The 68,037-nt window shown below is 42.3% G+C and overlaps 1 protein-coding gene across 5 annotated transcripts; it reads left to right on the forward strand.

The window, feature by feature from the left end:
- The first annotated feature begins 12,033 nt into the window (after window positions 1-12,033).
- On the forward strand, window positions 12,034-51,220 carry DZIP1L (DAZ interacting zinc finger protein 1 like). Of its 5 annotated transcripts, none has more exons than XM_075570302.1 (16): window positions 12,034-12,155; window positions 24,966-25,541; window positions 26,643-26,727; window positions 27,733-27,857; window positions 30,102-30,263; window positions 31,036-31,158; window positions 31,425-31,487; window positions 33,939-34,079; window positions 36,275-36,302; window positions 38,406-38,459; window positions 39,509-39,642; window positions 41,347-41,539; window positions 44,891-45,077; window positions 46,078-46,301; window positions 50,367-50,506; window positions 50,610-51,220. In XM_075570302.1, exons 2-16 carry the CDS (start codon window positions 25,029-25,031, stop codon window positions 50,775-50,777), a joined length of 2,340 nt encoding a protein of 779 aa, XP_075426417.1. In that variant the 5' UTR covers window positions 12,034-12,155; window positions 24,966-25,028; the 3' UTR covers window positions 50,778-51,220. The 5 variants fall into 5 exon arrangements, with proteins under 5 accessions (XP_075426417.1, XP_075426415.1, XP_075426419.1 ...); XM_075570300.1 differs by lacking the exon at window positions 12,034-12,155 and adding an exon at window positions 18,524-18,629; XM_075570304.1 differs by lacking the exon at window positions 12,034-12,155 and adding an exon at window positions 18,571-18,657.
- The last annotated feature ends 16,817 nt before the right edge of the window (window positions 51,221-68,037 follow it).

The raw sequence follows: 68,037 nt of genomic DNA on the forward strand, positions 1-68,037 counted from the left end.
TTATAAAGTGTTCACTGGTTTCATTGCTCTTGAGCAGTACATTTAATACACTTACATTAGTACTGGAAATAAAGTACTAACGTTTTCTAGCCCTTGTCAATATGCAGCATGCAGTACTATGAGTGTCACTCAACCTAGCCCTTGTCAGCAGGTCACATGCAGTACACATTCAGCATGCTGAAAAGTAAGTGTCACTCAGCCTAGTCCTTGTCAGCATGTAACATGCAGTACATACTCAACCTAGTCTTGTTTCGGAGGCTAATCCTACAGTAGGGGTCGGTCGCGGGATGGTACTTAATAATGCGCATGCGTGCAAGGTATGCTGTGCTGGGTTACAAACCTTACATTCTGATCTCTTAAGAAACGGGGGAGGGAGTTTGTCTGACTGGCGATGGGGGTTTGTGGATGTCATCTAATTGTGTATGCAGAGTAGTCAGGCATCACGGAAAGGGACACTGCGGACGTTACAGTATACACAGTGTGATCCATTAACACCCACTCGCAGTACAGTTATGTGAGGGGAAATAAGCAGGAAACATTTCAGTGTGAATTTTTACTCAACGTGATATTTCATGCACAGTACAGTATCTATGAGATACAGTGGACTAGTAAGCACAGTTGCAAAACAAGTGTGAATTAGAATATTTATAGAAAGTGTATAAAAGCGTAGAAAAGTTATAAAAGGAACAGTAATATAATGTTTCTTCGACATCTCACGCCATCATCCTCATCATCTGATGACTGTGTGCTGTGGATGTTGGATATTGATTTAGTACGCTATCGATTCTGAAGGAAAAAAAAGGATGCTTAAACTAATGTATACAGGCTATTCGTGTCATAGGGCACAAAAGTTAATAACATATTTTATATTATATTTATCTTCCTGAGAATTCTTGCCAAGCTTGCCAAGCTTGCCAACCTTGCTGATGCGGACGATATTCGGCATTATCATATTCGGATAGGTTTCCATACTGAGCATTAGAGGTAAAATCAAGGTTCAACTGCTGTAGATAATAGTCAGGTAGGACTAGGTTACCAGAAGGACCTGTCAAGGTATAATCAGGTTGGGGCTGCTGTTCACGCTGATTTTCAGATGGTGTCCGATTGCGAGATTGGGAAGTGTAATTCAATCTCTTGGTCCCGTTTCTTCTCCTTCTGAAGTTGCCATGATCAAACATATTCGCAAAGGATGGTTCCAATATCCAAAAATCTCCTGTGACACCCGGATTGGGGGGGATGCAAATGAAGCAATCATTAATTGACAAAGTAAAGTGCACTGAATTTTTCCATTTACTCGAGTCAGCAGAATACCTGAAGTATTCATAATTGGCAATGAGATATATATTGAGATGTATATTTCTGATACAGTGGCTTTCTTATCTGCTGTTAATTGCGGAACAAATTAGATAAATTAAACTACAATCTGGTTTCCCTACAGCAATTGACATAGCACTCTTTCTCAGCTCACGAAAAACTCAGGAGTGAGTGGCCAGAAGCTCGGACTATAAACTGAAGACATTGAACTGTTACGTTTTGAAACAAAGTATTAAAACAACCAAATTGTGTTAAGGTCTTGAATGGTGAAGACCATTACACAATAAACAATTATAACGAATTGCAGAACAATGCGGGGGCTTGAGACTTACAGTCTCTGTGCCATCTGGCAGGTAAACAATGAATTTCAAACAAACAAATCATAAATCTGTCCAGCATATCCTGTTTAAATCAGGTATGAATAGCCATACACAGAGCTGACTCCAGACGTCTACAACTAAACGCGTTGTAAATTGGTACATTTGTACATTGGTACATTTACAAAACAAAATGATTGATGTCCGGAGTTTAGTTAAGGAAAACTGAACATACAGACAGGCTATATCTGTACCTCTTTAAAGCTCACATTGCTGACACTTTTCAGGCCAAAATGCCTAATGCTATGCAGTAAGCCTCGATAAGTGGGCGATAACGGCATGAATCGCCAATTTTTGCAGCCGTCCAAAACACATCGCCGGGCGTGCAGTGATAAGCCACTTATCAGCATGTTTTGAAAGTGGTGCAATTCTAGTAGCCTGGATTAGTTTATCGATTTAGTTTATCAATTTATCGATTTTAGTTTTATCGATTTAGTTCATCGATCTAGTAGCCTGGATTTGTTTATTAGGCTAATCGCGGCTCTAGAATGGCGCTTTTCTCCCAAAATCTTCACGCCAGGAAAAGTTGGCGTGAAGCTGGGGAGAGGCTGCTGAGAAGGCGGCGAGAGAGGACTTTGAAAACAGATGCATTTTCCTGCATGGGATTGAGGCCGGGAGTCTTCAGAGCTGATACACATTAATATCAGCACCCGACATGAATCCCATGCAATAAAAATGCATTGACAGGCAACTTCATTCCCTTAGCGGCTAACCGCTAAGGCAGCGATTCCCAACCTTTTTTGTTTGGAGGAACCCTTGAAGTATTTTGAAAAATATCGGGGAACCCCTATCTGGCTGACACATATTAGGCTGCGTTTATAGTGCTGGCGACGTCGCGTCAAAACAAATGTATTGACGTCGTCGCGTGCGCTTATAGTAGGAGCGACAGGACGGCGCGGCGCTTGGTCGCGATCGCTGGAAGTCACTTCAATTTGATTTTTCTAGCAACTGCAGCGTGAAGTCAGCGTCGCCGGCACTATAAGCGCGGACTTAGGTTAATTTCACACCTCACGAGCCACCTCTATTTCCCACCCTCACACATGAATTTCTCTCTCCTATGTCTCACCCATTCTCCTCCCCCTCCCGCCTCGCATGTATTTATCTCCCCTGCATCTCACTCTTACTCCCTCTTTTCCCCACTCACTCCCCCCTCTCCTCTCACTCGCTCCTGCCTTCCATCAATTACCCCACTATCACTCAACCCAGCCCCCCACGAAATACATACCAAAAAACACCACCCCTCTAAATACATGTAACCCCACCCCGCAATACATAATAAAAATACCCCGCACCCGCAATACATTTTTAAAAGACCCCCACCGCCGCAATACATTTTTAAAAAAGACACCACAATGCTTTTTTAAAAGACCCCCCCAAATACATAATTTTTTTTTTAAATCGAGCGGCACGGGTAAAATCATCATCATATCTCCCCCAGCACCCTTCATATCACCCCCCCCCCCCCGCATCTCCCTCACATCACCCCCCCCCCTGCATGTCCCTCACATCACCCCCCTGCCCTGCATGTCCCTCACATCACCCCCCTGCCCTGCATGTCCAATCTCCCTCACATCACCCCCCTGCCCTGCATGTCCCATCTCCCTCACATCACCCCCCCCCCTGCATGTCCCATCTCCCTCACATCACCCCCCTGCCCTGCATGTCCCATCTCCCTCACATCACCCCCCCCCCACCTGCATGTCCCATCTCCCTCACATCACCCCACCCTGCATGTCCCATCTCCCTCACATCACCCCCCTGCCCTGCATGTCCCATCTCCCTCACATCACCCCCCTGCATGTCCCATCTCCCTCACATCACCCCCCCCTGCATGTCCCATCTCCCTCACATCACCCCTTGCCCTGCATGTCCCATCTCCCTCACATCACCCCCGCCCCCTGCATGTCCCATCTCCCTCACATCACCCCCTGCCCTGCATGTCCCATCTCCCTCACATCACCCCCTGCCCTGCATGTCCCAACTCCCTCACATCACCCCCTGCCCTGCATGTCCAATCTCCCTCACATCACCCCCTGCCCTACATGTCCAATCTCCCTCACATCACCCCCTGCCCTGCATGTCCCATCTCCCTCACATCACCCCCTGCCCTGCATGTCCCATCTCCCTCACATCACCCCCGCCCCCTGCATGTCCCATCTCCCTCACATCACCCCCTGCCCTGCATGTCCCATCTCCCCCCCACCCCCCCCCTGTATGTCCCATCTCCCTCACATCACCCCCCTGCATGTCCCATCTCCCTACATTTTCAAAATACCCCCACGCCCCCCGAATACATTTAAAAATACCCGCACCAAACCCCTAAATACATTTAAAAAATACCCCCACCTCCCCCCAAATATATTTAAAAATTCCCCCCACCTCCCCAATACATATAAAATTCCCCCCACCTCCCCAATACATATCAAACATACCCCCACCCCCCAAATACTGTACATTTAAAATATCCCCCATCATCATGATCTCATCTCCCCAGGCTGGCCCCCATCACCATCTCACCACCCCCCCTTATTATCTTATGAGGGTGGGGGGGGTGGAAGAGCCAGGGAAACCTGGGAGAGGATGAGCGGGGGAGCCGGGGAGAGCCAGGAAACCGCTGGGGCGGCCAGGTGGAACCCCTGGGCCTGCTCCGCGGAACTGCGGAGCCCCGGTTGGGAATCACTGCGCTAAGGCAATAAAGGGGTTAACTATCAGTGCCAAGTTTATTGTGGGTAGTGGGGGTGGGTGAAAGTGATCTTTGGTCTTTGGTGGGTGTTTAGGGGTTGCAGGTGGAGTTAACCCCTTAATACTGCTAAGGTAATGACGGGGTTAACCCCTCCCACTACCACCCAGTAGGCCTAAACATCCATCCTTGGGGCAACCATCCCTTCACCCAATCCCTCTACCCACAATAAACAAAAATACACACAACAACCCAACTACCCACATTCTCTACCACCAACCCCCCCCCCCCCACACACACACACACACACAGTACAGTGATACAAGAGAAAGAAAAGTAGCGCAAACCAACAAACCAGACTACAACGTAATCTATCACAATAAATACGAACGCAAAGAAATAGAATATAAAAATTTATAGTGTACTTAAAATCCCGCTTTTCTTGTCCAAGGAGGTGATTCCAATCCCTCCAGAAATAGCTAATAAGTAACAAAAAATGTCCTCCAGTGCGTAGACTCAAGTCATCCTCCCAGGTGTATATGATAGGGAAAAAACACAAAAACAATGGTATAGTATAAAATAGTTCAGAATTATACTATATATTAATAATAAAATGTACACTTACATGTGACTAAATCACACTGGGAATATAGATGTGTCCTTCCACAATATCCAGTAGTTGACTTTTAAAAAGTAGAGAAAAAACTGACATGGCAAAATAAAATGTAATAACAATAGATAGATAAAATAAGATGCACTCACAAACAGCAAATTCACATGGGCATTTGTGAATAGCTTTCCAGCATACTTTCTGTCCACTTCAGTCCAGCTCTCCCATGCCTGATCCTCTGCTTTTGGCTATGAGGTTTCTCTGTGGTGTCCATCCCAGCTGCTCTTTAACCCCTCTTTAGACTGCGTTATGTAGTTACACAACTCATTTCCCAACCCACACCGACAAACCTAAAATCTCACAACCATTCCTTGCTAGACTGGATTCTATCTTCTAGTCCCAACAGAATCCAATCATCTGAAATCCTACCTGACATTTTCAGTGACTATGGAATAAGGAAAATCAGACCACCCAAGCCAAGCCCTAACGTTCTACTTACTAGAATATTTAGAAACTTTAACACAACAGTTTCTTGCTGATCTTAAGAATTCAATAAAAGACAGAGAAGCCCAATGCTACATCCAATTTGACAAAATATATACTAATTAGTATATAGTTAAATACTTCAATAATAATATTCTCATAAATAAGGGTAATTTGGTTAAACCCTTTGGCCAACGAATCATAAGCCTGCAAGCTAATGTCAAGGTATGACCAAACTTTGCAGGTCCTAATATATAGAAGCAAACATAGGCATCTGGCACTCCAATTACAAAAGATATTTTCCGGTGCTTATTCCATACACATAAACAAACCGAAATGATCCCCCCATGGAGAAATCAAGAAACAGCACTCAAAAATAAAATAAAAAATAAACCTGTATTTTAAGAATACATAGCACACTTATAACCAACGTTTCGGTCAAGAAAGGACCTTCCTCAGGGTAGTGCCCCCACATAATGCGGGTTCCCCCACATAAAACCATTATTTTTTTTATACACAGGATTAATACCCCAGGCCGGTTGGGGTCCTCGGTTGGTCCCCATGGGCATCCATGTGTCCTCGGGTGGTCCCCGCGGGTCTCCACTAGCCTGCGGTACCATTCCTGTATTTTAAAAAATAAACATGGCCTACATTTCAATAAATACACCCCCTCCCCCAACACATAAAGTACATCCATATATGGATAATAGATTATTTGCCCATTATTAAACACTACAAAAGCCAGGCAGCATAAATAAAGTAAATAAAAACTGTTCTACTTACACCTGCCAATGTGAAGGGTGTCCTTGTCAGCATAATGCAGGGCCATGTCCTCCGATGCCAGCAAAAATACATCAAGTATACAATCTAATAACCACTATAGTAGTTAAGGGGTTAACCCACCCTCCCCCACTACCCACCTGGGAGGCCTAACCACCCACCCCGGACCCACTATACCAACCCTGTACCCACTGATTGCCATAGTAGTACATCATACCCATATAATATTTTCACAATATATAGTTACATATATTTAAATACTACACTATGAGGTTTTGCGCTGTTTTTTCTTTTGTTTTTTGTCATTAGTGCTATGGTTTGTGGAGCCATCCCATGAAAGCAACAGCAACAGCCTCATACCTTATTACTTGAAAGGAGCAGGTTTACTTTATACTTGTTCGCTTATACACACAGCACAATTTATGTTATGTATCAATTCACTTTAGTTGTCTATTCACTATATGTATAGGAATTGATTCACATATGTTTTTTTCACATCACTATCTAGAGCGCGGTTTATATTCACTTTTGTACCATATATTATGGGCATGACAAGCTACTATAGCAGTCAATGGACACCCTAATACAAAAGCATGAATGTCCAAAATACACAAGAATTAAACCTATACAACAAGCACCTAAACCCCCCAAAACACAAATTACAAGCACTAGCCAACCAATCAATTACCTGAATAAAACCATTAACCAATCAATTAAATAAATCACACCACTAGACAATCAATTAAATAAATCACACCACTAGCCAAAAATAATAATTGAATAGCTAAAAGCATTAACCAACACAACAATTAATTAATACAACCACTAGACAACACCAATTTAAACCAGTAGCCAACAAAATACATCAATAAATAAAAACGCAAAACAATCTGGAAAAAAAATTCAAGCCATCACAATTCAAAACAATTTAATCTAAACAATAAAAATACATAGAATATATAACAGTTAATAGAAGAAATGCAGTTGACAAAAAATGCATTGGCTATTACTGTATCTGTACCCTGCTCCTAATGTCTCCCTAATATATTTGGAGGTAGTTTTTGAGGGTGTATATACAGTTGGAGACACTTATTAAATTTGAAAGGAGCGAGCGTGTCTTTTTTAACAATCCAGCAACAGTTTCTTAACCGCCCAGATTGTATTCAATGACGGATTTGAATGAATCCGTCTGCATTTTTTAGTATCCAATCTGCAGCCGTATTTTAGTCGGTGGAACTGATTTTGTCAAAATAAGTCACAGAATTCCGGGGAACGGAATTATCTGATTTTATGTGCATTGCTCTTTTTGTTTTATAATTCCCTGTATTTTTTATTTTGTAAAGCGCTGCGTACATTGTTGGTGTTCTTTAAATAATAAACTATGCAGTAGATAAATAGGCCAAGATACATAAAGTTCCGTTATTGACCTAACGAGGCATTAAGCCTATGCTAAATAGGACAACTAGCGGCCATTGTTTTTGCATATATTTAGCCTTATGGGTTTACGTTCACCTCAGAGAACATAATATCCATTACTGATTTTGATAAAATTACATTAGGAGTCCTGAGTTAACAGAGTTTTATGTATCTCAGAACTATTGTTTTCGTTTTATAAAAAGAATGTGTAGTACTCATTAATCTCCACAAGATGGCAGCAGAGACATACACGTTTCTTTATTTTCATTACTTGCCAACAGGTAGACAAATCTATTCCTGAATCTCTTATACCCCAAATGCTACTTTACTGAAATATGACCAGACATGCCAGCAATAAACTGCAAACCACAGGGGCAGAGGGTTCATTTTTAGTGTGTCTTAAATAAATGTAACGTTTCATTGTTTTTTTACTGAATGTCAAATAATTTCAAATATCTATATAAACCTTGGTAGTGGTGAAACTATTTCACATTTCAGACAATAAACAGATCACATTGTGGACGCTGAGATGAAACTGCTGAGTGTTTTGCAAACAGACATATTTTTGGCCAGCAATAAATATTCCCCTTTTTTTTTGCAAATATGGAAGAGTTTTGCACAGAACCATTTTTTGGAAATAAGCGTTTTGCTGGAAATAAACATTTCCAAATCTTGCAAACAGACATTTGTCAGTCGTAATAAACGTTTAAAATTATTAATATTTTTTAAAACAATATTACGCTTGGCTAATGGGTATAATTATGGGCACACCATATAGAAAACAAATACAGTTATAGTTTTACTAATACTGCTTTGCCCGATATGTGTTTGTATAGCTTCTGTCTTCATTTGTTTTGTGATTTTGCACTGTTTCTAACTTGTACAGTATGTACTGTATATTACATGTTACATTACACCAGTGCGTACGGCCATCAACAATTTTGCTTCTCACTTACATGGTGACCTTTAAAGATTCATTCCATATATTTTTACTGTGTGAACTAATGTTACATTTTAATTATGGTTTGGATTTATCATCCCAAAGTGCAAAATATATAGCACAATAAAAAGAGGAATTTAACGAAAGACCAGGACCTGTGTTTATAATTATTGAATGTAGTTGATGCAATAATAAAGATCATTAGCAAATTCAGCGTACAAGTAAAAAAAAACAATTGTGTAACTGGGGAAAGAGTTATTTATACTGTAGTAAGCAAAAGGTGTCTATGGAGGTGATTAGAAGCTATTTACACCTCCCAAGAGGTAACAGTTTTGTAATTACTATGGAATAATTAAACTAGGATCTTTGATGTAGTATAGCTAAGATAATGGGACCAATGTAATATTTTATTTATTTCTTTATAAAATGTTTTACCAGGAAGTAATACATTGAGAGTTACCTCTCGTTTTCAAGTATGTCCTGGACATAGTTAATATGACATAATACATGGTTACAAATACAGTTACATAAATGAACAGGGTATACATTAAACAATACATTGCATGCACAGTTAGAGAAGATGTATATTATAGGCGTATGTAACAGTTACAGACCAGATTAAAATGTGAGACAGCTTTCGTTTAACTTAAACTGGTGGTTGATGTGAGAGTCTCCGGTAGGTTGTTCCAGTTTTGGGGTGCACGGTAAGAGAAGGAGGAGCGGCCGGGTAATAAGATTACTTTTTTTTTAAAGTAAGTGCTAAAGTCATACAAACCTTCAAAATAATGTGAAGAATGCATACATATGAAGCATCATTTGTTCTTTGAAATGATATTTTGATGTATCCCTCATGTTGAATACCTGATTGATACAACGTAAATTCAAATATATATATATTTTTTTTATTTACAACTGATGTAGCCGTGTCCCCTCTTACCTCCGATGCCGGGGAGGGGGGCGACTGCGGTGTATGGGAGCGGCGGAGCTCTGCGGCATACCCAGCAACCGGGGGCCGCAATCTTGTAGTTAAGGGACTCGCAAACTTTTTTTGCTGCACCCCCATGTGCCTGCTCTCCTCCTTGGTGAGCCCCCCCCCCCCCCCCCTCCTGCAGAGGCCTCGCACGGTCCCCCGGCATTTAGTTTAAATGCCTGGGGGGAGAGCGCGGAACCTCTGCAACTGCCTGCACCCCCCGAAAAAAATCTTGCGCCCCCCTTTAGGGGTCACGCCCGCCAATTTGCGCACCACTGTTGTAGTTTGCGCATGCACAATTGCAGCCGTATGCATGCGCAGAGAGGCGAGAAGTTGAGGTGGCCATTTTAGGTTTGCACGTTGGAAACGTTTGCAGTTGGAAGAAGGGGAGAACCGTTGAGGTTGAGGTAGTGTCCAGGGAGCAGTGCTCCCCTGGACTATGTCTAGGTTTGTCCCTTAGGTTCCAGCTAGGTCCTAAGTCCATCTTAGATTCTGGCTGCTATAGGGAAGACCCCAGACAGAGATGCTACCCTTTAAGTCTTATAGTGTCAGGTGTAGCACCAGCAAAGAGACACCACGCGGTGAGCTGCAGCCTGTGGACTGGGATCAGACCACAGGTTAGAGAGAGAGGATTCAGTAGACATCGTGGGATCAGATGGATCTTTTTTGGTCATCCAACGGTACCTGGGTACAGGTGTGCCGAGGGAGGTAAAGTGCACCAACAGTTCACAGAGCTAGCGCTACACCCTACACGTGGGTGGGACTGACTCATTGGGGGAGAACATTTGGGTATTGGGGCCACGCACCCGAGGTACTTTGGTGGACACTCACCCTGTGTTTTTATTATTGTATTGTGTGTGTTATATTGTATGGTACCATTATATCGTTATTCTATTGTTAGTAAACCAATTGTTATATACTGGTGTGTGTATCATTTCACTGTAAGTGGTCCTGAAAGGGGTTATCCCGCTGCGCTGGGATCCCTCTCAGGTGGAGGCGCTGCACAGAGGCGACCGAGAGCTCACCCCAGGCTCCCAGCTGCGGAGGCTAAGGCCTTCTGTGAGCCACAGGTAACAGCAGCACGGTAGTTCCCTTAGACACGGAGAAAGGGGGGTTACACTAGTATTAGTAAATAACAGTTGTAACTATCCTGTGAAAGTAATACATTTTGGTTCACCTATAAAATTAAATATCCTAGATGCGTCAAACACATTTTTGAGTTCATACATGGCAACTTCATTGTGCGCTAACACTGTTAGGAGTCTTTTAGGGTTTACGCCAAGTTGAACTTGGCTTACAAATTTTATGCACTTTTAATTCATTTTGTGACACACAAAAATATTATTTTTTAGTACATACCTTTTACATCTGTACGCCCAGCGCCGGCCTTTTCTGTACGTTAAAACGAATTAAAAATATATATTTTTACTGCACCTGCAGAAATTTGAGCGTACATAGGACCATATGGCAGAATTGAAATTGTGTTTGACATTCGCCAACGTTGCACCCGCCATTGTGACATGTTATTTAGATTCCCGTCTCACCTTCAAATACTTTGTGGACACGATGCCCAATTATCTGAACCTGCTTCTCACCCCAACTGTACACAGCACTTACTGTACCTCCTGATACCCGCCTCCAGAAACCTGCTCATAGTCCCAAGGTTTAATAAGGAATCCGGTCGCTCTTGTTTCTCGTACCAATCACCCCATGGCTGGAACAATTTACCGGGGTCTCTCAAACTCGTCTCCTGTCTAAGTTCTTTCAAGACTTTGGCAGTTTCCTACTTTAAGCATGTTTGTAACTGTAACTTGCAACATTGTGACCAGGACATGTACGTGAAAATTAGAGGTAACGTTCAAAGGAGGTGATGTATCAAAGCAAATATGGAGCAAGATTGTCACAAATTGTATCATTTTCATCTTGTGTCTTTTTGCGTTAATGTATCAAGGTTTTTGCTTCGGGTATAGCGCCGTGTGCGTCCCCTTGCGATTTGGGGAGTGACAGTAGGAGGAGTTACATGACGCACAGATTATAATGACATGTAGCAAACTCTGCGTCTTCGTGCGTCACTTTTGTGTCTTGTATCTGTGCTTTAAAAATCCACCAGGATTGAGGTGGCGTAACTTTTCTGGCCAACAGTTTGCATCATAGGTAAGAAACACTTTGATACATTTGACGTAAACAGAAAATGGAGCAATGCGTCCAAACAAACTTCTGTCTGCACTTTCTTTGCGCTGATACGTCTCCCACATTGTATTTTTCCCTGGTAAAATATTTTATAAATAAAATTAATAAACTCAGTACACAGGACCCAACCTGTTCTGCCATTAACTCTGAGGAGCTGAAGACTTCTCTAATCCCGGGATGCCTCTTCAAGGTCCTAGGTGGTGTAGTGGTTAATTAGAAACAATTCTAATGGGATATCAGTGTGCTGGAACGGAATGTTACTGCAGTCACGTAGACAGCAGCTTGGCTTCTGGGGAAGTGTTCAGCTACAGTTTTACAAAGATAAGACTTAGGAAGGAGTTTTCCTCTTTGTCCAACGTTTGAAAGTCTCTTGTGACTCTATACAAGAACTACAGGTAAGTAATGGGGGAATATTTGTGTTATTGCTAATATTTAATGCTATAGATACCCTGTGTAGCAATGAATTATAAGGACAGCAGTATACGGTATGACAATATATGAGCATGTATATGTCTGTGTACAGTATAGATCCATATGACTGTATTTAGACTGTATTTAGCGGTATTATTATGTGTGTATTTGTGTCTTTCTGTGTCAGTGGGCATATCAGTGTGTTAAAATGTGTGTATCACTGTGCTAATGTGTGTGTAGCAGTACCTTTGTGCGTATCTGTGTTAATATGTGTATTGTGGGCCAGTGAATTTGTGCATTGGTCAGTGAGCATCAGCCGCATTAGGGGTGAGCAGTTATAAATGGCAAAGGGCACCATTAACTGCTTCTCTGCCAGGGGGGACAGCAAAATAAAATATTTCCCCTTATCAAAACATGAAAGTGGGACTATAAGTTTATAAATAAATATAAAAATGTACAGTGGATTTGTATTCACTATGGGAGTCATTTTTCAAATTCTCCTGCCTGTTGAGCTGAAGCTATTTAGTGCCCTGCCTTTTTATCTCTTTGGACCTAGCGGGGACTTTGTATGAGAGTCGATTTGTAATTATGCACTCATCACTGCATCATAGCATTCTCTACTCCATCTCTTCAGTTATGTGATTCCCAACTGACGTAGTTAACTGTTTTCTGGTTGTGATAAAGTTCATCCACAGTATTATCTTACAACACAAAGGGGCCTGTGTTTCCCTGTGTGTGTTAGTCTCCTATGTACAAACTTTCTGTTGACTAAGGCACATTCCTAAAATACCCTTTGGATGTTCACAGGTTCCTGATTACTGGATACTGGATGTGATTTTAAATGATATATACATATATCAGTGTGTTTAGGCTGTGTGTGTCATTGTGTCTATGTACATATTGTGTGTGTCAGTGTGTCTGTGTGTAGGCTGTGTGTTTGTGTCTGTGTACAAATTGTGTGTCATTGTGTGTCAGTGTATCTGTGTATAAGTTGTGTGTGTCAGTGTGTCTGTGTAAATTATAGACTGTGTGTATCAGTGTGACTGTGTACATAGTGTGTATGTCTGTGTATAGGCCTTGGGTGTCAGTGTGTCTGTGTATATACTGTGTGTCTGTGTGTCTATGTAAGTTAAAGAATGTGTGGGTCAGTGTGACTGTGTGTGTCTGTGTGTCTGTGTACATATTGTGTATGTCTGTGTATAGCCTGTGGGTGTCAGTGTGTCTGTGTATAGATTGTGTTTCAGTATCCTTGTATGTATCAATGTAACTGCGTATCATAGTTATACTTATATACCGTAGTAGATGAGGTTGAAAAAAGACATATGTCCATCAAGTTCAACCTATGCTACATTTAGACGACAGATACTTTATCCTATATTTGTACCTACTGCATATTGATCTAGAGGAAGACAAACAAAAAAAAACCCAGTGAAACATTATCCAATGCTATCTCATAAGGGAAATTAAATTCCTTCCTGACTCCAAGTAATGGCGATCAGATTTTTCCCTGTGTTCATTTGAATGTTTGTTCAGCAATATAAGTAAGTTGTGGGTCTGTATTTATATTTGTGTATGTGCAAATCTGTGTGTGTCATTGTAGGTGTTTATACTATGTCTGTGTGTTAATTGGCTTATTTGTGTCAATGTGTCTGCATGAAGGCTCTATTTAACTCACCCTTTATTTTACACATTCATCTTATCCGAATAAATGTAAAAAAAAAGATTAAATCAGTGTATTTTGGGCTCAAATGCATTGATGGCAAAATTAGCAATTCCCACTGTATTCAATAAACTTTCAATTATAGTTTTTATGTTTTGAGGCTAGTTCAGGGTTTCTAAACTGTCCAGATTCGGAAATTACATGTATATGGGGTCCGTGGACTTGTAGCACATTTTATCAAACATATAAAACCACTGTACCGTTTTTCTCACCACTTTATAAGACCTTACTAGCTACTGTGGCATGGAAGGGTTAACCCCTCACCTCCCATTAATCTGCCTCCTTGTTGTATCTTAGAAACCAGGGTGTCCTGGAGCTGAAGTGAATACAGTTCAGCTCGGGGAACTTCGTGCTTCCCACACATGTTAAAAAAAAACGTGGGAAGGTTACGAGTGGGAGGAACTGGCCCTTTAAAGAGGCAACGGAAGCAGATAATTTAACATTTAAAAAAAAAATGTAGGATTGAATAAGGGGGTCTGTCCGAAGCTGAACCCCATTAATTTCAGCTCCTGGGCCCCTTTCCTTCTGGAGATACTTACCTCCATGGGGGTGCTGGTTGCCACTCTTCTCTGTTCCCGGGGTTCATGTAATGGCCGCCTTTCAGAGCTTCCACCCCCTGCGGGCAAATAGGAAGCTGTGATTTCAAATATATATATATATATATATATATATATATATATATATTATTATTATTTTTTTAAACAGAGTGCTTGGATTGCTCCATTAAAAATGAGCAGAACTTGTCAGTGTAATCATCTCCCCTATAAAGATGTAATCTCCTTTAAAGTAACTGTTTTCCTTATTTGTACCCTGTGAAAAATGAATATGTTGCATTTCTCCGGGAACACTGAACTCCAGCATATCAGCCACTTCTGTGTCTCTGTTTCACAGATGGTGGCTTCATTATTACTTTTTTAAACAAAACTAACAATTTACCTGCAGGTTTGAGGGCTGACAAACATTCTGATCACCAACAGAGATAATATAAAGTAAAAACCCTCCTAAACATTCACCTCCCATGGAAACATTCAAAGTTCAAAGATGATTGAAAAATAACACTATCTAATGTATTTATTTTTTGTAAGTGCTTTATCGCCTACATATAACTTGCCCACTGCCATTACTGACTTTTTCCCCCAGAAGAATTGACCCTTTATTATTGTTATACTTTGGTTAGATCCACAAAACTCTGTTAAATTCGGGCTCATAACGTGACGTTCTGTAAAACAGAACCAGACATTATGTTATCTCAAAGCATAATCCTCAGACACTAACTATATGCTGCAAAAACAACGTCCAAACGACATCTCATTAGCATAGGGCTAGCGTCACATTATTGTGGCATAACGTTGTGTTATCTTCCAATAATGTGACGTCAAGAGTGTCTTAGCGTTATTCCGATCCAGACCCTAAAATAGGGGTTTAACTTGAGTTGATAAAGAGAGGCAAGAGAAACAATGCTTTGTTATATAAATCCTATGCAACTGTGGTGTCACACCCACCCAGACCCTATAAAATCCTTGTTTCAGTATCTGGGTATGAGTCATACTAAGTTCAGGTATGACCTAACTACAGTAACACCACGTTAAAGTCCCTGTGTTAACTTTACCGGTCTCTAGTGGATATACAATGCCATGATAACAACTAATTTGCCAATGCCCATCATAGATAATGACATGCTCTTTACAGGAGAAAATATGACTGAATGTTATGTTATTGTCCTTTGACGATACACAGTTACTGTTAACGTGACGATAAGTGACTTAACACAGAGCTTAGTGGATCTGGGCCAGAGGTTTTACCTGTCACTTTCTTCAGTTAATGTTGTTCTTAAGTGGGACTGCACCATTAACGCATGATAAGGAGTTCTGTGTATAGTGAACTGACAAGGTAGAGTATACAGTGAGAAGCTGGTAGGAGGCCAGGTTTTGGTTACTGGGCAACGTTAATATATTAACAGGGGACAAAAGCTACCACTGTATTTATTTCACAGGCTGATGCACACAGACCCGGATAGATTTTCAAAGCAACTGACGCTGCCCTGTGTACACAGGAATATGGAGATGTATATCCATTTAAACAGTCAAGACTCTCAGAACCAACAATCATACACAAACTGCGCTTAACACCCAAAAATGTGTATTAAAAGGGGTCTTTCCAACACTTAAAACCTGGTGTGTCTTTTATTTTACCATTGAAGGTAAATTGTACCTGATAAAGGCCCTGAGAGGTTTGGAAGCTTGTAACATATCAACTATTTGTTTATTTATTTATAAAATATTTTACCAGGAAGTAATACATTGAGAGTTACCTCTCGTTTTCAAGTATGTCCTGGTCCAGTAAAAAGTATCACTACCTATGCCTTCTCCCTCCAGAGTTCTTTACATAACTCCTTCCTCAGATTCCCCCCGCCCATAAGGAATTTTCTTCAATAGAAAGAAGTGTATATATATATATAAATATATATATATTTATTTATTTTTACTTTTACTGTTTTTATGCTATCAAAATCTTTCAAGGATCTTTATCTAATGTATTTCAGTGACTCAGACTGTTTGTCAGTCCTCAAAGCCCCAAGAGAATTGTTGTTTTTGTTGTGCCCATTGTATAGTAATTATGAAGTTGTCATTAGTCAAATATATAAACATAAGCGACTGATATACTTTACAGCAGCTTTCCCCCACTCCATTCTCCCCACGCCCCTCTTTATAAGGAGGGAACAGGGGGTCTCAGGAGCTGACCCGAGTTATTTTCAGTCCCAGGGACACCGTGATTCCTGAGATCCCTAAAGATAGTGGCATTATGTCCTGTTATTTAAATCTCCTGTATGATGCAGGTCAATAGGAACCCCTTCAGTCTACATCTGTGTCGCCCCAAAGGAACATAACCTTTGGCCCTGCTGTAGGGCAGCCAAAGCTTCTGAGATGTTTGCTGATGTTTGCCAATGTTACAGCTGCTCTATTACAATCTAAAACTCGACAGCCTTCTCATCCCTTGTACCCAATGTTTCAACGTACCCTGCCTTATAGATTGTAAGCTCCATGACACATTGCTGGCCTATTCTAACGCTTCTAACACAATTCTAATCTCGTATGTAAATGTTACATGCGCCCACAATCATATCTTTTACTGTCCATGAAATGTCTGTGAATTGACTGTATAACCTCTGTTCATTTAATGTAACCATGTACTGTCATCATAACTCTGTGCCCAGGACATACTTAAAAACGAGAAGCAACTCTCAATGTATTACTTCATGTTAACAGATTTTATAAATGATAGGAAAAGGTTGCAGCTTTCTATTTGCCCAACTCACGTGGTTGATTTAAACCTCTGTTTTGTTTTCCCTTGAGGGGACTGCAATTCGTTAGTTTTACAGGTAAAAGGTTAAAAAAAAAAAAAGGGGGGGAGGGTTAAAAAAAGTTAAGTGCTTTAATTCAGTGTTCCAGGAGAAATGCAAATCATGTTAATATTTAACAGGATGCAAAGAAGTCACACAGCTTTTTTTAAGGGTGATTACATCTTTCTAAGATAAATGATTCCACTGAGAACTTGCCCCCTTAAAGGCAAACTGATTGACTTGGCTGTATCGGATAAAAAAATAACTTTTATCTTATATACTGTAGTGCTGACAGCACATGGAGCGCTGCACATAGACTTACGCAGGCACGGTAAGTCCATGCCACTAAGGCGTGTAATATAGTGTGCGCGCGTGCGCTACCGTGCGCATGCGTGTCAATTAGAATTGGCTGTGTCCAGGCCTGACGTTCTATACTTCAGCCGCGTGCGCGCACGGCAGTGAGTGTTGAGCCGGCAGATCGGAGGAAAGAGCTGAAAAGTATCTTTTCGTGCTGCTGCCGGTACACGTCACGCTCTATTAGCCAATCACAGTGAGGCTGCAAATACTTTGTGTTTTGCGTCCTTTCTGAACTGCTCCAAATAACAATAACTAGCTGAATTGCGCATAGGTTCGCTCCTATGTTTCCATTAAAATTACAGCTATTCGAATAATTTAAAGTTTTAAAAACGACAATACACTGCAAATGTTTTTTTTTTTTTAATTAAGCCCTATACAACCTGAGTAACCCCTCCTTCTCCCAGATATCCAGTAGTTAAAGTAAACCATGGTGAGTAAGCGCCATTATGCTGTCACTGAACTGTACCTCTGCTTCATGCCACCGCTTACACCTATATAAATGAAAGGCGCATGCCACGTGCATGCGCAACGCCGGGCCCGCACACGCATCAGTGCCTACTATATAAAAAGCCTAAGAGCTTACAGTTTATCTTTTCCTGCCTAGGGCACAGTGCTGTGACCTTTCCCAAGGTCACATGAAGATCCACAGCAGGGACCTCATTACATATTATTTCATTGTGTTGCAAATTGTATGTGTTTTATGGTTTGCTGATATCCCTAACCCCATATTGTACTGCACTGCGAAATACGTTGGCGCAATATAAATAACAGATAATATTAATAATAATTTAGACCAGGTTCGCCTGCTTTGGAGGCAGGAGCATTAGAATTAAGCTACATGGAGAAGGACTGAGCGGGAGTTGTTGGGTAACCAGGATTGTGTTCCCAGTTGAGCTTTAAGCTTCATCTCCCAGTGGTTTGGCTTCCCTGGTTACCAACGATGCTTCCTGCTATGCTGGTTAATGCATGACAGGAGCAGAGAGGAGAAACCAACATTGTGACTCAGGTGTGAGGCTCAAGAGAGTCTGGTCCCTCCTACAGGTACAGTAGGATTCATATTTCTATCAAGGTAAAATTAGAGTTTGCAATGAGGAAGCCCCTATAGAAGTAGAAAAACTCAGCTATACAATGTCAGCAGTATATAACAGTATATAGCATTATCATGTGTCGACCTGTCTGTCTTTAGGCGTGTGTCTGTGTAGATTTGTGTGTACCTTTCTATAGAGTGGTAATGTGTATATTGTTCTGTAACTATGTCTGTGTCTGGTGTTGGTGCCTTTGTGTAGTAGTGTGTGCATGAGTCTGTGTATTGGTGTGTTAATGTATGTATCCTGTGTGTGTTAATGTGTACTGCGTGTCTGTTGCAGCAGTGTCTATATGTATATCAGTGTATTAGTGTGTATCAGTGCGCCTGTGTGTATGTGTGTATCAATATGTTTGTGTGTGTATACAGTATCTGTGTGAGTGTGTCTGTGTGTATGTGTGTGTGTGTACCAATGTGTCTGTGTGGGTATGTGTCTGTGTGTATATATCAGTGTGTGTTACTGTGTGTATGTATCAGTGTCCTGTATGTCAGTGTGTCTGTGCGTTTATCAGTGTGTTACTGTGTACACAGTATCAGTGTCTGTGTGTATTTTGTTACAGTGTATTAGTGTATAATTAGGAGTCAGCAGCTATAACTGGTAGAGGGCACCATTGTTCTGCCTGTTATTTTATTGCTCTGCATTATACTGATCTGTGCATTACATTACTCTGCATATTATTATATCACTCTGCATGTTAATATATTGCTCTTCATACTATTAATTGCTCTGCGTGTTATTATATTGCTTGGCAAATTTATATATGGTTCTGCTTGTTATTTTATTTTTATAGCTCTGTGTGTTTGTTCCATTGTATTATATTGCTCTGATTGTTCTTATATCACTCTGTGTTTTATTATATGGCTCTGCATATTGCACTGCTCTGCATATTATTAAATTGGCCTGCGTGTTATATTGCTGTGCATGTTATTTTGCTCTGTGTGTTATTATATTGCTCTGCAATGTGTTGTTATTTTGCTCTGCATGTTATTTTGCTCTGCGTGTTATTATATTGCTCTGCAATGTGTTTTATTGCTCTAAATGTTATTTTACTCTGCGTAATATTTTGCTCTGCAATGTGTTATTTTGCTTTGTGTGTTATTTTGCTCTACAATGTGTTGTTATATTGTTCTGCATGTTATTTTGCTCTATTTTGTATGTTTCTGTTATTTTGCTCTGCCTGTTATTTTGCTCTGCAATCTGTTGTTATATTGCTCTGTATGTTATTTTTGCTCTGCGTGTTATATTGCTCTGCAATGTGTTGTTATATTGCTCTGCATGTTATTTTGCTCTGCAATGTGTTGTTATATTGCTCTGCAATGTGTTGTTATATTGCTCTGCAATGTGTTGTTATATTGCTCTGCATGTTATATTGCCCTGCAATGTGGTGTTATATTGCTCTGTATGTTATTGCTGGCCCGTCTGGCAGTGAAGGTGTTACATTTTGTGCTGAACCGATATTTGCCCCACCTGACTCCCGTGGCTTTTAGAAACAGGTAGCCTTTTTCCTGTGTGGATCTGGCTAATGCATAATGCTAATTTCATGTTGCATCTGTTTGGGAGGAGAAAGGGAGAGATGTATTACATTGTAAGTTGCATTGGGCCTAGGGAACTTTTATCAGGGGGAAAGTAACTTAAGTATCAACCTCTAATGAATAGGTCATGTTGAGCCTTCTGTATACAGTTTTGGGTAGGCTGGTCTAAGGAGCAGAGTTACAGTACCTGTGTACACGCCTAGTAACAGCATACCCAAACAATAATTCGAAGCCGCTCTTATTGCAGAAAGACATGGTACGTTCCTGCACTTTATATTTTAAGGACTTGGTGAATTTCAGCATTTTCTCTACAGGCAGTGGGTAAGAGCCAAGTTGTCCCCCACAGGACCAAATTGAACTAATGAGAGGAATGTGCTGTATACTGTATGTGTACAGTATATGTAAAACAAATATATAATCACCGCGCTTCTCCATGTAAGGAGCATGCAGCTGGCGAAGGGATTGGCCATACAAATGTGAAAAACAGAAAGTGAATCCCTGCGCTTTTCCCTTTGGGATAGAAATAAATGGGGAATAAATGTAAAAATCTATAAGATAAAGGAGACTTTTGGTTACATCCTTTGATCAAATAATGCCACGCCTGCTAACCACGTCAAGTTAAGTCTCTATAGCAGGTCCCTATGCTAAATGCATACTAGTGTTATGTGATATAAACCCTTAAGGGGGTAATATATCCAAGCATATGCTTATACTGTATAACCTAGTGCAGTTAAAAACTGGTAAATACCAGTGAGGATACTTACTGTACATGTCTGCAAGTAAAGTGAATAGTGAAAATACGGGGACCATACTGGGAGATTATGTACCTTGAAAAAAGGAGGGGCTGGCTTCCCACAAGTTGCTCAATAAGCAGTTGCAGGTGATTTGGCTAAATACATTAATAACACCCTAATATGTGTACAGTATACTCTGCATGTTATTATGCTGCTCTGTGTGTTATTACATCACTCTGCATGTTATTATATCACTCTGCATGTTATTATATCACTCTGAATGTTATTATACCATTCTGCATGTTATTATATCACTCTGCATGTTACACTGCTCTACGTGTGGTTCTATCACTCTGCATGTTATTACAGGCATACCCCGCATTAACGTACGCAATGGGACCGGAGCATGTATGTAAAGTGAAAATGTACTTAAAGTGAAGCACTACCTTTTTCCCACTTATCGATGCATGTACTGTACTGCAATCGTCATACATGTGCATAACTGATGTAAATAACGCATGTGTAACAGGCTCTATAGTCTCCCCGCTTGCGCACAGCTTCAGTACAGGTGGGGAGCCAGTATTGCTGTTCAGGACGTGCTGACAGGCGCATGTGTGAGCTGCCGTTTGCCTATTGAGCGAAATGTACTTACTCGCGAGTGTACTTGAAGTGAGTGTCCTTAAAGCGGGGTATACCTGTATATCCCTCTGCATGTTATTATATCCCTCTGCATGTTATTATATTACTCTGTGTGTTATTATATCGTTCTGCATGTTATTATATCACTCTGCATGTTACACTGCTCTACGTGTGGTTTTATCACTGTGTTATTATATCACTCTGCATGTTATTATATCACTGCATGTTATTATATCACTCTGTGTTATTATATCACTCTACATGTTATTATATCGCTCTGCATGTTATTATATCACTCTGCGTTATTATATCACTCTGTGTTATTATATCAGTCTGCATGTTATTATATCACTCTGCATGTTACACTGCTCTGCGTGTAGTTCTATCACTCTGTGTTATTATATCGCTCTGTGTGTGGTTATATCGCTCTGCATGTTATTATATCACTCTGCGTGCGGTTCTATCACTCTGTTATTATATCACTCTGCATGTTATTATAACACTCTGCGTTTGGTTATATACAGTATCGCTCTGCTTGTGGTTCTATCACTCTGTGTTATATCAATCTGCATGTTATTATATCGCTCAGCGTGTGGTTATATCGCTCTACATGTTGTCATATGATTCTGCATGTTATTATATTGCACACCATGCAAAGAATATCAAATTGTGCGCCAAATATAAGAACATGAATTAGACATCCCAACATATGCTATGAGTTTGGGTGAGAAATGCAATGCTTTTCTTTATACATAGTCCTCATGCTTTGTGTGTGAGTAGAGATGGGCAACGTTTTCACACAAATTCCTCGCTGTCCTGGCAGATTAGTTGCTTTTTTTTGTCTATCACAGAGAATTCGCAAACGTATTTGAGAGAGACAACTTTACTCAAAAAGCACTAGGTGGGTCAGTTAGTGACTGGGTGGGTGGGCGAGTGAGTTAGTGGCTGGGTGGGTGAGTTAGTGACTGGGTGGGTGAGTTAGTGGGTGGGTGGGTGAGTTAGTGAGTGGGTAAGTTAGTGAGTGGGTGGGTGAGTTAGTGAGTGGGTGGGTGAGTTAGTGAGTGGGTGGGTGGGTGAGTTAGTGAGTGGGTGGGTGAGTTAGTGAGTGAGTGGGTGAGTTAGTGAGTGGGTGGGTGAGTGGGTGATGAGTGGGTGGGTGAGTTAGTGAGTGGGTGAGTTAGTGAGTGGGTGGGTGAGTAAGTGAGTGGGTGGGTGAGTTGAGTGAGTGGGTGGGTGAGTGAGTGGGTGAGTTAGTGAGTGGGTGGGTGAGTTAGTGAGTGGGTGGGTGGGTTAGTGACTGGGTGGGTGAGTTAGTGACTGGGTGGGTGACATCTCCTCCCCCCCCCCGCAGCCCCCATAGCTTAGGTGGCGTCGGAGGCCTGAAGATAGCGGGTAGGCAGGCCTGCATTTCCCCCCTGCATCTTACCCCCTTGCATCTTACCTCCCATATCTCATGCAGCGGCATGAAGATAGTGGGCATCCCAGCACCCCCTCCCCCCCACCCCCATACCTCACGCGGCGGCAATAGCTAGCGGTCCGGCATCCTCCACCTGCCCCCCCTCTCATACCTCAGGCTGCGGCGGCATGAAGATAGCGGGCGGGCCACCATCCCCCCCACCTCACGCGTAGAGGAACCTTTGGGGAGGCGGCAAGTTGGGTGGAAGGCACGGGGTGGGGTGTCCCCCACCGGCCGCCCCAGGGGACAGTCAGCACTGCCCCCCACTGCTCTGCTCCCCCCGCCAGCATTGTATTACATAGCAATAAAAAAAATGCCAATAAACCAATTGATTGGCACAGTGGTTCACCATGCCCATGTTTGCCACAATGGCAATAAATGGGCAAGCTAAAAAAAAAACAGGCACAAAATAAAACATGTGACATTTAAAGTGAACAAGCATTTCACAATAAAGCCATTGATTGTGACTGTGGTAAACCATACCCACAATATATGGACATGAATTGCCACACTGACAATGAATGGGCAACCTGAATTGGTTATACTTTTACAAGAGTGTGTTACATATTGGACAAAGTAATGCACAGTAAAACTGAATATCACTAAAATGTAATTAATGGTGCAATGCTGCCACCCTGTGTGCATTTAATATTGTGCACATGTAATAAACAAATTTCTTCTCTTTTATACTGCTGACAATATACGTGGTGCTGTACAAATATTTTTTTCTGCTACTTAGAGGTTCCAACCTATTTTTTAGTATTTAGCTGATTGTCTAGGCATCAAGTAAAATGTATGTATCAAGGTACTGTGGATTGATTTTGTCCCATGTACATCAGATTGTGAGTTGGAGAGGGACAATAGGAGATATTAGGGGAGAGAAACTTAAGTACCAATGTAAATACATTTGACACAACTTTAAACATAATTTTAGAGTGCCCCTATGCGGTACCTGGCAAGCCAAGGGCAAATGATCATTTTCTTGGAGATGATCGCACTGGCTACTTTGATGAAGTTGCCAGTCTGATCAAAACCAAAGCCCCTTCCACTTTGTTTTGCTGTATCCGTGGCCCAGCTGTGTCAGGTAATCACCCCAGCACTGTAAACGTTAAATGTTGTACGTAAAAGTACATTCCATGATTGCTTGCAAACAGCAATATACTTGTAGTTTTAACCTGCTGTATTAGACTGCTTTTACAGCAATACTAGGTTTAGAAGTACAGAGCCAGCAGACCCACTTAAAGCTGCAGTCCAAGCAATATCCTACATGTGTGTGTGTGTGTGTGTGTGTTTTTTAATACATCCATTCTGTACTATGAGAAAATACTTGTAGCATTTTTTTAAACTGTAAATGACATTTTTTTAATGTATTATAATGTAACAAGCATTTTTTGTTCCTATAGCAAACATTTACAACGTTACACCCCCTTCCTCTTCTGAAACAGGCTGTGGCACACCCCTTTTTGAGCCCTGCCCTCCCTCTAGCGGTGCACCAAATGTATCTAGTGACTGCCTGGTCACATGATCTTCCCCACTGAACTTTGTCATATTAATTTGCAAATGCATTCCACTGACTGCAGAATACTCCTCTGCAGCCATTTAGTGAACCCCCGAGCCAAATCTTCGTCTATCAATCACAGGAGAACGGATCAATTGGCAACTTTGCTAATTACTTATCATTGTGTGGATTGTATTGATGCACATATTAAACTTAATTTAAAAGAACAGCAGCTTGGACTGCTGCTTTAAAGACAGCTCTTGTACCCATATGCATGGAGACCCTTAGTGCCTCTATATCTTCAGTGGGATATTTGTGGATAGTGAGATCATGTAGCTACCTACTTTATGTCTGTACTATTTTCCATCTGTAATGAAAAATGTCATGAATACATTTATACAATCCATAATTAATCTTCCTGTCTCTCATGCAGCCTTTCTTCCAGAATATATACCACCCGCTGTCATATCTTCCATCCAGCCCACGTTCCCTGAAGATGCCCGGATACCTTGCTTCCCCGGTTCAATACGCATCTTTTCCATATGTCACGATGTCACCCAAATCCAGTGGTATCCAGACTTTTAGGTTCCAACCACGTAGGGATGGCATAGACTGGAGGCGCTTCAGTGCCATCGATGTGGAAAGGGTGGCCCGTGAACTGGATATCTCTACGCTCCAGGAGAGCATCAATTCAATAACCTTCTGTAACCTGGATGGTGAAAGATGCCCATACTGTCAGCAGTCAGTGGACCCTGTGCTGTTGAAGGTGCTAAAGATGGCCCAGATGACCATTGAATACCTTCTGCACTGCCAGGAGTGTCTAAGCACCAGCGTGGCACAGCTGGAGGAACGTGTGCAGGAGGCAGCTGCTGAACATCAGCAGACTAAAGAAGAGTTGGTCAAGCAAGGAGAGGAGCTGAAGAAAATCAAGGAGGAGAGCAGGAGGAGAAAGAAGTTGATTGGAACTCAGCAATTGCTCTTGCAGTCTGGAGCAAACAACTATCATAAGGTGAGGCCAGAGGCATGATGGGCGCTCAGACATCTCCTGGTTGTCGAACATTAGAGTGTATTACATTTCAAACAGATATTTAAGCTTGTTAGACCTAGGGGATTTTTTTAAAACAACAATAATGATGCTCAGAAATGCAGATGTTATCATAATCTCTGTCCTGTAACGCCTCCCTTATTCCCCAATTATAAATAAAGGACAAATATCTCACACAATTAAATATAAAGGTTGCACACGGGCCTTTTTTCAACTTTGTCATTACTGTGTTACTGTGTATTATGCAACTATGTAACTCTTCCTATTAACCCAGTGATGCAAAGTACTGTATCTCCATACATTATCTGAATATATTAGGCCTCGGGCATGGTGCCTCGGGCCGTGCTGAGCCGTGCTCCTGCTCTGCCTCGCCTGCTCAAACTGGAGCTTTTTTGTGTCCTGGCAGGCGGGGCGGAGGCGGGGTGAAGGCGTGGCGGGAGGCGGGGCTAGTCCCTCGCTCCCATTGGATGTGAGCGGTGACGTGACAGCTCCTCCGCTCCCCTGAGTGTCAAATTTTAAACTTGCCTGTCTCCTCAGAATTTCTCAGCCTCCGCACGCATGCGGAAGCAGCTGCTAAAGCCGCACTGATCACAGATGAAGGGGGTACGTTCATCTGCTCAGCGCGGCTCAGCACAGCTCAGCGGGGTCTGTGGGACTATGTCCCAGGCCTTAGAAAGCGGAGGGTGAAAAAGACACTTTGCAGCAATTTCGCTTAAATATTGCCCTAATTTGTAACATAAGCCCCTATATTCAGTATGGGTAGTATCTCTTTATAGATATAGGTGTTTAGGAACCTTACACGTTCCATTTTTGTGGGAAATAAACAATGTGACCGTTGCCATTGGCTTGACAGGGACCCTCTGTGTGTTGGGATAAGAGGGTATGACAGACGCAAGGTAAATTAGCAGGGTTGGGGGCACAGTTATGATATAGCATTCGTTACTACAGGTTTCAGTACTAGTTTTATGGGCTCATCATTGGTGCAATGATTGTGCTTTAGGACTGCGATGTGCTGCTAAATAAGATAGTATGTATCTCTCTTCATTGTATCCCTTTTCTTCACAGTGTCAACTGTGTGACAAGGCCTTCATGAACTACTCATACCTTCAAGAACACCATCAGCGCAGACACCCTGAGGTCACTGAGGCTGGTATGCTGCAGTAATCTCATTGCATCTGGGTCCCGATTTGCTGCTAAAACTTGGTGTACTGGTGTAGTAAACTTTATAGTCCTCTCCGAGACGTTGTGGTATTCTGCACCAACACTACCATTGAATACCATGGAAACTCTTTGAAATGCTGGGTCTTCCAAAGGAGAGGTCGGCCATCTGGAAGCAAAAGTGGAGCCCCCTCCATTTCCATCACTGTGGGATCACGGTACCTCCAGCACTATTAAGGTTAATTAAAGAGATCTTTGGTGCATGAGCTCCATTGACCTTATTTTGTCATTTACTTGCTGCTTTCCCCCCATTGTTTGTACTTTATTTTTCAGTATTGTCATTTTGTAATGCGCTATACACACTGTTGGTGCTAAAGTATGTAAATAAAATATACCTGCAGTACATAAATACAATAATGAGTTAAAAAAAAAAACAGATTGAGTATCAATATTAATACCAATATGAATAGCTCTTTGTAAAGGTTAATTTAAGTGAGAAACTGTTTGATTGCTCGCTTAGGGACCTACAGCTGTTTGCAAACTTACAGCTCCATAACAACAGTATATGGTAAGGATGTCTGAAAAAGACCCTATTGCAATGATAAACCTTGCTTAATTAATGTACAAGTCTAATTAAATAATAATAGTTGCAGATGTAATATAGGCTTAGAACTTTCCAACATTCCATTACCATTACACCCATTAAGACTTGGTCCAATCATAATACAGGAATTTGAAGGGAGTGCAACCAATGGTCTTTTAATGTACAGTATTATAACATTGGGTTGTACCAGTGATAATTCTCTATCTTTAAGCCCACCTTATATCAACCCACCAATGCCTGACAGTTCTGGTGAACAGTTTGGCTTGTACTTGCTAGAAGTACAGTAGGACCTCCACAATCTAGATGACAGTGGAGGATTACATACACAAAAGATACTTGTCTTATCCACAATGACCCTTTACAAGCTTGTTTTGCACCTTGTGCTTACTGCAGAACGACAGAAGAAGAAGCAGGTGGAGCAGATGGAAGATGGAATTGAGGACCTGAAGTCTAAGTTGCAGAAGACTCGGTCTCAGCTGGATGCTGAGAGGGAGATTGAGCATCAGCGCAGAATGCAGGTACTGGGACCACTTCCCATTTACTGGCCAACGTGTCAAAGCTCAAGCAGACAATGAGGGCTAGTCACTGAAAGTCCCATAGACGTCTGTTGTGTGGACAAAGTGATCAGAAAGTAGCTAAGTATTTGAGAATCACCTATTTGTATGTATAGTGTAGTTGAAATAACCACTTGGACAAGCTGGATCATGTGTAAATACATGTGGATAGGTTCCATCATACCTTAATGTTGCTGTTTATCAATCCCTATATAGGAATATACATATATACAAATAGGATATTAATCTGTGCAAGGATATGCTACACTAACAAGCCTGAATGAATATAGTGTGATATTAATCAACCTATCATACAAAGTACTCTCTATAGGATTATAACATTGTATTGGTTTTAAATGAATCACTGACATGGATGTATAAGAATCAGCAGAGTTCATATCAATGTAGATAGTCCACTGAGTAATTACTGACTATACTAGCCACCTGTGAATGGGGTATTTTAATAGGTTTGAATGATATGTATGTGTTTTTAATGAGTATTTACACTAATAAAACTTTATTATTTTCTTTGGACTTATTGGTATTATAAGGGTCATTAATTCCCTATACAGCTGACTATACAGGTAATTTTTCCTGTCGGATCATTGTTGTCCAGTATATTTTTTTTTCTCCAGCATTGAGTGCTGTGTGCTTTGGGGATTCTTTTTTGATCCTTCTTGGATCACACTGTTATGTATATACATTCAATAGTAAAAAGTTATTACCTGGAACATTAAGATTAAAGTTTTGCTTAATTGGGTTGTAGCCCTCATTAAAAAAAGGAATAGATGTTTTCATGGAAAGGAAGTCCAGTAATAGATACAAGTAGCAGAGACAAACTGTACCTGGCGGCAATGAGAGAGTGATTATACATGCTGCTGTGTCCCAGAATCCTCCAGTACTTGCCACTGTCAGAGTCAGAATTCTTGGCTTAACAATTTGATCTGCCCCAATTTTTTCAAGTCTTATGTTCTTACAAGTCTTCCTAATAGGTAGAGATGGCCACTGGTTTCTCGTCAGAGTCACCATCAGGGGAAGAAGGGAGCACTTGGCCACTTATCCCAGGCCCAGTGGCAATACAGGGTCTGGTTAGTTAACCAGATGTTGGGCCCTACTCCACAACCTCTTAGCACCTCCCCTGCTCAACAAGATCACCCTGAATTCACTCACTAAGCTGGGGCATAGCTGTAGATTTCTGTCTCGGCCCCTAGAAATGCAGATGCTGGCCTGTTTCTCATAGTGATAAATCAAAAACATTGATTGAAGAGAGGGGGTACAGAACATTTCTACTTTTTATTTATGAACCTAAACTTCCACTTTTATAGCATACAGTATATGATTTAGTCTACAAATTCCCCCTCTTTATGAAACTTTCACCAATGATTAGAATTATGGGACTCATGATTAGTTTTGTCAGTGTGGGTGAACGATTCGATATGGGATGCTATGATGCTAACCTTTTCAGTGCAAGAGGCGCTGCGGTGCCAGAAGGCCACGGCCCCTTCCGCACTCTGATCCGGAGAAGCAGCCACGTGATCGTTCTGTCACTGACGTAAGGGTTGGGGCCATCGCCCTTTTGTTGCTCATCACTGCAGATCGAATCCTGAGCTGCATGGGCATGCAGGGTATGATCTCACCTAGTGCAACTAGCAGGAACTTTTGGACGTTGCTACTACGTCATGGACCACCTAAAGTGCCAGACCCCATGATGTTGTAGCTATATCCTGAGCCACTCAAAGGATTAATCCAATGGTCGAAGTGACTCTAAAAAGTAATAGTTCCCTATTAAAAAAAACACACACACATTTTGTTAATCATTTGAGCAAAATTCTTACAACTTTATTTTAAAAAGATTTAAGCAATATTTATGCTGGGGGAAAAAAAGAGAAGGAAAGTGTTTTACAATTAATCCCCTTTTCTGTGAAATAAGTGAAAATATAAGTTAAATAAAATGACTAGAGGTACCCCTGTACACCCCATGTCACTTTAACCATTATAGTCAACATTCTTGCACTTAACCATTATGGTGACGTACAAGAATGTTTTCAGAAACAAGGCTGATCCATCCATCATGGGATTGAGATGGATTACATTTTCCAGACAGTGCTAAAGCATCACATCTCTGTGCCTATTCCTCTCTTCCTAAAAGATCCCGAGGGATTGCTACCCTGTTCCTTAACACCCTAGTACAGTTTATGTCTTTGGCAGGAGGCAGAGGAAGCACGTCGTCGGGAAGAAGATGGGAAGAGGGACTTTGAAAGATGGAAAGAGGAAGAGAGAATAAAGTTTCAAGATGAGATAGATAGATTGAGGAAACAATTCCTCTCTCAGCTTCAGGATATAACCATTAAGAATTCCACCTTTGAAAGCGTGAGTAAGACAACATATATACAGTAAATGTAGACTCTGCTATTAGCTGCAGTGACATATCCCCCCACGAGGGTCATTTTTATGGGCTATGTTGATATTATGGACACATCTATATAAATATAGGCATGTTTTAATGCCAGCGATAACGTGGTTTAACTAAGCAATTAATAACCCCTTCAGCAGCTAGAAGGGGCAAGTCTAGCGGGTAAAAGCCACACCCTCCCCTTGAAAATGAACATGGTACATAAAACAATGATGGTGAGTGCCTCTCACAGTTCCTTTTAAATCTGCATCATGATACATACAACTTTAATTCCGCATATAGCTAACACTCTCTACTGATGGAGATTCCAGCTATTACAAATGTTGGGGGTATTTTCAGAATTGACGCTGTGGAACTCTAGATTTAACTTCATATCTTTTTTATTTTTATGTGTTACAAAAAGAGACTATTCATGTAAACGTACAGTAATTGAATTGCAGTGGATGATGGACTCACCATAGCTAGTCAGGGTTAGGGTAATATACCATTGACGCAGAGAACGATGAAACAATACAGTTGTAAATGTCACAGTGCTGCTTGAATTTTTCAAATGTACTTTCTTCCTTGTTATCAGAATAATACATTTGCTGTTGATATACTTTAGCAAGGTGCAAGGCTAGAATAAGTGTCTGCCAAACGTAATCCTAGGGTGGGTGTATTAATTATTCCCATACAGGAGGGTGTAATGCCCAACAATTATTCATTGCCTTCCATGACTTCTTCCATTAGAGATTTCAAGACCTGGAGGTTAAGAAGTTAATGACCTCTAATCTTGGTACCCTGGAAGATGAGGAGGACAGACGTGAGCAGCAGAAGGAACTGTGGAGTCTGAGGGAGGAGATGGAGCGACAGGTTAGAGTGACAGCAAAGAAAAGTTCTAATTTGTTCACACATTTTATTGAAGCCATCCATCCATATTCATTATTGCATCCCTTCTTATGTATAACTCCATTCATCTATATCCATTACTCCATCCAACGCCCATTCCTCTACCTATCCAGTTATCCATCCATTCCCTCATCACCCTATAAACCCATCCATCTGCCCACCTATCACAATTGTTAAATTACATATCTACCATTGTTGTATTAATAGTTACAGTTTTGTTTCCCTTGCAGAGAACAGAGTGGAAAAATAAGTTGAAGGATATACAGAGGGAGCACACTGGGGAGAAGGAAGAGGTAAAATCTTTATTCTGGGGACAGTTGGCAACTTTAGTGATATTTTACATTGAGCGTGGCAGTAAAATAGCAACAGCTGGGCCTGGATTACAAAGTAGGATTTGCCAAGAAATTGCTGTTCCTGAAACATGGCTTTGAGAGAGAAACAAACACAGTCTATTCTTAGTTAGATTCCCAAGTGCTATATATCCCCTCAAACACACCTTCAAACAACACGTGGAGATACACTAGTGCACAAGAATGGGCATCCCTGAGATACCTAGAAAATATGCTAAAAGGATATATTAATGATCCCTATCAGCATGTTTCTCCACATGTTGTTTAAAGGTAACTAATAATAATAATCCACACTTCAGGGTCTGGAACTTCTAATCGAATGTACGAATGGTGGCTGCTGGCGGAATTGCATGCATTCACTCAAATTATTTTTACATCTTACATGTTAATATTAGTCCGCGAATAAAATATTGTCAAAACCTCTGCGAATAATTTGCGGGTCAAATGTTGACACATTCACTCATCTCTACTGTCTGGTACATCCTTTGTTCACAAAATACAACAAGAGAATAAATTATGAGGGGGTCTTTTAATTCTGGGTGGATTTCTGGATTCCAGTAATATTTTGCACAAGAGAGTTACAACTACCTCAAGCATATAAAAGGTTAAATTGAATCAGAAGGTATCATGTTTTCTAGACTTCAAAGGTTTCTACTTCAAATATAATTTCAAAAGACCTGAAGAGAAAATATGTGATAATATATGGAAAATTGTCACGTTGGTCCATGACAATGCAACAGATCTTTACAATATTAGAACATCTTATTTTGGATTGAGACTGTTAAAAAAGAACACGAAATCTTGGGGGAATTTAATCTGAGCTTCAGGGTTCACATCACAGTCTACAGTAGGACGATTAAAATTGTCTTTAAATGTCAACATCGTGCAGGTAACACTGGCAACATAACAATAAAAAAGAAGATATAATAAAGGTCCTATTTCTACTAATCTGCAGCATTTAATGGACATTGGGAGTGAAAGATGTGTGGTGTAATCACTAAAGTTCTGGTCTTGAATGTAAATGAAGTTCAACTCCTACCTCAGCCACTTGAAGTTCATGAGATCTTCCGCCAACTAGCATTGTTTATTTTTATTTATGCAGTAATTAAAAGTGGAAGCATTGAACAGGGAATCCACGAGCCAGGAAGATCGCAATCTAATGTCTAATGGGGTGATGGCTACATAGAAAAATCAGGGAGAAATATAAGTGTAATACTGTAGGTATTTCAGTGCCGTACACAAATGTGGATTCAGTGGTTGAAGGTTGAAGCATCTATTGGTATTTCCCTGCTGATAAAATGCCTCTTCTAAAAGATGGCTTTTTAGGTGATCCTTATACATGGCAAAGAGAGAGCTTGGCAAATATTGATTCCTATTCAATGAGCTGTGAAGCCACTTTTGGTCCTGATGAAAAGGACTTCACAGCAAATACTGGTAGCAAGAGTTCCAGAGATGCAGTACTGTAAGCAAATGCCGTAATCTTCATCTGCCTTCGCAGAACATGTGTGTTCATGATACATTGAAATACAGGGATGGGGGGAGGAGAAGGGGTGAGCCCTGCTCAGCTAGTAATTATGGGAGGAGAAGCTAACAGTGGTGCTATCTGGGATAGAGGGGTACATGAATTAAGGACAGCAGAGAGAGATCAGTAGTGCTGGTAAATACTGCCGAGATAGATACACTCTTGTATCAAAATGTTACCTTGCAGGTCTGTAACCCACAATCAGGGTATGATACTTTTACTGCCGAGTTCTATGGCCGGGAGCTGTATCACAGACATGCAGAGTCTCCCACACCGCACTAAAATCCCAGAATGCCCCCCATGCAAGCTGTGATAGCTTCTAACACTAGCTAGTGGGATCCTGCACGGCCCACATCTTTTTTAGCTGATCTTGGAGCAAAGCTGACAAGCCGCGAATGAAGACTGACCAGGCTACTGCTAGCCTGGTCGCGCTATGACGTCACTTGCACCTGTCAATTAGTGTATACTTTGTATCTCCCCATCTGAGGAGAACACGTTCTGGCAAGAAGCTTATTTTGACTCAGTAGTGACTTATGCAGTGATTCTACCTTTCCCTACCCACTGCCAGACCAAGACCCCTTCTATTTGTTGGGCATTTACCCCACCTTATACCTTGGAGCAATACACTGTAATATACTTACCTGTTATGCAACAGGTCTTACAGTTTTTCTCTGCCTGTAGTGAGAATTTACTCACTGTTGTTTGATAGTACATGCGCTATTTTAGGTTTTAAATAGCTGATTTTTTCTGTTTTCTATGTGTTTATTAAAACTTTATTATTTTTGATCTAGTGAGTGCATCACTAGGGATCTGTGCTTTCCTTAATTCATGATACATTATCTCAATAAAATTACTTTGTCTTGACTTCCCAGCTTGTAAATGAGAATGAGCGACTCAGAGCTTCTATGTCCCATGATCAACGTGCAACAGATCAACAGATCCAGCGACAAGTTCAATCCCTCAGATCCCAGATAAAAGATCAGTCCAGGGTCATTAAGTCACAAGACCAAACAGTGAGTCTTTTTAACACCCCATTTAGACTTAATACAAAACAAATTCATCTTTATTAATGCTATCAAACATTGACTTATCTGTCCTTATCAGTAAAAAAATGTACAAAGAAATGTCAAATGGCCTTTTTGGTGTAAAATTGATCCACGAAAATGTCAAGTTTTATTGTGCTTGTTTGTGCACATATGTACAGTACAGTACTGACCTTTGTTTCTCAATGTGTGTGTAGGAGACGAGTGCAGAGGTACAACCAGGGAGACATATTTGGGGGAAATAAACCATAGCTTTTATTCAGCCCATAGCTTCAAACAATACATCTTTATGGAAGCACACAACTAAACAAACAGCCTATCCCTTTGTAAGTGATGACTCACTTCCCAGTCCCTATCTGCAGGGCTTTCAGTATACAGTAGGTCTCTTGCCAACCTCTTACCCCAAAGTCCAAGGAGGTACCTGCAAGCATGGTGCACTTTATGTCTGTCTCCAGGTCTTTGTTGGTATCCGTTAGGGGGCCACCCTCTGGTGGGTTCCAGGGTCCACTGCACCCTGGAATAGAGGGTCTGGTTCCCTGGGAATTTCTTCTGGCAACACTGTAAGTCAGAGTTGCCCTGCCAATTGGAAAGAGGGCTGGAGGCCTTTGTGACTGGGTCCACACACAGCCCCACACTGCTGACTTCCCGGGAAGCTTTGGAACCACGCCCTGGCACTGCTAGCTCCGATCTGATAGAACGTACAGGCCCGGGAAACGAAAGAAATGAAATGACAAGCACGCAACGTTTCAAATCCTTTGTCTCGTTTATTAAGCATAGGGTAAAAAGATTTATACAGAATAAAGAAAACATTTGGTTAGAGGCGTAACTTAGGCATAACTTAGGTTAGAGGCATAATTTAGGGGCAATACATGTTAGTGGGGTGATCTTTGGGGCGTAAATCTCCCAGGACAGGCACTGTCTGGAATACATAACATTCCCACTACCTACGTTATGTACAACCTTGGTTTCCATGGAAGCTATGTGGGGTGATTCAGCTTCCCAGGGAACTAGCCTCCTATTACAGATAAAACAGTAACAAGTAAAACGCTAACTACATGAGAGAATATATTTTAGCAAAAAGCTGACTACATGATTTTAGTTAGCCAGTGCAGACAAGATGGAGGGTATAAGACAAATGCAACTTCTGGCTTTCTCTATTGTCCCTAACAAACACAGTCCCTCTGTGCTCAAGAGCCCCATGCAGTTTGTGCAGCACACATTTAAAGCCGCCTGAAGAGCCAGGTGGAGACTGGCTAATTAACTCTAGCTACAATTAACCAGCTCCCTGCTGGACCCATCAACTACAGACAGGCTCTATGTGTGCTGCCTTTTTAAACCAAGGCAATGTCCTATCACAGTGAGCCTCAAGCATCAAACATTGTTTTAGTCAAATATTCTGGCACACAGAAATGTAATGTGCTTGGTGTTAATGAAACGTACTAAATAGATCTGTGCAGCGAAAGAAAAAATACTAAATGGGTCAAAATCGTTTGCCAGATTAAACATGGCGTAAACCCTAAATGGTCTGTTTATACCGTTAGCGCAGAATTAAGTTGCTATCTATCAATAAAAAATGTAGGACGCAGCGTGGATGTATCACTATATAGGTTAATACTTTATTTTTACAGAATAGCCTTTTTGAGTAATATTACACTAATAATTAATATTTAGTAAAACTAATTATAAAAAAAATACGCATAACTCTGTTTTACTTTAAATTGTGTCGGTCGGGTATTTAATATGACACAATGCGTCCGACTTCAATTTAAATCAACTACTGATTATATGAAGTCACATAGCGCCCTTCATACATATGAAGCAGTTTATGAAAGTTTGCACTACTTTTTAGTACAGGTACTAACATTTTGATGCACGATAAAAATGTAAATATGATCTTCGCAGATATGCCCCCTCGCGATCTATATTGTAATTCATAAAGTGGTTATAGCAATTTAGGGGATTAGGTATTACAGTAAGCGATGCAATGGTCTTTTTTCCCCATAAAACTGACATCTTACTCTATATCACAATTGGGCCTGAGCCTAAATGAAACAGGGAAATATAATACACATATGCCAACCATTGAATATTACATGTACAGAGATGCAGCTTTGTTTATGAAGACCGATAACTACAACTGTATTGTTTTCTCCTCAATTCTGCAGATTAAGAATTTAACCGCACACAGAGAAGGTAAGAGGGTGTTTGCAACTTGAAGCAAGTTTTTGCCCATTTGAGAAAAAAGGGTCTTCATGGTATGGAGAGTACTGGACCAAATATTTGTTATAAAGATGACAAACCCCAGATACTTTACACCTGCATAATTACCTATACTGGTGTAACAATCAATACTGGTGTAACAATCAATACTGGTGAATACAAAGAAAAAGAAAAAAAACAATCAATATTTTGATGATGGTCAAGAGGATGATAAAACTTTCTGGCATTAAAATAATGTAACAAAGCAATGGGAAAGGCAGCAGGATGTTAGGCTGTACAGTATAGGGAGAGGTATTAGGAGCAGAGAGAGGATGGGGGGGGGGGGTGATGCCACTTGATAGATCATTAGTGAGAGCTCACCTACTGTAGAGTACTGTGTTCAGTTCTGGAGAACATATCTCTGGAAGGACATCAGTAAATGGGTTTTTTTGCAAAGAAGGGCTTCTAAATGGTGCATGATCTACAGCATAAGACATCAAGGAAGACGAAATGTCCTTAATAGGTACAGCTTAGAGGAGAGAAGGGAGAGGGGGATATGATTGAAACTTCACATATATAAAGGGATTCAACAAAGTACAGAAAGCATATTTCAGAACAAGAGAAGTGCTAGAACAAGGGGCCACGGTCGGAAGCTGGAGGGTGGAAGGCTAGGGGGAAATGTGAAAAAATGTTTCTTCACTTAAAGGGTGGTGGATTCCTGGAATAGCCTCCCAACAGAGGTGGTAGAGGCTAATACAATAAGGGAGTTCAAACATGTTTGGAACAGACATAAGGCTATACTAAATATGAGAGCAGGCCAGGGTCTGAGATTGTACAACAGGTAGGAAAATGGGCAGACTAGGTTGGCCAAGTGGTTCCTATCTGTCAGCAAATTCCTGGTGATTAAGTTCAGTGGACTATGGATTAACCTTTTGAATGCCAGACACTAAAGGAATTACCCCCTTTGGCACTGTAAGAAATCAATCCTTCTGGCATGAGAGGGGTTCATGCAAAGTGATATCTCATTTTACATTGAAAAATAGATTAATCAAGGCAGGCATTATTTCAGTGGTCTTTATAGGTTTTTGAAGATATGAGCACTCATGTTACTCATGCTACATGATGGATATTCACGTCGGTGCAGCAGAATTTTAATTTCCTTGAACAAAAGTTACAAAACACGATTACATATCTTGCACTGGTTAAACCATTAGTACTTCCCGCTATACCCTTCTCAAGCAGTTCGTGCAGGGTAACTGGGGGCTCCTTTCATCGCCCACTCTCCGCCTCTGGAGTGACGTTTTGGGCTTTGAATTTTTCGTTCGTGTTTTTCCTACTACCTCCCCTAGCGCATCCTGTTGTTCCACTAGTGGCTAAGCGAGTGTCCCTCTCTCTCTTTAAGAAAAGTTGCATGATGTAACAGTTAACCCTATAATTAGAAGAAAAAATGTGCTCGTCTCTAGTCATCTGTGTGTTGGCGGGGTTGATCCCTTTTATGCCATAGCAGGCTTTAATTAATTTCCGATTGGTGATTTGGTAACTGGTGCTTCACCTTGGTAAAGTCCTGTTGGATGAAACATGTTGGTGTGTTTCCTACACCTTCATTGCTAAGCTGATTGTGCAATAAACACAATTTTACTACATCTGGAGTTGCCCTATCTATTTTTGATCTACTGATGCGGATGCTGCACTCCTTTCCTTCTACATATCCTTTCATTCATTTCCGAACTCTTTATATCCCTGTATACTGTATATCTATTTGATTCGGTTTAAGCTAATGGCTTTTTTTTATCCAACACTTAATAATGTCACCATAACAAGCTTCAAATTGCATATATTACTGTATATACTATTCCTGTATCACAGTGCAATATTTACCATCAATAATATAGCAAAGAAAAAGGTGTTAATACGGTTTCTGATACTGTATGGACTTTATATGGTTATAGCACAAAGGTAACTGAATTAAACGCTACTAGTCTCAGACCAGATGGAATCAGTGTAACAGTTACTCTGTATCTTTGTTCTGAACCCATTATAAACAGACTGCATTGGTTGAGTAATCTCTGTATTAATTTCATCCTTATAACGCTGAAGCTCGAGAGGTCATGCCAGTTGACGAAGCAAAAGCAGATGAATCAACTGAAGATGGTACGTTCAATCTGCACTAGTTAGGCCAGTATCAGTGCATGAAGTTAACCTTTATGTGGTAATTCTATATTGTATGAAGCGGCATTGATGTTGATGGAGACGTTCGGTCAAAAACGGCACAATCGGCCACTTTAGCGGATCTAAAATAAGCCCCTTAGGCTGTCGTTGCCTTGTACGTCATGAGGGCTGCCATGCCAGTGGCCCTTAGGATGTACAGGGTACTTTGTATCCTAATTTTCTTGCTGGAGATGATGTTTACCGCTTTCCTCTGTACACATCACTGGAGGTTAGTTACGAGCAGTATCCCAAGCCATCATGGCAAGGTACTGTAAGCATTTGGGTGCTGCCCATCTTTCAGGTGAAATGGTCCATCCCTCCTAGGACCATTGTGTTCTAATGAAAGTAGGATGTTTAAGGGATAACATCTGGGTGATTTATATCTTTTTTAAACAAAATCTGACACCTACAAGTAGTTTTAACGTTACGATGTAAACATGGTGAGCTGAGGCTGAATTGTTCCTAATTTCCAAACAAAACAAAAACCAGCAAGTTGCTTTGTTTAACTGAGTCACTTAGATTGTTATATTCCTTTCCTGTCAGTCACCACCTTCAACATTCAATTTGTGGAGCCTGTGAAGGCTGGGACACAGGGACAAGGTCACAAGGTCACAAGGAGAGCTGACAAAAGGATTTGAACCAGGTTACACTCTTTGGGGCGATATACTAGTAGCTGCAAGTTTATCCTTACAAAACCGCACAGTTTGACATGGTCAAAATGAATGGAATAAACATATTCTATGTTACAAATCGCATTGTACATACCGTGTCTGTAACATTTATAAGCTGCAGGGTTAAACATGGCAATCCCAATCTCTCTTATCTCCATATGGAAAGGGATCTTTCCGCATGGATACGCGCTTCTCACAGCTACTAGAATATCCCCCCATAGTCAAAGACATTACCATAATACCAATCAATAAGTCTTCCGCCTCATAAGTGTAAGACCAATGGACCTTGACACTGGGTTTTGCTTGTCACATGGTCTGTAGAGTTGGATGAATCTCTGGACAGGACTCTAAAACGCATAGAGGATTTACGGATGAACCCTGACTTCATCAGGCAGTTCCGCCCCATCTTGGAGGAGACGTTGATGGAGAAGCTTGAAAGCATTGGGGTCAAAAAGGTGAGGAAAAGGTCACAGCAGGATAAAATTACCCCTGGTCTATACTTCTGTTGAGTAAAGTGTAATTTAAACAAAGACTCAGATTTACTAAATGACGCTAAAGTGGCCTCTTGTCCATGCAAATGGCCTTAAATTATATAAATATAGTGGGTTACATTTATTTAATCAGCAAACTGTTTGCTTTGTTTCCCTTCACTTTCCCTCATACTTTGCTGTATGGTGCTAATTAGCAGTTATAGTTACTACCCAGTGTATGTCTATGTGTCTACCTTCTCCAGATATACACAGGAGTGACACCATTTGGGGTTTTTCATATAGATATATATATACCCTATGCTGTTTGTTATGTGCTACCATAATTTTGGGTCCAATTGGACATATCCTCTCTGATTTGTCAGGATTCATGCAGGGTGTCCATGTCATACTTTTAACTCTTTTTGTATTGTTCTTTTATACTATGTGAAATTTAAATACATTTTTGATACATTTTGGTACACCCGTGTGCTCCATTGGGATACTTTTTCTTGTGTTACATATTATCCTATGTCCTGGAGCACCGCTGGAACAATAATATTTGTTGTCATTAGTCGGCTTTTTGTGGGTACCGTGATTGAGGTACGGAGTGCATGCGGTATCAAGATCCCCCCTTTTTACACATATACGTTAATGGTTTTGAAGCAAAAGGTGGCACTGAGTGCTCATTTGCATGTCATTTCCCAGGAAGTGCTGTGTGCTGGGTAATAATGGTGAAAGGCAGGGTTGCAGGCCTGTCTAAGACATACAAATGAGCATACGGTAATATTTCCATTTGATATATATATATATATATATATATATATATATATATATAAACAAAAGGATAGGCACACCAAAAATATATATACATACGTACGTGTATATACATATGTCCACCTGATACATCACATGTTTCTGCATATGCATTGCTTTGCAATTGTGTGTTACAGTATCACCGGAGGAAGTTTGATCTTTATCACCATCCGTCAGACTAATTTGGTTGTATGCCACTTTCAAAGGCTTTGTACTTTGTCATAAGATTAGGAAGGGAGAGGTCCATTTTAAAATAGTCCATGCTATTATAAAATCGGACAGCATTACAGTTCAGCCATCTTATTCCTTAAGCTTTTTCTAGGAGAAGGTTTGTTTCAGTCATAGTCAATTCTACTGTCACGGGGAGCGACTGTGGGACTGAATTCCAGTGGCTGGAACAAGGTAGCAGGAGGGTAGATGTGTTAAGATACCAGGGTTGGCGGTAGGCAGGTAGAGCTGGTTGGTAAACAGGCAGAGGTTAGGGCTTGCGGCAGGAAAGAGCCATGGTCCATAAACAGACAAGGTCAGGGCTGGAGAGAGGCAAGCAGAGAAGTCTGAGCAGGGTCTGGAAAACAGCAATAGCAAGAAGTAAACAGCGAAGTGACAGAGCAGTGGCAGCAAGCTTCAGTACTGATGAAAACCTCAATAAACAGGCAAATGGAAGCTGGAAGGGGAGGTCTTATATAGGAAACAGGTGCAGGGAATGAGACAATTGATATCTTTCAGAAACTTCTGTGAAAAATTCAACAGCAGACAATAGCAACCCTGGTGGCAGACCATCAGAACTCCTTTCTGGGAGCCACCAGAGTTCAATCCCTGTTAGGAACATCCCTGACACCTACTAGTAGTAACCTAGAACTCCTTGTTCTGTTTAAGGGTGCTAAGGGAATTCCTTCGCATGTCCACAAGAACTTGAAATCCCTCGTGTCGACCCAACTGGAGCAGAAGGTGAGGAAGTACCCAGAAATCCCAACTTTAAGAGTCCAGCTGAGCAAGAAGCTCACAAGAAGGGTGAAGCAGTGGAGGAAAAATGAGGGTATCTTCCAATCCCCCTCTTCCAAGATCTCAGGTAAGAAGAGGAAAGCTTTCAATGGGAGGCAGGCCAGGCAAAGCTACCATTTATCTTGAGGGTTTGTGGAATGCCAAAAGGGAAATATATTGAATACTGGTCAGATATAGGGCATATTTACTAGGCAGTCTTCTCCAACCCTGAAAGACACATGACAAGCCATTCGAGTCAATAAGCTGTAAGGTGTCCTCTAGCACCAGAAGGTGTCATGGCAGAAGATACAAATGGACTATGGCCTGTTACAGTTAGGGCCAACACTCAGAATGCCATAAAGTCACTACTTGTCAGGGAAATATTTATTGGCATCTAAAGGAATGAGGTTAACATTTTCCATGACATAGAAGAGACAGATTCATGGCATATTAAACAGGGTTCTACTATAGTTATACCAAAAACATATGAAATTAATTATTTAAGGGAGTTCTAGGGAGAGATTAGATGGAGTAATAGGGGCAGTTAGGGAGCAATAGAAGGCGTTATAGCGAACAAATATAGATAACAATAGGAGTTGCTCTGTTACTGTACATACTGTAGCAGTCATCTACAGACGGCCTTTTTCTACATCCTCTACCTTCACCTTCCTCTCAGACTTTGGATTCCTGGTTTTCCTCCTTCTCTCTTTAACCTCCTCCTTTGGTCTCCACCAATTGACCAATTCTAGCACCACAAGGATCGTCACTATTTAGACCTGTTTTTTACTAAAATCTGTTCCCTTTCTAATTTTTCTATCCTCCCCTTCCACTCTGTGACCATCACCTCACATAATTCACCACCACTCATTCTCCTGACCCCCCTCTTCCCTGTTCTACTCGCTACTCTCAATACTTTTGCTCCATTGACCTGCCTGCTCTGGCATCTGCCCTGAACACTAACCTCTCTTCTCTATCTCCTTTCTCTGAACCTGATAATCTCTATCCTCTCCTCCTCATGATCTATATGCCCCTTCTTGGCTCTGGAATACCCTCCCTCTAACGACCTTGGATAAATTCCCAAACACACTTCCTTCACACTCGCTCCACTGAATGCCTACTGTATAGCGTAAATCTCCCACTCATGCTGATTTTCTACACTATACATTTCTGCTCTTCGGTTTTAACTCTGCTCTCTCTAAGGCCAACACTCCCAAATCCAATTTATGCCATCTTCCCTCTTCCAACCTTCTCCTCCTACTTCCCATCCTTCCTTCATTTCTCATCTAGCCTTTGTAGACCACTTTAATGGCAAGGTGGATGCTATCAATAATGAGATTCCTTCTGTCCCTTCCCCTCTCTGTTTCTATCTAAACCTCCTTCGTCCACTCTCGCCTCCTTTTCTCCTGTTACAGATTTGGAAGTTTCTAATGTGATTTTCTCTTCTCCCCATACCAGATGCAATCTCAATCCCATTCCCTGACACTTTATCAGAACTCTTTCTCCTGTTTCAGTAGCCACTGTAATCCATATCTTCTACCTCCTCCTTTAAGCATATGATGGTCACATCTACTGTATTTTCAAAAACACCCTATACCTACTTACCTTACTAACTACCGCCCTGTACCCTGCTGTCTTTTTGCCTCCAAGCTGCTAGAATGTCTTGTGTTCTCCTGTATGATCAACTTTCTTAATTCCCAATGCACTCATGGACCCTTTACAATCTGGCTTTCGTACAGCTCACTCAACAGAGACTGTGCTCACTAAAATAGCCAATGGTCTACAAAATCCCATGGTCATTTTTTCCTTTCTTATCCTTCTCAATTTTTCTGCTGCCTTAAATGCTGTTGATGTACCTTAAATATTTTTCCGTCACAGTACCATGCCTGTGGAATTCCCTCACACTCTGCAAGCACCTTCTCTCCCCACTTTTCAAAATAATCTTAAAACTCACCTCTTAAATGAAGTGCTTCAATAGCCTGCACTCATGGCTACTGTCCCACACCAACAGTTATTCCTATCAACCATTGTGGCCAAGCACAGCCATCTACTGCACTTATTCCCTCTCCTGCTGTCTCTGTCAGTTTCTCAACATACCACTGAAGCTCTCCGGGACATGGATTTATGTTCCTTTGTTTTACTTATGGTATCATAATTCTCTGTACTGTATTTTGTTTTTTTAAAGCTCTGAGTCCACTGTGGGCGCTATATAAATAAATAAATACATACATACAGTACATAAGGAGCAATTATATGTAGCAATAGGATGAGTTAGAGCAGGGGAGAGCAAACTTTTTCAGCTGCTCCCCCCTGCCTGCTCCCCCTTGCTCTCGTGCCCCCCTCACCTTGCTCGGCGGCGTCAAATGATACGTGCCCTGGAGTGACACGTGACCCCGTTGCCATGGAGATGGACGTGTGACGTCACTCCGCATGGCACCGCGGCGTTGCCAACGCATCCCTGCAACTCTTTGGAATCCCGGTAAGTTAGTTGCAGAGGCCTCAAACGATCCCACGGCATTTCATTTAAATGCCTGGGGGAAGAGCGCGGGACCTCTGCAACCACCCGCGCCCCCCCAGACAAATCTCCCACCCTCCCTGGGGGGGGCGCACCCCAGTTTGCGCACCGCTGAGTTAGAGAGTGGTTCTATGGAGCAAAAGAAGAAATTAGAAGGAGTTAGTGTACATGACACATTATAACGAGATTAAACACATTCTGTCCCTCTGTGTTTAACGTGACTTCCATTAAAAAAAACACCAATTTTAAAGTAACATAACTTTATGGTGTCTAAAAATCTGCAACAAATGAAGAAATGGTTTCTTACATTTGAGGCATTTGGCCATGGAGGAATTCATCAATACAAACATTCCTGCACTCTAAAATCACTTTAGTACTCCTATGAAAAGCATACAATCAAAACAGATAAAAAAAACATATCAAACTAATTATTAAGAGGAGTTATAGGCAGTTATAGGAGTTATAGGGAGCGGTTATATGGGGTAATAGGAAGCATTATAGAGAGCGGTTATATGGAGCAATAAGAGGAGTTATAGGGAGCGGTAGTATAGGGCAAACGGAGGAGTTAGGAAGCAGGAAGCGTTAGAGTGACGGGTTATATGAAGCAATAAGAGGTAAGGAGGAGTTACATGATGCACTGATTATAATTAGATTAAACTAATTATGTGCCTCTGTGTCGCTTTTTCTTGCTTCAAAAAATCCTCCAAATTTAGCATGTCAACTCTCTGGTTTCCAAAAATCTGCAGCAGATGAAGAAACTTTTTTTTTACATTTTGATGCATTTGATCATGGAGCAATGCGTCAATACAAACATTCCTCCACTCCATAATTACCTTAGGACGTGTAGGATTGAAGTTGAAAGAGCATACAATAGGGTGTAGCAATGTAGACCAATTAATAGTTTTCCATAATGGTTTTCTTTTACAGATCTAAGCCTGAAGAGCCCAAGGAGTCAGGTTCCTTCTGAGCCGGTAACACCACGAGTCAGAAATGTGCAGATCGCTGAGTCCCGTCAAATTCTGGCCAAAGCTCCTGCACCTTCTCCACAGAGCAAAGAGATGGCACGCCAGAATGCCTCCAACATCACTAATGTTGCTCCTCCCCTACGACCAAGGTGAGCCAACCTGTTCTCTGAAGCCCTCTTATTTCCCTTGTGCATAAAACAGAAGGGACATCACCCAAGTTTGAAAGTATTGACAGTTGTTACTGCACCGACACACTTTATTCGAGCAAATACCCAGTATGTACCTGGCAGATACCTGGAATGCGCCGCTCCTCACCTCTGACAAGCCCCGTTGTGTTTGCCTTCCCAGCCTGGGTTCATGCCTGGCTGACGGGCGGCTGATCTGTTAAATGATAATGATTAGGATTTAATAGGCTGCAATGCTTCGCGTGTCTACCAGATGGCATAAATTCATGAATTGTAATGCAGTATATATATATATATACTGTGCAGTATTGCAGCCAGCGGGAATAAAATGCTTCAATCCCTGCCGGAAAATAACTCAATGCACTCGGGCAGAAAACAGTCACAAACCTCAATACACCCGGGTATACCCGAATTCGTGGGACTAGCCGAGCTCGAATAAAGTGTGTCGCCAGTGTATAATGCAGATATTGTAGTTATTTATCATGGTTTCCCTTCAACAAAAATGAGGGCCATGCTTGTGCAAAAAAAGCAGATTTATCATAGGATACAGATTACATTGTTTTATTGATCTTATTTAATGAAATGGTGCGCTTTCTAGCACCAGTTTTGTAGCCAGGAGCCTTCAATACATACAATTATTTAACAAAATAAAAAATGCAATACTACAGTGTTATAAAAAAAGACACTATTATTGGTGCGAATCTCCATAACCCCTCAATGTTTTAACTCACCAAACATCAGAATTGTGTTGAAACACCATGTACACAATATCTCAGAAAAGTTTTCTTCAGGGCTATGGGTCATAATAATTAAGCAATCTTTTGCTATTAAATATCTTCCGGCACTTGAAGATGCCTTACAGCACACTGACTTGTATGGGCTGGAAGATTTTTTCTGGCACAAACATTTAATTTAACAGTGTGCATTTTAGAAGAACTTGACCTTCTACTGTATCTCCCACCAGGACGCCTCCATTCACTTCAGAAGAAGACTCATCAGTGACAGACCATTCATATTTCCCTAGCCCTACACAGAAGGCTTCCCAGGGCTTGCAGGTCATTCAGCCTAATCCCAGGGTGCAGAAGCAGATAGAGGAGGACAGTGATGATGACTGGTCCAATTCAGACATTTCTCCTGGGAAACCAAGCCCCAGATCTGTTACCTTTTCCACAGGAATGACAGCCCAAGGTCAGAATGGCAAACCTACAGAGTTATCTTGAGATTGTATGGGTTATGGGGACCTTTTAGTGACGTTCAGGGAATAGGCTTATATATGGTATATTAACTTCTGTCTTAACCTTTATCTTTTATTTACCTATGTGAAAGCAATTGTATTGGTGGGGGGGGGGGAGAGGTGACGGGGTGGTAACACTGCAGAGAACACCAGACTATAACTAAATGCTTGTGTAACCTGGTATATAGAAGAGGTTCCCCAAGCAGTCCATATGCAGAATACGACATTTTAAGTTTGCCAGTGATCCAACTCACAAAGGACCATTTTGGTTGGTCAAATAATGAATGACGTGAATTAAAACATAGAGAGGAGGGCACGAACGACTCATGCAAAAGGATAATGACAAATAAATATTTTTGCATGAGTTCGTTTTTGCCCTCCTCTCTATGTTTTCATTCATATAGCCTAGGGGCATTCCAACTCATTAGTGCCACAATAGATGAAAAGCCCATGATTTATCAGTGTACTAAAAATGTCTGTAACCCCCTTCCTAGAGGGTTACGAGCACGTTAGTATATTCTGGGCCCCGCCCTGTGTTGCCATGGGGATTCTGACATCACGGAAGAGTATTTAAGTGAGGGAGAAGATTCGAGAAGGTTAGGTACCAGAAGGATAAGAGTAGAAGAACCTCATGGAGAGTAGATAAGTAATGTTTATGAAGTAATAGCACAGACCAGGCCCCCCTGTTTATTATGTTGTAGATAGGGCTAGTAAGCTTTAAGTTAGGATCCCCAAAAGAAGGAATTGAGTCCCGAATATTTAAGGAAAAGGAATATGGCACGCCACAGAGGGCCTCAAAGAGGGCTCCCGGGTGGATCAGCTTTAACCGCGGATCTGCACTATTATTCCTCATCCGTCTGTATGGAAGTGGCAATTCCTAAACAGGTTAAAGGTATTGGGTGACGTAAGAAAGACCCACCAGGATTCCCATAGGGGTCTAGAGTAATCAAATTATTACTAATGATGATCCTGAAGAAACAAGGGGGGCCGAGTCCCACACCCACTCAGCGCAACTAAGTTAAGGTACCTCCATTTGAGTATTAAGAGTGGGCACTGATGGAAGAACCGTGTTCTGCTATAAAATATAGAGAAGAGAAAAAAGAAAGAATTGCCGGCGCCAAATCAGTCCTTTAAATAATAATAACTCCGAATAAAAACCAAACCGTCTCTTGAAAAGCCCCAAAAGTGTCCTTGAACAGATAGGCAGTGAAGGGTTCAACAAACAGCTCACACCAAATGGTAGTGTAATATGTAAAAAAGAGAAGAAAACAAACATAATGGTGCAGTATGCCAAAAAAGTTGACATTAAAACATTAAAAACTCAAACATGATAAACATAACACACAATAACAGACAGACACTAGCAAGGCTATAATCCTAACAAAAAGCTATTTATTAACATAGAAATACTGGGTTCCGGAGGATACAGCACTTAAGTCCAGAGGGGTAAAATTGAAACCCTACTTACAGGACAGTGGATGGTAAAAGCAGTGAAGCTGAAGATCGCTCAGGTGCTCTTCTCTGATGATAACTGGAGCTCCTTTAGGGATTGCCTCGTGTGGGGGATGGATGTTGAAGAAGTGCACGTATGAGCATGAAACGTCGTTGGGAGATTATCCTGTTTTTAGAGCTGTTCGTTTGGTTGTGGAGGATATTGGGAGCAGTTGTGTAGGCTGTGGGGGGAAAGGAGAGGAAGAAGAGCAGCGATTTCGGTAACACCGCGGTGTGTGACGTCACATCCACCCGGAAGTTCCGGTTTTCGTGCAACTCAACATCCATCCCCCACACGAGGCAATCCCTAAAGGAGCTCCAGTTATCATCAGAGAAGAGCACCTGAGCGATCTTCAGCTTCACTGCTTTTACCATCCACTGTCCTGTAAGTAGGGTTTCAATTTTACCCCTCTGGACTTAAGTGCTGTATCCTCCGGAACCCAGTATTTCTATGTTAATAAATAGATTTTTGTTAGGATTATAGCCTTGCTAGTGTCTGTCTGTCATTGTGTGTTATGTTTGTCATGTGTGAGTTTTTAATGTTTTAATGTCAACTTTTTTGGCGTACTGAACCATTATCTGTTTGTTTTCTTCTCTTTTTTACATATTACACTACCATTTGGTGTGAGCCGTTTGTTGACCCCTTCACTGCCTATCTGTTCAAGGACACTTTTGGGACTTTTCAAGAGACGGTTTGGTTTTTATTCGGAGTTATTATTATTTAAAGGACTGATTTGGCTCCGGCAATTCTTTCTATTCTCTGTGGTTCATTTTCTGACTGTACAGTCAGTATTTGCCAGGCTGCCTGCAATATTTATTTCAAGTATTGTTGTTATTATTTTTTTAGCGCTGTTTTGCACCGTCTTTTTTCGTTAGTCTGCTATAAAATATGTATACAGTATGAGCAGTGCCTGTGATTGGGGACATGCATAAATGACAGTTGTACTACAAAAGTTCCTGGCGCCCATTTTCATACATCCTTGCTACCTCATCACCGAGCCACCTGAATCCAACACCCTGAGTCACGTTGAGTAGTCAACCTTTGCACAATTACATGAACTCCCTAGGAGTCAGACAGGGATGGTTACATGTCAGAATCAGCATTTGCTTCGGGATTCCAGACTGCTTCCATACTAGTGTAAGCAAATGTCCTACAACATAATTAGGCTAAGTTGGGAACCCACAACTATTTAAAATGCAGTTTAAGTGTATACTTTTTAATGCATCAAAAGTTCATACTATTTCTAATTTCCCTACAAGGTCATTCTTTTAGTCTGCATGCACTCATTTGCATTACAAATGCGTTTTGCTGTTAAGTTGATGCTAAGAGATACAATTTCTTGCTGCATCTTTAAGCAGTTGATGTAATAGCAACTTCCCATATAACTGCAAGATCCCTCCATTCCTCAGCTCCAATCAGCCACACCACCCAACTCCGAAATAGGACACAGACACTTATTTTGATGAAAACGGACACAGTATTTAATAAAGTATACAAACAATAACCTTGCCAGCTAAGATTACTATTAACACACATCAACACAAATTTTAAAACAAAAATGACAACCACTGACCCTAAAGCCAAGTGGCCATGTAAACCATAACAACCATAGGTTGGCTCCAAGCCACGGCACAAAGCTGCTAGCTTTATCCCCTCGCTGGCAAGAAAATCCTGCCGCTGTAACAACAAACCATATAGCATACATGATATAAAACCTAATACATGGAAGAGGACATACAGCCTTCAACAAAATATTGTTTCTTTTATATAATGGGTTTTTTTAATACTAGGGAGGGAGGGAAAGTTGGAAACTTACTCTCCAAGTGCTTACCTAAAATGACTGACTAGCAGCTCTCCAAGGACTGCCACTAGCCCTATGCCCAATCACACTTCAATAGCATTAAACCAAAACCACACACACTGCTTCATATTAACCCCTAAGCGGTCAGACGTGCCAATGTAGTAATGAACCTATTCCCTATTTGTCTCTGGGCCCCTGCTTATTAACAACAGTATAGATAATAGTCCAGAAGAGAATATCTGGAGTTTAAAATGTATTCAAATTTATTAACAACAGTGAATGATTTGGACAGTGGTTACACAAGGTGTTGGTTGCACCAGAGTAATTAATGGGAAAAAACCAACTGAATACAATGTATATTTTTTGTCTTGATAAATCTAGTACAGTTCTGTTTTTCTCCAGTTTTACAACTGGGATATGTTGTTATACGACCCCTATTGAGTTATTTAAATTCTGTAGGTCTGCGGTGCTGTTGACCATAGCTTCTTGCTCTTCAAGTTGAGATTGCAGTCTAATTTGGCACATTTGGTTTTGCTGAATCTGTTAGAATATTATACCCTTTGCATAGAAATAGTAAGACGAGGTTACCTACATGATGTAACTTGACACAGTTCTGCTTATTCCATGTACATTCGAAGGTTTGTGATCTGAAATCTGAGATCTTTACTTTACATTAGGGTGAGGTTTGTATCTGCTACTCATGATTTGTGTCTGCTTCTCGTGTAGGGTCCCTGGTCCATTCTATGACACGGAGCTTAGAGAAGCAGCTGTCCAGACCCAGGGAGAAGCCGGTAGCAGGTGTCGAAATCATCAGTTCCCAGCCCAGCAAGTCACCAAATAAATTCAGAGCAGCAGAGAAGTTCCAGGTTGGTTCAGTCTGAGTTCTCATTTTAGAATATACTGTACTGTTATTCCCTAACCCAATTCTGCACCACGAAGTACAATCATAACGTGTGATGTCTTCCACAGTCATCGTATGATAGTGACTCTGAAATCTCCTCCTTGGAAGATATCACTGAGAACCAGGGCATCAGAAAGAGAAAACCCCAACCAGCAGTCCGTCACAGTGCAGACTCTCAGGGGTCACAGGGCACTAGTGTCTGGAGTTCCAGCAGCACAAGAGCTGATGTTTGGTAACCAACAAGACCTTGAGATACTAGAAAACATTCCTGACCATCTGGTGCCTTCTAGGACAATGATCTTCTCAATGCTGTTCTACAACTGATTGCACTATATTGGTGGATTCTACAGAAGTGACGGCATATCATTAATCTATGCAACTACACTAGATAAGGACCAAGTCTACCCATCTTCCCTTTGGTATTTATTTGATATAAAGATTGTATTCTGTAATGTGCAACCCCATCAGCTTCATCTATGATTATCCCAACCCTTTATTAAGTAGACTGGCCCCAAAGGGCTGTTTTATGGTTCTACTACTCTACATCCACTACTCTTCAGTGTACACGGACTTCCTCATAATTCCCCTGAATCCATGTAAGAGGACAACAGAAATCCTCTGCTACCAAATACACATGTATGTATCTTCTGATGATATGAAGAAAGAGATGAGAAAATAATTGTGTGTTTATTTGTTTTCTAGCCTGAGCTGTGCTAATGCAAATAGGATCCAGTGGATTGATTAAGGGGGTCATGATGGAAGTAACATAAGTCCTTGGTCAATGCTGCGAAAGACACAAACAGGGTTTACTAAATCTGGTAGAATTATTTTGCACTTGTTTGTAGCCAGGAGACGTTTCTTTAAAAAATATATATATATAAATTTAATGAAGGATAAAGGTATGTACTAACTTCATATGAGAGAGGTATGTGGCTAATAGTCCATAATATATGACAATAATAACAAAACAAACACACAAACAACATATATGACAAAGAATGAGGATCCAGGAAAGGATTGGGAAACACAAGGAAAAAACGCGTGGAAGGAAAGCCAAATTAAAAAATAAAAAATAATAAATAAAAAAAATCTGAAGTAAAAATAAAACACTGGAGTACCCGAACAGCGGGTTAAAAGCGGATTAACACAGTGGGGGGTCCCTGCAGTTCCATTCAAATTATCCAAAATTTTCCCATGAAGAAAAGACCGCACTAAACTAGCCATTAATACTTGAAGAAATACAATTGGTTATTAAAACTTTGAAGAGCTCTTAGGCCTTTGGACTTGACGGCTTCTCAAACATCTACTACAAGAAGTGTACCAGTGTTGGCCCTACACACGCGCCTACCAGGCTGGGGATGCGTGCAGCTCTGTTCCCCGGTCGGTGCAGAGCTGCAGGGGGATAGATGGGGGGAGGGGCGTGATGGGGGTGTGGCGGGGGGCGCGACCATGATGTCACCCGGGAGGTTCGCCCTCGTTGGCTGAACCGATGGGGGGCGTGGCTAGTGCTCCGTCGGCAGTTCTGAAGACAGTTTCACTGTCTTCAGAAAAATCTGGCCGCGCAGCGCGGTGGCAAAGATAGGTAGTGGGTCTGACCCCATTGAGGGGCGGTTCTTGTCTCTGCAGCGCACGCCATAGCGCGCGCTGCAGCAGGGACATAGCCTTAGGTAAGACCTAACTAATATCAAGTTACATTTCTGGTCCTCCTGCATATTATTAGGCTGGTATACTTAACTCAGTGACCTGTCCGTCCAAAGACAGCACTTAACACTGCGTTTGTGATATTTTAAGATACATGTTAGCACTTAACGAGGCGGTAATTTAGGTTAAAGCCTAATTTAGTTAAAAAAAACAAAAACTCTGTGCCATGAAGGTTCGCTCGCTCTTTCGCTTTATCTCTCTCTGTCTATCTCTCGCTCACTCTTTCCTACCATCCTTCCTTCTTTCTCATTACTGCTGCGATCAACTATCAGTCAATAAATGCTGGCTAATTTATGCATCCACATGCTGATAAAACCACAGTGATCCCCGTCCACCCATCCTCCTTCTACCATATTCTTCTTACCTTCATAAAAGGCTGGATATTTTGTTACCACGTTTAACAGTGTGTGTTTTACAGTTCTTTAATCCTGCTTTGGGGATCCTCGCTTCAGAATCTATTACCCTCCAAATTTGCCTGACTGCTTCAGTAAAAAGACCATTTATTTCACCCTTCTGGATTGGCTCATTAGAATGTTGTATCTTTGTCTTAAAAATAATTGCTGAATCAGGATATTTCCCAAAGTAGCACCTACAGTACCACACTGGGAGACACCAGGGAGACACCCTGCTTCCTATATTTCAGAAATAGGAGTGTCAGAGAGGAGGGGTATCTGTTTTCAATCCTCTAGCTCCATCCACATTTGCTCTTCTCAGGAAGATTCTGTTGGACAATGTGGATGATCTCTTTGTTTTCCAGTGATGAAACTTGGTTGTTATAAAAAAAAATTCAGGGAGGAGTTTTTAAAAATGATGCATTTTTTAACAAATTATGTGGCAGTCTCCCTTGTCAATTGGGACAGTGTGCCACTATGTCACTGCTATTATTATAGTTTGTTTATAAAGAGCCAACATATTCCATAGCGTTGTACACTGCGGGTACAGAGTGGCATCAATTACATAAACAGAATTACATACAAATAAGGACAAACAATCGCAAACAGATACAGAAGGTATTGAGGACCCTGCTCAGGAAAGCTTACAATCTAGAGGAATGGCAGCAGAAGCTTTGTGAAGTCCAGTTAGTGCATTTCTGCCCATATCTATATCTATCTATCTATATATATTTCTCAAACCGTTGTATGCGTGTCTGTTTGTCCTGTGTCTCCCTGTGTCTAAGGGCAATTACATTGGACCTTTGGCCCGTCACTCCGCCTCATGCCAATGAGATGGCTCCCTTGGCCCGCCCGCCCCCGCACACCTCTCATTGGCCTGAGGCGATGGCTCCCTTGGAACGCCCGCACCTCCCCCGCACACCTCTCATTGGCCTGAGGCGATGGCTCCCTTGGCCCGCCCGCCCCCGCACACCTCTCATTGGCCTGAGGCGGAGTGACGGGCCAAAGGTCCAACACAGACACAGAGACACAGAGACACACAAACACACACCTCCCGCCCAGGTAAGTAACTAAACCGCCACCTCCCCTCCCAGCGCACACCCCTGTCGCCGCCTCAAACCCCTGTGCCTCCCGCTGCCTCAAACCCATGTGCCTCCCATGCCTCAAACCCCTGTGCCTCCCGCTGCCTCAAACCCCTGTGCCTCCCCTCTCAGCGCAAAACCCCTGTGCCTCCCCTCCCAGCGCAAAACCCCTGTGCCTCCCGCTGCCTCAAACCCCTGTGCCTCCCGCTGCCTCAAACCCCTGTGCCACATTGCCTCCAAGCTCACACCCCGGCCACTAGAGTCAGCGGGGGAATGAGCGCCCGGGAAAAAGCGGGGGAGCGGACAGCCAGCCGGGGGAGTGGCCACAACACGCTGCCTCCCGCCTCAGATCCGCGTAGGAGTGGGCGGACGGGTGAGGGAGCGGCTGGACGCGTGCACGTGCCCCCGTCTGCAGACGTCCACAACCGAGGGAAGGTTTCCAGGGGGGGGGGAGAGACGACCGGCAGACACTGGGGGAAGGGGGAGCAAGTGGCCCCCTTCAACCCCCCTTCACCCCCCCTTCACCTCTCCCCCTTCACCTCCCCTTCACCTCCCCTCCCCCCTTCCCCTTCTCTACCTCCCCCCTTGACCTCCTCCACCTCCCCCTTCCCCTCCTCCACCTCCCCCCTTCCCCTCCTCCACCTCCCCCCTTCCCCACCTCCACCTCCCCCCTTCCCCTCCTCCACCTCTCCCCTTCCCCCCCTCCCCCTACCCCTTCCGCCACCTCCCCCCACCCCTTCCCCCACCTCCCCCTTCCCCTTCTCCACCTCCCCCCTTCCCCCACCTCCCCCCTTCCCCTTCTCCACCTCCCCTCTTCCCCTCCTCCACCTCCACCTCCCCCCTTCCCCTACTCCACCTCCCCCCTTCCCCTCCTCCACCTCCCCCCTTCCCCTCCTCCACCTCCCCCCTTCCCTTCCTCGCTCCCCCCACCCCCCCTTCACCTCCCCTCCGCTCCCCCTTCACCTCCCCTCACCACCCCCCCACCTCCCCTCACCACCCCCTCACCCCCCTTCACCTCCCCTCCCCCCCTTCACCGCCTTTCGGCCGCCCTTCCGCCTCTGCCTTTCGCCCACCCGCTCTTCTGCCTTTCACCCGCCCACACCCCTGTGCCACACAGCCGCCGCACGCACTGAACAGACACCCGCCACATTCGACACACACCTGCCGCCTCCTGCCCCTACGCAACAACATCACTGACCAGCTGTCGCCCGCACTCGCCACACACCCGCCGCCTCACACCCTAGCAGGACCCCGACCCACAGCCAGCACTCACTACCCACGCGCCACCTGTACTGAACACCAACCCGCCGCCTCACACACGCTCATACCCCTCACATTTGTACATCACTTATGTCACCAAAATATACATTGTACTGTACTTACCTCCCGCCCTGGTAAGTAACTAAACCGCCACCTCCCCTCCCAGCGCACACCCCTGTCGCCGCCTCAAACCCCTGTGCCTCCCGCTGCCTCAAACCCCTGTGCCTCCCATGCCTCAAACCCCTGTGCCTCCCGCTGCCTCAAACCCCTGTGCCTCCCCTCTCAGCGCAAAACCCCTGTGCCTCCCCTCCCAGCGCAAAACCCCTGTGCCTCCCGCTGCCTCAAACCCCTGTGCCTCCCGCTGCCTCAAACCCCTGTGCCTCCCCTCCCAGTGCAAAACCCCTGTGCCTCCCGCTGCCTCAAACCCCTGTGCTTCCCGCTGCCTCAAACCCCTATGCCTCCCCTCCCAGCGCAAAACCCCTGTGTCTCCCCTCCCAGCGCACACCTCTGCCGCCGGGGCCTCCAACCCCTGCGCCTCCCCTCCCAGCACAAAACCCCTGTGCCTCCCGCTGCCTCCAACCCCTGCACCTACACCCTCCCTTCCCACATTGCCTCCAAGCTCACACCCCGGCCGCTAGAGGCAGCGGGGGAATGAGCGCCCGGGAAAAAGCGGGGGAGCGGACAGCCAGCCGGGGGAGTGGCCACAACACGCTGCCTCCCGCCTCAGATCCGCGTAGGAGTGGGCGGACGGGTGAGGGAGCGGCTGGACGTGTGCACGTGCCCCCGTCTGCAGACGTCCACAACCGAGGGAAGGTTTCCAGGGGGGGGGGAGAGATGACCGGCAGACACTGGGGGTAGGGGGAGCAAGTGGCCACATGATACATTAATTGTCACTTACCTCCACCCCCCCTCCACCTCCTGTCACCCCCCCTCCACCTCCCCTCTCCCCCTTCAACCCCCCTTCACCTCTCCCCCTTCACCTCTCCCCCTTCACCTCCCCCCCTTCACCTCCCCTTCACCTCCCTTCCCCTCCCCCTTCCCCTTCTCTACCTCCCCCCTTGACCTCCTCCACCTCCCCCTTCCCCTCCTCCACCTCCCCCCTTCCCCTCCTCCACCTCCCCCCTTCCCCACCTCCACCTCCCCCCTTCCCCTCCTCCACCTCTCCCCTTCCCCCCCTCCCCCCATCCCCCTACCCCTTCCGCCACCTCCCCCCACCCCTTCCCCCACCTCCCCCTTCCCCTTCTCCACCTCCCCCCTTCCCCCACCTCCCCCCTTCCCCTTCTCCACCTCCCCTCTTCCCCTCCTCCACCTCCACCTCCCCCCTTCCCCTACACCACCTCCCCCTTCCCCTCCACCACCTCCCCCTTCCCCTCCTCCACCTCCCCCCTTCCCCTCCTCCACCTCCCCCCTTCCCCTCCTCGCTCCCCCCGCCCCCCCTTCACCTCCCCTCCGCTCCCCCTTCACCTCCCCTCACCACCCCCCCACCTCCCCTCACCACCCCCTCACCCCCCTTCACCTCCCCTCCCCCCATTCACCGCCTTTCGGCCGCCCTTCCGCCTCTGCCTTTCGCCCACCCGCTCTTCTGCCTTTCACCCGCCCACACCCCTGTGCCACACAGCCGCCGCACGCACTGAACAGACACCCGCCACATTCGACACACACCTGCCGCCTCCTGCCCCTACGCAACAACATCACTGACCAGCTGTCGCCCGCACTCGCCACACACCCGCCGCCTCACACCCTAGCAGGACCCCGACCCACAGCCAGCACTCACTACCCACGTGCCACCTGTACTGAACACCCACCCGCCGCCTCACACACGCTCACACCCCTCACATTTTCACATCACTTATGTCACCAAAATATACATTGTACTGTGGTGTGTTTACAATAAACCATTTTTATACAACATCGTATTACATTTTCTTCCATCTTTCTTTTCAACATTATTATCCAACCTTTCCAACAAATACTCAACCTATTGTTCCATGATTTATAAATAATACTACCTATTACGCATTTACATCCCGGGCAGCGCCGGGTATATCAGTTAGTTATAACTAAACTCAGCTATGGCTGTAGACAGTTTCTGGGATAAAATATGTTAGCCGTTCCAGCCCCCTCTGTATAGGAGCAAAGCCAGCGACAATACCCTGATGCTTTTCACTCGGAGACATCTGCAATGAGAAAATGGCACCGGAGCAGCAGTTTTACATCTGACAGATGGGTTGTACGGCTACAACAAGCCGCCTGAGATCTTATACAAACAGCATCAATGGTTGTTATTCATTAACTATTCATTTGGAAGGTTTCCTCTACATGCCCCTGTCTTTGTGAAGGGATTTGTTAGACAAATCTCCTTCCCACAAAGGTAAACGGAATGAATTCATCAACCATATAAAGAAAAGTATTTTTGAACACAGATCTGTTGTAATTCCGTTTAAAACAAAACTCACAGGCAGTGAATTAATTAGACTTAAAATGTTGATACTCCCCGTAGCCTCCGCTGTTGGCTACAGCTTCCTCTGCCCAACTGCCTGTAATAGGCCCCATATTTCAACACCACCCACTCTCCACAAAATGTACCAACATTGCAACTGTGTCAAATGTAAATAATGACATTTCAAAGCATTGGAACGGTTATTTTTTACTGATACCAAACCACTTATGTTCAAAAAGGGAGGAAAGGGATGGGTGGGTGGGAAATTTTACCCAGTCTGGGATCGCATTACAGAGCTCTCCGGTCACTTCTTCCCCTTCATCTCCTCCACTGCCCTGTCCTCCTGCTCCCAGCCATCTCCCTTGACTTCCCCCTGGGGATTTTAACCCATTGATGCCACCTAAGGTCAGATGAATGGGGCTCAACAACACCCAGGCACCAGGCATAGTGACCCAATGAGGAAGGCGGAAATTGTGGCAACCAAAATGGGGGAGAAAGAGTTGGGGTATGCTCAGTACCACGGCTGTGTCTCCATTCCCTTTCTTTTGTATCCTGTAAAATAAATATGTTCCTATTGTAGCTAATAATTTTTTGACGAATGATGGTATCATGATGATTAAAACAAAACAATGACACTTTTACCTGTGGCTTTGAGAACTGAGAAAAAGTCTCATCATCAAAAGACAATAGTCAAGGATTGTAGAAACCCTTCAAGGTTGTTGTTTATCGTCATTAGAGATGGCGAAAAAATGTAGCGGATTTGGATCCACCTCGGATTGGCCAGTTGCTTCGGTCGGCGGATTTTCGCAAATCAGTCTCAAAAAGGCAAATCCACAATTTCGGATTTTTTTCATCTTCAGAGACAGAGAGCAATCCCGCTCCGGACAGATTTTTTAAGGATCCAAACACGGATAAAGTGAGTTAAAAAGTACTAAATGTATTAAGAGACCGAATTGAATAATAAAAGAAAACGTAATTATAAAAATCAGAAGATACAAGGGTGATCAAACAATGAGATGTGAACAACCCCAACGGGAATTCCCATAGGGAAAGGACCAGGGCACAGCTTCTCACAAAGAAAAAATGGGATATAGTAATCAAAAGGATTTATTTATAAATACACAGACAAAAAAGTACTGATATACACTCTAGAGTTTATATCAGTAATTTTTTGTCCATGTTTTTATAAATAAATCCTTTTGATTACTATATACCATTTTTTTCTTTGTGAGAAGCTGTGCCCCGGTCCTTTCCCTATAGGAATTCCCATTGGGGTTGTTCACATATCATGCTGATTACCTGGGAGCACGCTGAGATAGGAGATTGCCTATATGCACTCATTCACTAAGTTCCAGCAAGCGGTGACGTCAGACTGGTAACAGAGAGACACCAGGAATCCCCTCTTACCGGTCACATGCGGAGCTGCCGGATCGCGGAGCCTACAGAGTCCACCAGCGGTGATACAGTACAGCGTGGGGGTCTATACATTGCCCTGCAGTTCGACATCATTGTGCCAGGAATATTGTGCCAGTCGACGCATGCGCCTTGAAGGAGGACACGCAAAGCTACTGACCGGTGGACCAAGTGGACCGATTACAGCAACGATCGGGCACCCGCCTGTTACCTCCAACAAGCCGTGAGTAATGTGACTCATTCAGAGTCTTGTAACGTATACTACGGAGGTAGAGGCTTTTTTCTCCGATCCATAAAGAGACTTGTGAGACACACTATTTTGAGCACCGGATTCGGGAGCAATGTTTGTTCCAGTGTTCTGATCAAACAATGAGAACTGATTCTTGTAGTGAGACCTAGTATTGTACTTTGTGTTAATTTAAGCAAAATAATAAGCAATGAACAGAGCCTGTGTATTTATATTTGCAGAACAAGACTCCGGATTTAGAGCCTGTTTGATAATGCAGATTGAACATTCAAAATGAATTAAATCACAGGTTGGCTTTTCACAGGTGGTCTCCCTGGGAGAGACCCAATCCGCTTCAATAGATAGGTGCATAGAAGGGATTTGCCCCCTGTACAACCTATATAAAAAAAGATTTCACAGATCTGATCTAATCCAATGCAACTATAACACACATCACTGCGAAATGCTCAAAGAACTAGATTGGTCATCACTCGAGTCTAGGCGCAAAGTTCACCTTTCCTGTCTTGCCTTCAAATACTTTCTGAACAAGCTCCTCACCCCTACCACATGCAGCACTTATCATCTGAGATCTGACTCCAAAAGACTGTTCATGGTCCCAAGGCTCAACAAAGTATCCGGCCGCTCCTCCTTCTCTTACCGTGCACCCCAAAACTGGAACAACCTACCAGAGACTCTCACAGCCACCACCAGTTTAAGTTCTTTCAAAACTAAGGCTGTTTCACATTTTAATCTGGTCTGTAACTGTTACATAAGCCTATAATATACATCCTCTCTAACTGTGCATGCAATGTCTTGTATATAATGTATACCCTGTTCATTTATGTAACTGTATTTGTAACCATGTATTATTTGTCATATTAACTATGCCCAGGACATACTTGAAAACGAGAGGTAACTCTCAATGTATTACTTCCTGGTAAAACATTTTTATAAATAAATAAATAAATAAATAATAAGATAGTAAAAAGAATATTCAACTGCAAAGAATAATAGGGCTTTTCGAACCGCAGTTATAACTGTGTAATCCCTAGAGCAGCATAGGTGGCACCCATTTTCCCATTGGCATGCCTCCTTAATTTATTTGGAAGGATGTTTGAGGTATATGTACCTCTCCATCTCTTTATTGGTTCTCTGATAAGGACAGGGTAGGGGAAGGGGAAAGAAAACACTTCATTGACAAACACTTCCCATTCAAACATTTGTCCCTAAGAAATTCAACTGACGGACTTTGTGAGATTGCATCTTGAATCTATTAGGATGCATTCAATGTATTCTATGTATCTGAACTATTTACATTTTTTTTTAGTAAATGTGTCAATCTATCCCTACCACTGCTGAACTTTGAGTAGATAAAACTGCAGTTGACTTGAATGTCAGGTATCACAGTGTGAAGAATGTCCCTTATTGCATCATGAGAACATTTCATGTCCCCATGTGAAATCACACACTTTACAAGTGATTTTACATATTCAGTAAGCTGTGAATACATGTCAAAATCATCTGTAAACTACTTTCTTGCAAGCGTTATCACTCCTGCAAAAACAAACCGTGCAGTAGGTAAAAAATGCAGTCTGTATGAGGTGTCGGTGATCCACCCGGCCAAACACCTTCTGTTGATCTAAGAACAGGAAGGCGAGTGACAGACCAGTCCAATGCGGATAGTGCATCAGATCCCAGACCAGAAATATATTATCATGACAGGTCCAGCCCGGGACTGTATAGGACTGGTCAGGGTGAATCACCTTTGCCCGAACAGACTTGAGCCTCAGCGAGATTGCTTTGGCTATTATCTTATAGTTCGTGCTTAGCAGCAAGACCAGTCATCAGTTAGAGATTTGACAGAGCTTCCTTTTCTTCGGCAGCAGAGACAGTACTGCCCACTGACATGAAAGGGGCATCTCACTGGTCTTGAGGTCTTTAGACAGGACCTCAGTAAATTCAGGATCCAGCAAATCCCATAAAACTAATGGTAACTGAAGCTGCTCCCTTCCACCCTCTCTGACTGTGGAAATCCCCTCCCATTAGACCATGCATGCGTTCGGCTGGATGGACTCTGGAGAGAAAAGGTATACGTAGAAACCTCTGGGCTCTGTCCAGGATGCTCTCTGGATCCATCAGAGGGGAACCGTCCTCTGCCAGTAAGCAGGTGACATGTTTGAAGAGGGGACACACGTATACTCCCCCCAAGCTCTTCAATCTTCCAAGTCTCGGAGAGCGCACTTTCTCTCTACGTACGCACTCTGCAGGTATTGGTCCCCTGACACAGACAGCTGCTTCTCGAGATCGAGCACTTCCCCCCCTAAGGGCCTTGATCTCAGCATCACACTAGCTAGCACCTTTGGCAAACTCCTGAAACAAGAGGTAAAGGCGAAACCTTGCCCACATCCCACCACTGCTCTAACATTGCAAAGTCCGCCCTGCAACTTCTCCAGGCCGTCCAAAACTCCCTGATCGACTTCACGAACCCCTTGTCCTCCAACAACATTTTGATGAATTACCAACAGCACAAAGCAATTGATAGTCAGGCGTTTATCTTGTTCTTCCCACAGGAGCTCAGGGTGCTGAACCCTGAGTAGTCTTGTGGGCTGGCAACAAGTGGCAAAACGTTCAGGCACGTACAGATGCAGCGGCTGTTATTTGAACACTTCACGTGGTGTATAACTCGGAATACCCACGTCATGGAGCGGGATTTCTTACAACCGTACCGCCTTAAGACACGAGTGCATAAAATGGCATTTTAGTGTTCTGGTTTTTAAACACCTGCAATTGACACAGTAGCACAGTATTGTACACATTACAATTTATTAATTTAATTGCATTTAATTGCACATAATCCATGAAATTCAAACAAAGCAACCGCGATAAACACGTGTGCCTGGGGCGATTGGCCGCGTGGAGTACAGCAACGCACACGAAAACGGCTCCATGATTTGTTCGAATAACGGCCGCTGCATCTGTATATGGCCTATCCTCCCAACCCTGCAGATAGAGACTGGGAGAGTGAGTTAGGCTCCTTACAAAGGGATAGGCTGTTTGTTTATTTGTAAGCTGCTTAAAGCTGTAATGTTTAAAGATATGGGCTAAATAAAAGCCATTTATTTCCCCCAATAGATGGCTTCTGGTTGTACATCTGCACTTTTCTCCTACAGTGACGTTAACCTAAATTATGCCAAATTATGCCATTTGAAAGGCCAATAAGGTAATACAAAGTCATGTTTTCTTATAAAGAGATTATTGGAATAGCTATTATGACAGTTAGTAATAATTATATGTAAATCAGGCGTTCTCCCTAACATTGCATATCCATAAAGGTCAGTTAAGGTTAACGCTGGGACTTACTGTTGTGTTAGTTAAGTCATACTTAAAAAGTGGTGTTACTCCCATCCAGAGCGCTAGACAGAACCCATAAACACATAAGATATCATCAAGCAATAATGCTAATTTAATTCATTTGAATATATGTTGCATATTCAAATTAGCATATATACCATGTATCTCAGGTGTACTTAGTTTTGTTCACAGTTATTTCTCCATGTGGTGTATAAAGGAATGTTTCAGAAGGTATATAAGTCAATAGAGATAAAAGAGGACCCCTCTCCCTCCCACGCCCCCTCCCCCAAACCCACATCCCAGGTCTGGATAGCTAAGACATGCCTAACGTGACGTTATTGGCAGATAATTGAACACAGTGCTGCAATATTGTAATGGTAATGTAATGCTAATGAGATATTAAAAGGCTGTGTTTTTTTGCATATCATTAGCTTCATGGATAAAAACCGTTCGTTACTGGTTTAAATAACGCCACTTTATATGAGGCAATTTGTGGATCTGGCCAATAAACCTCTATTTGTATTTGAAGACCACATTATTATACACACAATCCACAAGGTGGCAGGAGAAAACCAAGAATTCTTCTCTAGAGATGGATGTATGATACCTTTTGTTGGACCAACAAATAGTTGATACAGTATGTTACAAGCTGTCAAACCTCACAGGGTCCTTCATCAGGTATCACCCTGGGAGGTTGGAAAGCTTGTAACATATCAACTACTTGTTGGTCCAATAAAAGGTATCATTCTCCCTCCTACTACATGGAAGAAAGGACCAACACGGCTCCCCACCCTTCTTCGCCCTCTAGAGATGGGCGAATGTGTCAAAATTTGCCGTGTTTTTGAGAAAATTCTATTTGCGTCAAATATTCAATTTCACATGGAAAAATTCCGGCGAATGTACCTGAACCCGCCACCGTATTCACTTTGCCCTCTCGTTTATTGATTGTCACAACATTCGATCGGCGAATGTTAAAATGAATATTCCATATTCAATTCGTTTTATCTGACTTGATTGCGAATATCCACACAAATGTCCCCTAATGCAGATATTTGCACCTTCACGGGGAGGCGCCATGTGTGAATACTTTGCGCTCGCAAATGTGTATATATGTGTATGTGTATAAATGTGTATATCTGTGTATGTGTATAAATGTATGTATATATATATATATATATATATATATATATATATATTTTTTTATTTTTTTAAGAGGCAAATGTGCCGAATTGGAGATTGAGCTAAGAATATTCGAGCATTCAAATAAACGCCATATTTGCGGCGAAGTCGAATGTCAAATTAAAGGTGAAATCCATGACCTGCAAACAACATGTAAAGAATTTACCAATGGAATTGGTTTCCTTAAAAATGAGATAGTGCTAAAACTAAATATTTGACTGGTTCTGTTTCTATAAAAATGAAGCACAATTTTGTTTTCTACTGGGAGTTTAAATTAAATAGTGTTTGTCAATCACATGGTTTCTTTACCTGTATCCCACCCTGGCCTTTTGACAGGCCAATAAGGATAGAGAGGGGGGAGTTGCCGGTGCAAACGCTTCTTGAACACAAAGTGACATCAGACAAATGGGAGTAACCAGAAGAAATCAAACCCATCCCAGGTCTCAACCCACTGTGTTTAAAAACAAACTTTAAAAAGTACTTAAATACACTTTTATATGTCAGATTGTGGTTTAAAAACAAAAAACAAAAAGGCATTAATCCACCAGGTGTGACCCTCATAAAGATGTCACTGCCATTAGTACACTATGGTCCTAGGAGGGACTGACCCATTAAACATCGCACTGCCATTATTACACTTTGGTGCTGGGAGGGACTGACCCTTTAACAGACAATTAACAGGCTACAGTCAAGGGAGCTTTAACCACACACTGTACTGTAAAATGTGGACCTCTATTCTAATTGTGCAAAACTGATGAACTTATGTTAAATTATAATACTGCCATTAATAATGGTAGAAAATATGTTAAATTGTTGTATATTTTCAATTTATTAAAATGTCAGTACATTTTAATTTTCTAAAGGGTTAGTTAAAAGACTATACCTACTGTATTGTAACTAAGGAAATAAAACTGAAACCCACGCATACTGTATATAGCACTAATCTAATAAAGTGAAAATAATTCATACAGTACAAAGCCTCTCCTGGTCATTCTGAAGATCAGATTCAAGGGATCTTGAAAAAAGTTGGATATATAGTTTCGAAAGGTTTAAAGAAAAATATCTTTGAATTTCCTTTTAACCGAAATACTTGTAATAAATTGCACTGCCCTATATTTTTGTTTCTATTTTAATATATATATATATATATATATATATATATATATATATATATATATATATATATATGCAAATATAACTGTATGCTTATCTGCATGTCTTAGGCAGGTCTGCAACCCCGCCTTTCCCCATTATCACCCAGCATACAGCACTTCCACTGCAGCAAGGGATTCTGGGAAATGACATGCAAATGAGCACACAGTGTCACTTTTTGCCTCAATAACCATTTTTAACATGGTTCCCTATAGCCTTAAGCTTGCTGCATGGTCACAGCTTTGAGCACAGCCAGGGTTAAGGTGCATACCCAGAAAACCACCCACAGACAGCTGTTTCGACCTTGATGGGTCTCATCAGTGTGGGGTTGATTCTACTGGGAATGCAAGAGAGGCTATGGGATAGGCTAAACCATAATACTGAGTTAAGTTATGGTGAGTAAAAAAAGTGACAAAAACCCTGCACAGGAAAGCAAATATGCAAATATAACTGTATACTCATCTGCATGTCTTAGGCAGGTCTGCAACCCCGCCTTTCCCCATTATCACCCAGCATACAGCACTTCCACTGCAGCAAGGGATTCTGGGAAATGACATGCAAATGAGCACACAGTGTCACTTTTTGCCTCAATAACCATTTTTAACATGGTTCCCTATAGGCTTAAGCTTGCTGCATGGTCACAGCTTTGAGCACAGCCAGGGTTTTATATATATATATATATATATATATATATATATATATATATATATATATATATAGATAGATAGATAGATAGATAGATAGATAGATAGATAGATAGATAGATAGATAGATAGATAGATAGATAGATAGATAGATATATAGATAGATAGATATATCTATACATTGAGAGGAAGACCATATTGGGAAAAAAAAACTTCGATGTGGTACTGTAGATCATGAAAATGTGAAAATATTGCTCACCATCCTTCACTAATAAGTACTAAAAGTTTATTTTATTTGCACTAATGACTATATTATATTTGGTTCTATTTCTCTTTTTTCTTCTTCTTTATGTTTGCACATTTTACTAATATTTACTAACAACTGTATCTAACCCTGTTGTGCCAAGTTTGGAGTTATATAAGGAAAGATTACAGCAAAAGGTAGGCATTAAGCATGTTTTAGGAAATTGCTATTGCACTAATAGGTCCCCCCATCCCCCAAATGTCTTCACTTTATCTTCCTGTGCCCCAGGCACAAAATTAAGAGTGTAAGCTCCTTGGGGCAAGAACTCATTGTGACTGCAACAATGTATGTACACCCCTATATACACTGTCAGCGCTACATTAGAAAATATATTCTCATTATTAGTAGTGATGGAAATGCAAGAATGTAACCAAGGATAAATATCAAAAAGACTGAAAACTCAAATAAATAATAAAGTCTGATTTATTGGACAACATTTAAAATAAAATTGAGCAACGCCAACGTGTTACAGGTCAGTAAAACTGTTGCAATGAAAATGGACGTGTTTGAACAACTCAGCTAATGACTCAGGAATTAAATAGAAAAGATCCATCCCCTTGCTGATATGGAGAAACATAACAGGGTTGGGTGGTTGGCGTGAAAACAGAGATAAGACACTGATTATCAACTACAGTATCTGATATTATTGTGTCAACAGAAAGCTACTCAGATAAAGCAGGTGAGAAAGCACCAGCAGATAGGAGGTTTCTGTTTTAAAACCAGGTTCCCTAAGGTTAACTGTAAAAGAACAGATGCCGAAGAACACACAGCTGTACATACAATACCCGATTGTACAGCAAATAAAGGGTTAATGTAGAGAAATATATCCTTTGTGTAACCTACAGCATCTTGGGGTTATTCACCGGACTCCAGCTGCGAAGCTGGTGCAATTGTGGTTTCCCTAAAATAGAATAATATCAAAATGAAGAAAATGGCACCAAATGGGATTTTTTGTATTATTATTATTATTAAATATGGTTGTCTTCACCCTAGTATTATACCAGGGAAAATGTGACCGTTGAAGCAGACGCTGTATACAGATGTAGCGAACATCATTGCAGCCCGTCACAAACTAAAGCGGGACATACGCAACGCGCCAGCTGGAGACGCGGCCACTGATTTGAATCAGCTGCACGGAAGAGGGTGGCGCAACTGCGCTATTTCACCTGCGTGTTGCTATGACACCACGGTTTGTAATAATGTCGATTACATCTGTATATATAGTATTACGCTCTCCCAGCTGCAAAACAGTTCAAATAAACAGCACCGGGATATTCTTTCAGAAAAAAAGTGGGGTTTTTGGTATTAATTTTGCAACTCGGCTTTGATAAATAGACACTTATGTTGAAATGCAATTGCAAATAATTTTATGAACAACAGTTGTACTAAGCGTAAAAGTGAAGTATTCTGGAGAAGGGGTGAGGTGGTCCTTCAAAATGCTGTATTTACAATATGTAGCCTTCAATTTATTTATTTATAAAATATTTTACCAGGAAGTAATACATTGAGAGTTACCTCTCGTTTTCAAGTATGTCCTGGGCATAGTAATGTGTTATGTATTTGTTGGGCAATTTCTAAGCAAAAATGACACTTGAACCAATAGCACTTCTGCTTTAACAATAACTCACTCATGTTATGGTTTCTCGGCTTCGTTTAAGCGGTTTTTTTTTTATTTCTTTTTTTAAATTATGGAAAAAACTCAAAATATATTTTCTATTAGCCAACCCAAATGTTTGCATAGTTTGTGTGTGTGTGCATGCGTGCGTGCGTGCGTGCGTGCGTGCGTGCGTGCGTGCGTGTGTGTGTGTGTGTGTGTGTGTGTGTGAGCTTTTCTGCCCATACTTTTAACAGTAAACTTAAAGTTTTATTACTGTGGTTAGCTGTCCCTCGTGAGGATCTGAGTGTAACACATGGAACGAGATTGATGACGGGTCAAACATGAGCATTATGGAATTATCAAAAAAAACAAATCTGTTGAAAAAATTACAAAATCTATTTTGTCTTAAAACATTATAAAATATGTACAGCTGGGGGCAAAGCTATGTCCACTGAAATGGAAGCCAATGGGGATTTTCATCTGGAAATGACCCAAATTGCCACTTCGGTGGATATAGAATAAATCCCTAAGAGAAGTTGTGAATTTTGATGGCTGGGTTCCCATCGGCCATTATTCCCACGGGAACACGTTGTTGGCTGTGGCTCGCCCGAGGGCCGGCCATGGTCAGCCAGCGAATTTATTTGTGGGGTTTATTTGTCATTGCAATTCCGTATGTGTCCTACAGATGGTGCACTGAATATCTTTGCCCATGCCCGTATTGGACAGGACATAAAATTCACACATGATTCTAAACA

This window comes from Ascaphus truei, chromosome 14 (genome assembly GCF_040206685.1).
Source record: "Ascaphus truei isolate aAscTru1 chromosome 14, aAscTru1.hap1, whole genome shotgun sequence".
Classification (NCBI taxonomy): domain Eukaryota; kingdom Metazoa; phylum Chordata; class Amphibia; order Anura; family Ascaphidae; genus Ascaphus; species Ascaphus truei.

Bases quoted from the DNA above. Each gene is read 5' to 3' on its own strand.
- DZIP1L (XM_075570300.1), top strand. From the start codon at position 18,555: ATGACAGGAGCAGAGAGGAGAAACCAACATTGTGACTCAGGTGTGAGG. The intron at 41,540-44,890 runs GTAAGAAGAGGA...TTTCTTTTACAG, and splicing joins CCCCTCTTCCAAGATCTCAG to ATCTAAGCCTGAAGAGCCCA. The intron at 45,078-46,077 runs GTGAGCCAACCT...ATCTCCCACCAG, and splicing joins GCTCCTCCCCTACGACCAAG to GACGCCTCCATTCACTTCAG.